General features: G+C 48.6%; 4 protein-coding genes across 10 annotated transcripts in view; 2 read left to right on the plus strand and 2 right to left on the minus strand.

Annotated features, from left to right (window-relative positions):
• Sdc4 (syndecan 4) overlaps positions 1-14,978 on the minus strand; it is a 17,657-nt gene extending 2,679 nt beyond the window's left edge. The window contains exons 1-4 of the mRNA XM_031372700.1: positions 14,832-14,978; positions 2,829-2,967; positions 1,364-1,410; positions 481-676 (exon numbers count right to left, since the gene is read on the minus strand). Of these exons, the coding sequence (XP_031228560.1) occupies positions 481-676; positions 1,364-1,410; positions 2,829-2,967; positions 14,832-14,906 (457 nt within the window). The 5' untranslated portion in view covers positions 14,907-14,978. The remainder of the gene's footprint in view (positions 1-480; positions 677-1,363; positions 1,411-2,828; positions 2,968-14,831) is intronic.
• A 16,747-nt stretch (positions 14,979-31,725) lies between these two features.
• Positions 31,726-56,509, plus strand: Sys1 (SYS1 golgi trafficking protein). 4 transcript variants are annotated; one of them, XM_031372703.1, is made up of 4 exons: positions 31,726-31,868; positions 32,033-32,269; positions 33,871-33,938; positions 34,918-36,050. In XM_031372703.1, exons 2-4 carry the CDS (start codon positions 32,108-32,110, stop codon positions 35,156-35,158), a joined length of 471 nt encoding a protein of 156 aa, XP_031228563.1. In that variant the 5' UTR covers positions 31,726-31,868; positions 32,033-32,107; the 3' UTR covers positions 35,159-36,050. The 4 variants fall into 4 exon arrangements, with proteins under 4 accessions (XP_031228563.1, XP_031228564.1, XP_031228565.1 ...); XM_031372704.1 differs by lacking the exons at positions 31,726-31,868; positions 34,918-36,050 and adding an exon at positions 56,412-56,509 and having other exon boundaries at positions 32,076-32,269; XM_031372705.1 differs by lacking the exons at positions 31,726-31,868; positions 34,918-36,050 and adding an exon at positions 43,069-43,408 and having other exon boundaries at positions 32,076-32,269.
• On the plus strand, positions 32,168-58,844 carry Dbndd2 (dysbindin domain containing 2). Of its 4 annotated transcripts, none has more exons than XM_031372709.1 (4): positions 32,168-32,269; positions 56,412-56,558; positions 56,749-56,886; positions 58,213-58,844. In XM_031372709.1, the coding sequence occupies exons 2-4, from the start codon at positions 56,420-56,422 to the stop codon at positions 58,410-58,412; spliced, it is 477 nt and encodes a 158-aa protein (XP_031228569.1). In that variant the 5' UTR covers positions 32,168-32,269; positions 56,412-56,419; the 3' UTR covers positions 58,413-58,844. The 4 variants fall into 4 exon arrangements, with proteins under 4 accessions (XP_031228569.1, XP_031228568.1, XP_031228566.1 ...); XM_031372708.1 differs by lacking the exon at positions 32,168-32,269 and adding an exon at positions 44,708-44,826; XM_031372706.1 differs by lacking the exon at positions 32,168-32,269 and adding an exon at positions 54,637-54,822.
• Tp53tg5 (TP53 target 5) lies at positions 41,141-44,670 on the minus strand. Its single transcript, XM_031372701.1, has 5 exons — positions 44,523-44,670; positions 44,175-44,249; positions 43,861-43,991; positions 41,879-42,366; positions 41,141-41,263 (listed from the first exon to the last, which is right to left on the minus strand). Exons 1-4 carry the CDS (start codon positions 44,652-44,654, stop codon positions 41,904-41,906), a joined length of 801 nt encoding a protein of 266 aa, XP_031228561.1. The 5' UTR covers positions 44,655-44,670; the 3' UTR covers positions 41,141-41,263; positions 41,879-41,903.
• Positions 58,845-63,237: the final 4,393 nt, after the last annotated feature.

A 63,237-nucleotide genomic window follows, 5' to 3' on the forward strand; every position in this document is an offset into this window, starting at 1 on the left:
GAGAGCTCGGGTGATAAGTCAGAACGGCCCTTTACAATTTGCAAAGCGATTCTGTATTCAACCAACTCAAGGAGGCAGCATCCTTCCCATTTTACAGGAGTAAACGGAGGTAGTAGGCTGTACGAAAAGCCAAGGTCATAAGCCTATCGGGAGATAGGAGGGTGAAAGGAGAGCCAATCTAATTCCACCCGGGGCCTCAAGGCTTTCAAGGGAAATTAACCCTTAAATAATTAACTCCCGATGCCGAACTCAAGTCAGGGAAAGGGTTCCGAAAAACACCTGAGGGGCTAGAGGAAACAATTGCTTTTCTATTCTTCAGAAGCCTTTGATTTGCACTCGACTATCCTTCCCAACCACCCAGTCAGGGAGATAAAGCCCTTAGCTGTCCCAATGCAAACTGAGACTATAAGGCACGCCTGTCCGCGTCCGCTCCCCCCCCACCCCCCGCCCCGGAAACCTAAGAGAAAGAAGCAGCCTTACCCGCCAAGACCTCGGTTCTCTCAAAAATGTTGCTGCCCTGGGCAGTGCTGGACATGGACACTTTGTTGGAGACATCATCTCCCACGTTGGAGGGGACCCTTTTGGGAATGACCTCATTCTCTTCCAGTTCCTTGGGCTCTGAGGGGACACGGCTGCCAGGCTGGCCATTCTCCGGGATGTGGTTATCTAGGGGCACCTGAAGGAGGAAGGAGAGCAAAGGGCAGTGAGCACAGCTCAAGAGGAAGCAAGGTGGAAGGGGTCCCTAGAAGAGGACAGGAGAGTCACAGATGCCTCACAGGAAGGAACACAGGTGGGGGCATGGGAGAGGGGCAGCCTTCACGCCTCAGCGGGTATGTGCTGGAGCAACCAGTACAGGTCCTGTGGCGATGCCCCTCAGGGAGGCAACGCCGCTGCAGCTGCTATGAGTGTGTGTCAAGTGCATTGGAGGGTTTTACTCTTAGGGTTCCAAAATGTATTGATGACCATTTTGTCAAGGAGAGGAACAGAGCGCAGCTGTAAAAATGACACAGGGGTTAGGTGATGCAGGAAAACAGGACCACTTCGAGGGCTCAGAGTTTCACAATTCGTCTGGAAAACAGTGCTGGCGAACAGCCGCAAATGGACAAGAGGCTGGGCTCGGCTGTGATCATCTTGTCCAAGGAGAGGGCACGCCCTGTCCATGCCTGTCCCAAGGGAGCCTGGCACGCCAATAAAAAGCCTTCTTAGAAGCCGGAGTCAGATCCCATTATGCACTCACGGGGTTGTATTTTCTGTCACTCTCAGGAGCACAAAAGCAAGAGGGAGAAAGGGGCAGTGGGGGGTGGGGGGAGGGCACTCACCAAGGGCTGAATCACTTCGTGGGGGGTGGGGGGAGGGCACTCACCAAGGGCTGAATCACTTCGGGGAAGGACTTGGGCTCCTCCGTGTCATCTGCAAGGTTAGAAGAAACAGCTGTGTGAACACAAGGTCCGTCATGTCCCAGAACCGACTCCCTCGGCTGTGGCTAGTGGAGATGTACCCCGGTAATGCACAAAGCTGTCCCATGCCTCCTGAACTCTAAACCCTTATGGGTAAAGAAACGGCAGTCTGGAAGATGGCTAGAAAGGCAAAATGCCCCTGGACGAAGTAGCACACATCTGTAATCCAGAAGCGAGTTCAAGACCAGCCTGAGCCACACGGGGAAGAACTGGTCTCAAACATTAAAGTTAGAGAGCAAGGTTAGTCAGTGGTAGATCAAGGCCCTAGGCTTAATCTCTATCAGGAAGGATAGCGCCACTTTAACTGAAATTTACATCTGAACAAGCTCCCCAAGGAATTTACTTTTGGGAAGGAAACAGTTAACTGTAATGCTAAACACCGCACATTGGTGAACATAAAATTAACCACAGGAGGCAAAGAGTTAGCTTGCCTCTTGGCTGCAACCCTTTGTAGACTGTCCTGGAACATAAATAAATGTACACCATGGTATACTCAGTGTACACAGTATACAAAATTTACTTATAAAAATACTGAGTGCATGGTAAGTGCTCAGACTGGAACTCAGTTCAGTCCACAACGGATTCACAGTCCTCCCGACACTCATTTTACGTAGTAAGAACCAACGCTCGCCGGGATGTGATGGCGCACGCCTTTAATCCTAGCACTTGGGAGGCAGAGGCAGGCGGATTTCTGAGTTCGAGGCCAGCCTGGTCTACAGTGTGAGTTCCAGGACAGCCAGGGCTACAGAGAAACTCTGTCTCGAAAAACCAAAACCAAAAAAAAAAAAAAGAAGAAGAACCAATGCTCAAAGTAGAAGACAACGCTGGAATTCTGGACTGTGCAAAGGCCCTGAAGGGGGGCACTTAACAGCTGTCTGATCCAGAGGCCACCAGTCAAAGCCCAAGAAAGCCCCAATATCTGGTCACACCCCAAGAAACCGCCCTCCCTCCGCCTCATCTGAAGCAGGGGCTTGTTTCCGGCTCCCCTCTCCATATCTCAGCCCACACACAACGCCTCCCACTCCACCCCCAACTTTTGAGCCAGTACTTTTCCTTTCCTGCGGTTGGGGGTGGGGGAGCGGAAAACACTCTGGGCCCTTCCCCACGCTCCCTCTACCCTCCACCAGAGGGAGGAGCCTAGTGGACAGGTTCAGGCTAGCGCCTGCAAACTCCGAATGGAATGAATTCAAAGTTGTTTACAACTCACCCCAGAGACCCTGGGGGTGGGAAAATGTTACTTTTGTTTCCCCTTTTGAAGTGGAGAGGGGAGCGCTGTAGGAAAATCTCTACTCAAATCCACCTCTCCCACACGGGGCAGCCACGATTCCCTGCAGCCCAGGGCCCCCAGCCTGCCCAAGCACACCCCCATACCCAGATCTCCGGAACCAGAGAGCTCAAAGTCATCGGAGTCCTGTTCGAGGCCCCCTGCATCTTCATCATCCGGGAGAGCTCCAGAGAAGTACCTGCCTTCCAGGAGGTCCTGCGGGTCTATGACCTCAGTCTCTCGAATCTAGAAAGAGAGGTGGTTACCGACACGATCCAAAAGGCCCATCTTCCTCCTCCCTCTGGATGCTCTTGGAGGCCGAGTGCCCCAGAACCAAAGTGAATCAGGATTATAGGACCAAATCAGAAGCCTTGGGTCCTGTCCCCCATCTACTGTGTAACCCTATACAAGTCTCTTCACCATTCTGGGTTAATAAAAATATTTCAAGTGGTAACAAATAAGTTATTAATATTTCTAGGTATCATTTACTGAGCCACCTATGATATCTCAGGCTGCTTCTAATAGCAGTTGTTAATTCATTTTACAAGTAAGACCCAGCACAAAAGGCTATATAAGTCATTCTCTTCTGGTGGTACAAGTGGCAAGCAGCAGGCAGGCAGAAGTGCATGACAGGCCACCGGACTTCAGGACCAGAGGTTCCCATGCACACAGGCAGGCCCCAGCTGGGGTCCTAGGACGGAAGGCAGCTGATTTCCAGATGGAAGGCAGGTAGGCTACTGGCTCTGGGCCTGCCCTGCTGGGAACATGTCCCAACTGAGTCAGATTGGACTGAAACAGGCAGGACAGGTTCACTCACACGCACCACACGACAGCCACAGCGCTCAGACTGGGTGACTCAACGGCACACTCCAGAATTCACGGACTTCTCTGAAATGGCTAGTCTTCTGGTACAGGGCACATAGATCCTTGCTCTCACAGACCACGTCACTCAGGTCTCATCCCAAGGAGACCCATAGCCTGTGGTCAATTCTCAACAAACAGCTTTTAAAAGAAAACTATCCATGAAGCCCCCCCCCAAAAAAAAACACCACTTATTTTTGCCCCCTCCCCCACCCTGCCTCCTAGTCCAGCTTTAGGGCCCTAGGGTGCTCTAAGGTGCCCACTGCCCTTCCGCTAGTCTCTGGACTCAGGCTTGCTCTTGTAAACAACCAGGTGCAAGGGTCACTCTTTTCAGGCCTTCCCTCCCCCCGGTCCCCAGGACTACAGAGGATGAAGCCCTGCTTAGAAATTCAACTATGAACTAGACATTCAGACATTTCACAGAATTCTTAAAGAGAATTCAAACCAGAAACAAGGTAGTGACTACCCTAACACCATATAAAACTCAGGGTAGAAAGTGGCCAGGGTTACGTCTGCCAGCCCCAGGATGTCCTTCACCCAACCGAGATCACAGTGACATGGTGGAGACAAGCAGCAGGAATGTCCATGTATCCCTGAGACTTTGAGACTGAGTGGCAGGAGCGAGCGGTCAGGAGAGAAGCTTAGGGAAAAGGCTTCCTCCTCCACTCTCTCTCCCACAAGCTTCCGGGGAGAGGAGGCAAGGAGGCAAGAGCTGACTGTGCCCTCTGCCCACCCCCTTGCTCAGGAAACTAGATTCTGGGAAAGGAGCTGGGAGGAAGTCAGCAGGCAGGCATCTCTCTCTCCCCCAGGGCAGGGAAATCAATGCAGAGTGCTTGGTACATGTGGGAGTGGGGAGCCAGCAGGGGTTAAGCCCGGCTTTCAGATGACTTCACGACTCCGGAATCAATCGGGAGCTGTGGAGCTGCTGGGACTGGAATTCCAGCCCCCGCACAGGGCCCGTGCCGGGTGGCTTTGGCTTGGCAGCACAGCAAGAGGGCTTCTCCGTGGTTGTACCAAGTGCCCTAGACGGCAGGCATGATCCCAACCCCCAACGCCTCGCTACAAAATTCCCTAGGGTTCAAAATCCACAACAGCAAAGCCTCCATGGCTTACAGTGTGCCAGGCCTTAACGTGCACGCACTGGGGATGACGCAGACCCTCCTGGCAAGGGTGGAAACCACAGCTCAAAAAGGCAACTCATTTCTTCTAAGGTCACAGAAGCAGAAGTGACCAACAAGCCCAGCAGCCGGGCATGAGATCACCTGCCTGGGCTTCTAGCCACAGACACAACATAGGAACACCATTTCTGCTTAGGGCTACCAGCCAGCCCTGGGCTAGACAGGAACCCGAACTGGGTGTGTCTAATCCAGCTAGGGGTGGGGGCTTGAGGAGGGAGGAGGAAAGGAGAGGCAGGTAGAGATACTCTGACCACCAAAGCCTGAAAGACTGGTCACAAGATGTTAAAGTTCAAACTCCTCTGGGTGCGCGCGCACGCGCGCACACACACACTCACTCACTCACTCTCTCTCTTTAACACAAGCGTGCGTGGAGGTTTTTAGCCTGGGGGCTTAGATTCCAACTCAGGTCTGACCTACCCCACACCTCGCCCCTAGGTAGGAGCCTTGGAATGCCAGCCACACACAGAACCTCCCGTAATCTGTGAAAGTGTTCCGGGTGTTACAAAACAGCCCAGGAGATTGGAGATAAGGACATTCATTGCCTAGCACGTGGTCTAGTAGTGATTACTTCAATCTCCCATTAGAGAAACTCGTGTGTGTGTGTGTGTGTGTGTGTGTGTGTGTGTGTGTGTTCTAGCACGTGAGTGTGTGTAGCTGTCAAGATCTGACTGTGGTAAACTGAGGCTGAAACCAAGATGTATTCCTGGTTCAGCCTCCTTTGGAACACCTGGTCCCCTCCCACCCCTTCTTTTAGGGGGACAGGGTCTCTCTCTAGGTAGTCTTGGCTAGCCTGGCACTCCTTAGGTAGCCGACTAAGAAGCTGGCCTCCGCCTCTTCAGTGTTGGGATTTGAGGAGTTGTACCGCCATGGGCAGCCCCCTACCCCCTTCGTCTTTGTGTTAAATTCCAGAGGAAAGGAATATCACACCAGGCCCCACCCTCCAGCCAGGGTCGGACCCTTCCTTGCAGAGGTTGGAAAACTCTTCAGAGGTGTGGAGAGGACGCAAGAATTAACCTCTTCAGTGAGTCAGAGGCTTCTGGGACAGATGAGGGGACATGAGACATTCAGCTTCTTGGAGCTCGGAAGGCATCTCCTCTTTGGCCCCTTTCTGGTTCCTCCTATGCTCGAAATCTCTAACAAGCAAAAACTGCCCAGGTGGACAGGAGCCACTGAGGACAAGCTGTCAAGACAGAACTAACCATGCCCGTGGGTGCTTGTTTGTGAGGCGGAGAAGGCACCAACAACCTTTCCTTCCCCCACTCTTTTCAAACAAGGTCCATTCAGTAGTCTGGGGTAGCTTCGGAAAACCTGGCCACCCAGCAGCAGGCAGACCCAACCCTAACCAGAGAGGGACCCAGTCTTGCTCCTGATTACAGATGTGGTCTGTTCACCTGAGCTCACCCAACCCTGCCCAGGAACGTGTGCCCGCGTGTATGTGCATGCACATGCACACCTCCTGGGTCCTCAGGTCTCATCTTTGTCCCTTTCACAAACACAACCAGAAGCTGGATGAAGAAGGTGGTGGGTTGGTCTGCGTGCAGGGGATCTTACTGGCCTGGTAGCTGACTAGTAAGAAATCTGACCTAGTGCTAGATCTCTATAGCTAGAGATCCTGAGTTCTTCCCCAAACTGTGCAGAGGAAAGAGTAGAGGTAGGAATACTGTGTTTTACAGGAAGTAACCCCTGCCAGGAGAAGGCATCTGAGGCCACAGCCCAACCGTCTAGTTTTATGACCTCTGAGACAGATTACTTTGCCAGGGTCAGTCAGGCAGCTAGCAGCAGACCTGGACTCACACCTAGGCTGCTCACCATCCTGGTTAAGTGGCCTCCCGCCCCCTTTCTGGAGCCTTGGCGGACCCCAGAGTTCTCAGCGAATACACAGGCTGTTGCCTGAAAGCAGGATGAGAAGCCACTGATTCTATCTCAAAGTCCCATGATGCCCATCACCCCAGGAACAACACAGGGATTGGGGTGACTAGCAAAAGTCCCCACTCTATAGCAGGCTCCGTCCCTGCATAAGGCCCTTTAATCTTCTCAACAGCACAGCATCATGAGACGTTCTGCCTGGCCCACAGGTGAGTCATTCATCCAAGGGTCACAGTTAGGAGCGAACAACACTGGATTCATACCCAGGCCTTTCTCTAAACCATGTCCTGTCTACAGCCAGGTTTGTCACAATCGCCTGCTCATTCTTCCCCTTTAGTCTACCCAAAGCCCACTGGACACTAGCTGAGCCAGGGCTCCTGGAGCCCCCCACCTTCCCTCGCCTGGGAATAAACAAAGGTGAAAGTGTTATGGCTTAAACAAAGGGACAGAAACTTGGCTGGAAAACCAAGGAGGGCTTGGCAAACAGTGAACTAGTGAGAGCTTCCTACCTGCCTCCTCCCGACAGAAGGCAGGGTCAAGCCCACACCTGATCAGATTCTGAGGGAGAAACCATAAGGATGATACTGGGCTGAGTCAGGTTAGGGGCAAGGGAACACCCATAAACCAACTCCTGGGCTCCCAAGTAGTTCTACAGCCCCACCAACCCTTATTTACTGGAGTGGGCAAGAGCCACAGGCAAAAATCACAGCCCGACCATTTCCTGTGAAGTCTAGGAGTTTGTTCTGGCTTTAAGTCCTCAGTTTCTTCTTTTGTAATCAGGGCTGGGAAGCACCTTGCAGAATGAAGGTCAAGGGAATGAATCCAAGTGCACAGGTGACCCAGCAGGTGACTGGTGCATAGCAGGTGCTCCATAGGTGGTTATAAAAACTCCACCCACCTTCCTTCTGCATAGGAGAGAGGAATGCTCAATGAGCCGAAGAGGAATCTTGCTGAAGCAGCTGCAGGGCTGGGGAGGCCCTGGCCATCAGGTGGGAGGTGCTTTTGCAAGCTAGAGAGGGGTATGACAACCCTGCGGGTTCTACTGTGGGAGACCAGAGAGACCCAGCTGAAAAGGTCAGCTTCTTCAAACTCAGGGATGGGCAGAAACCTGCCCATCCCTAAGTGTTGAGCACATTATCCTAAGCAAACAGAGACAGAGGAAATCTGTGCTTTTCCAGGAGTAGTGGAAGGCACTACCCAAAGGTACCCAAAACGCTTCTTGTGACCTAGAGCCTCTATTTCCTGGCTTGCCTTGAGGAAGGAAGAAAAAAACCTAAAAGTCAAAAAGAAGTCACACACCAAACATTCAGTGTGATGCCCTGGGACCTGAAAGGGTTAAGCAAGGTCTGGGGGAGGAGGGGTTGTTGAGTGAGGGTTCAAATGTCCGCTCTGCCCACTTCAAGGTCAAGTTACTTTGAACACAATCACCCTGTAGAGAGCCAGGCCTGGCACAGTAAGCAGCCAGCTCTTCACCATGCCCAGAGCAACCCATTCCCACAAGAACTCTAGGATCATGGGGTGCCAGCCAGGAATGAGGGGGATTGGTCAGGAGCCTGTGGGCAAACCCCTCCCAGGGACCAATCCAGCTCTCTCATCACTCACTTCCTAGGTGGTCCCTGGTGGTTGATTCCCTTTCGGGGTCTTGGTTTCCCCACCTGTAAAAGGTCTCAAAGAGACAAGCCTCCCTCTGTCCTGAGGCCTGGTTACCAAACTGGGCATTGCTCCGATTACCAGTGGAGACAGCTGGGGAGGGACTGGCTCCCTCAAGGCCTCAGAGACAGAGGTGCATTGAAGCTAGGGCTTGTAATCTAGGCAGCAGATCCAAAATCCCCGCTGGATCTGAGGCTGGCCAGAAGACTCTTAGCATGCAAACAAGCCTCCTGTGTTTTGAGAACAGAGTCCAGGGCCTTTGCAGCTCTGGATCTACCAGAGCCTGGCTTACAGGCCCCTGCACCTCCCCCGGCGACTGGGGAAGCCCGGAATTCTGACCAGGTCAATCCATCTCAATCTTCTTGAAGCTGGACTTCCCCGGAGGCATGGAGTGTCCCCACTCTAAGTGCCCAGCCCAGCCATTTGCTTGCAGCCCAGAGGCTGGCGAGGTGCAGCCAGTCCCCACAGGTTAGGCCATTACAGCCTGCTGCACTCAGTCACTGTTTCCATAAGCGCCAGCCTCACCCTACCTCCCTTTCCATTACCCTGGGTGTCACCTGACCAGCAGCCCCTCCTTTGCCAGAGAAAACTAGGGCAGCCAACTCCCTATACGAGGAGGGCGGAGAGGGGCAGGCAAAGAGCAAAGGGTGGGGGAACATTCAATGAGAGGCTGTAACTCAAGGTGGAAAGAAACGCCACTGCCACTGGCGGGTGACTGTAAAGAAGACAAGTGACAGTTGTAAAGTGTCAAAGGTGGCCGGCTGGGGTGGTCCATGGCTGTAATCCCAGCACTTGGGAAGCAGAGGCAGGAGGCTCAGGAATTCAAGGCCAACCTCAACTACATAGGGAATTCAAAGCCAGCCTGGGCTACATGAGACTCTTATTTCTGGGGGGGGGTGGGGGGGGTGGGAGGGGGAAGAAATCAGTGATCTTTTGAATCCCACAGCCCTCTAAGATAAATGTTCTAAACTCCAAGAATCATACTAGCCCATTTAGGTTTTCTGCACATATACAGACGCCATGACCCAAAGCCAACCTCTGGCCAAGTCTAGTCGTGAATAATAAATTCAACTGAAGCCAGAAGTTTATAAGTTTGCTAAGTAACTATGATGGCTATCAAGTGACACAGGTGTTTTATAGAGGACACTGGGGCTCTCACATCAACAAAGTGACTTATTAACTCCCTGTGTGTCCCTGGGTGAGTGGCAGAGCTGGGGCAGACTCAAGAGGCTTTCTGGCTATAAAATGCACCCACATTTCCTGCTTCCCAGCCTCTAGCAGACACTACCAGACAGGTCTGCCAGGGGCAGGCGGGTGCCCAAAGGTCACCAGTGGGTTAATAACAAACCAGCTCTACAAGGCACGTTTCTCTAGGGTTAAATCAGACCCCAATGCTACGCCTGTAGGTTCTCCTAGTCCCTAGCAGGAAAAAAAAAAATGCCTTCTCAGAACATTGCCTTTGCTTGTCCACCAAAGCCTAGAACACTTCTTGTAGTCATTCAGCTACCTCAAGTCACTTGCCCTTCCTAGGAAAAGTAGAGTAAGTCTTAGCTTGACCTGTGTCCTAAGACCTGGTACCCTTGTAAGCACACACACACTCTCTCTTTCTCTCTCTTTCTCTCTTTCTCTCTCTCTCTCTCTCTCTCTCTCTCTCTCTCTCTCTCTCTCTCTCTCTCTCTCTCTCTCTCTCACACACACACACACACACACACACACACACAAGCGCTGCCTGGGACACCTGCAGATTCTGCAGGAGAGGTGGGGCTGCCTGGAACTGGTTCTTGTTTAAATATAAACCCATCTGATAACCTGCAAACAACCCACTTCGAAGATAAACAAATATAAGATTTGAGCTCCATCAGCCCCACCTCTAGGCTCTACCCTGCCCACCTAGCAGCTGCAGGACTGGATGTGGGGGAGGCGAGAGGTCCTAGGCGAGTCAGGGAACGGTCGGTCGCTGAGGAATGTCTCCTGTTCCACTACTTGGAGGTATGCTCCATCTCCTTGGCAAGCTCATCAACTTGAGGCCTCACCACCCGATCTTTTAATTAATTTATTATTGATTTATTAGAGCTAGCGAACTGAAGTCAGAGCCTCAACAGACCAGGAGGTTAACCAGCAAGCCCACTGTCACATTATGGACCACAATCTAAGGGGGAATCCCTGTGACCCAATTAATACCCTACCCACTCCAAAAACGTCTCAGAATCCTAGTGCTAATCAAACCTGAATGGCACTAGCTTTGACTCTTGAGTTCAGCCCAGCTGAAGCCTCGGTGTTACTTAAGGATGTGGGTTTGGAGAGGTGTACCAAGGTCATTTCACCTGCTCTGTACCACTGTCCAGGATCCACATGCACATACAGGCGCTGTGTGAATGTTTCAAGGCTCTAGACACTAATACCGAACTCCCAAAAGCCAAGATAAAAACCCAAAATGAACAAAACCCCTCAGACCTTCATGCCCATTCCAACATTCCTACCAGAGCTATGCTTATTAGCCAAGAGACTGATAGGAAGTGGTGACTCAGGCAGCCTGTAGTAAGACAGTTGACTCACACAGCCCAGTCCATCCCATTCCCCTACTTTTAAGCATTCATTTGGAAATCACAGCAACTCATCTAGTCCAAGAGGCTGAGAAAACAGCTAGGGGCAAATCTCTTCCAACAGAGAGCCCAGCTCCCCAGCTCCCCATTCAAGCCAGCTCAGCACTCCAAGTCCTTGGAAAAGCCTCCTGTTTCTAGGAGCTAGGGATGGCAGGAGCTGAATGTCCACCCTACTTCTCTTCTGAGACAGGGACTTGTTTAGAGTTTACCAAAGAAGCCAAGAGAACTCCCCTTCCCCTCCCCATTGGGCAGTGGAGCAAGGAGGACACTCAGATGGCAATGGTCCAGCCTCATTTTGGAGATAGGAGGCTGAGCTCTAGACATGAGGTATGTTTGCTAGCAACACAGAAGTCCCAAGGTTATCTGATGTCACCATTATCTAGAATGTTCTCTAAGGGACAATCTAAACAGACACCTAGCAGTCTCCTGATCTTGGCAAACACTGCATTCCTTTGAGCATCAGCTTTCTGTGAAAAGCGAGATAAAGACGCCCATACTGCAGTACCAAACTACAGTCAGTCACCCTAGCAGTAAGTGACTTTGGAGTACTTTTTAGAACGAAGTTTTATTGTGAGTTTATTCCGTCATACAATCACACTGTCTATGGGGAAGGTAGGGGTTTCACTAGAAGGAATGAGGCAGAATTCTGGTCCCAGATGTGAATGGGGTGGGTGGGTAAGTATGGGCTGTCCCTTTCCATAATTTGATGGTGTGATTTCATTTCCCGGAGGGAAGGCCTTAGATGTCATGAGGTTTCCAAACCTCCTTTTGAATAATTAGTACTTGATTATCAACCAAGTATCAGAGGGCTGAAAAAGAGACTCAGGGAGAGGAAGGACCTGGGTTGGATTCCCAGCACCCTCTTAGCATCTCACAACTGTCTGTAGCTCCAGTTCCAGGAGAACCAACATCCTCTCCTGGCCTCCTTAGGCCCAGGATATAGACATATACACAGACATGGACTCAGACAGAATACACACACAGTAGTGAAGGAGCAATCAAGAATGAGACGGGGGAAGGGGGGGGTCTCTTCTTGAAACCTCCTGATTTTGCGGAAGATCCCTCCCAGTTAAGAGGTCTCTCCCAATCCTGCTGAGCTCTCCAAATCATGGTCCAAATACTTTCCCGGATGTGTGGTACCTCTATGGGTTCCCAAGAAGTCCCAAGAAGTCTCACCAGCCACTCCTAGGCCCTAGAACCTCCTAGATGTCTGCACTCAGCCCTTACTTGCGTGCGGCCAAGGAGAGAGTTCTCAGGCAGACTAGAAACGTCTTTAAGTTGAAGCACACCAGGTGGGAGGGAGATACTTCCTCAGAACTGCCTGGGATTGGTGCCAAGGCAGTGGGCTGTGCCCCTGGGCAGCAACACCTTGGCCCACGCCCCTCACCCCCTCCCAACCCCCATCCCAAAACAAGGCTGCCTTTAATTGGCCAGGCTGGGAGGGGCACGAGGCAGATGGGGGAATGCTCCCAGCTGGACAGGGAGAACAGGTTTAGGATGGCAAACCCGCCAAGCAGAGGAGAGGGCAGCAGCGGGGTGTTTAGCTTGGGCTCCCTTCCCCAAATCTGGGTTTGGACTAAACCTAAAATTTGGAGAAAGGCCCGAGTAACATGAGCTACTCTGTGAGAGAGTAGATGGCCTGCCTGTATACTCCGTATTAAATGATTCTCATTTAATCTTTCAATATACTTTTCTGGAAAAGAGAATACAAGAACATAATCACATGTGCTGGGTTTTTTTGTTGTTGTTGTTGTTTTTGGTGGTGGTGGTGGTGTTTTGATTGGGGGGGGCGTATTGTTCAGTTATCAGAAAGTGCTCAATAAATCCTAACAGCTGTTAGCTAAACCCTCTCCCTAGGCTTCATTCTCTCTCCCTCTCCCTCTCTCTCCTACGAAGGGAGAAAGAAAAGCAGATAATATCATTTGCTTCTCCAGCCTAAGAGACACTCGGTCCGATTTTTCTGACCACAATCTAAGGGGGGAAATCCCTGTGACCCAATTAAAGAAAAGATGCCCGACATTAGGCAGGGAGGAGGGAGGACTGAGGTCAGGACCAGAGATTGAGTCTGAGGCCTCCGGAAGCAGCTGCTTGAGGCTGGCTTCTCCCCCTTGCTAGATCAGGTCACCCAAAGCAGGCCTGGCAAAACCTACCTCCCCCGAACCACATCCTTCTGACTTATCAGGGGGACACTGCGGTCTACTCCTCCCCCAAAACACCTGCTGGCTTAGCAGCCAGAGGGGAGATCAATGACATGTGACTGGCCACGTGGTGACCTCAGCCATCTCCTAGGTCCTTTTTCCTCACACTGCTCAGCCAGCATTCCTTCAGATGTCCCGGAGGAAGGACTCAACTTCAGAATAGCCTTTAGCAGCTCATCTGGAGTAAATGCAACAGAAAGGCATTCAGGGCTCGCTCAGCCACCACCTTTCTGCAACGCTGCCCTTCACTTTAGTGGAAAGCCAGTCCCTCATATTCTGGTTCATCCCACTCACACTCGCAGCGCCTTGAGACTTTCCAATCCTGAACATCAACAGATGTTAGACCAGTCTTGAATTATGGGAAAACGGGACCTAACAGCAGCCACAGGGGCTAGAAGATGAAAGCAGGCATTTCCATGCTTGGCCGTCTAACTTATGCCTGACTCAGCCCGGTTATTAGCTGTGTGGCCTTCAGCAAGTTACTTAACTTCTCTCCTGCCTCAGGACTAGTTTAAGAACATTCAACAGTGAGGTTTTCTGAAATTAAACACATTTGATTCCAAAGCCACCGGGAAGCTATCAGTACAGAAAAAAAAAAAATGTAATGGGTTCGGTATCTAACTGGAATTGTGCTGGGCATTGCACACGCTCTTATTTCTCACCTGGAGGCTCCTGAACACAAATAACTATTCCCTAAGTAAGACCAGAGAAAAGGTGGCTTTCAAAAGAACATTAACGATTAAACTTCAGAGTCACTCCCCCTAAAACTTGGACTAACGGTACAAATGGCCCACGCTCCTGTGTCAGACCCCCCTCTCCCATAAACTGTCATGCCCGGTAACTTCCCTTTCGAGTCTGCCTCCTAAACGCGAGGACAAAGCTGAAATGGCCCTAGGTCCCTGTTGACTCTAACAGGGACCCTGAAAAGGAAAGGTTTCTTTAGGCTCCCTGGAACGTTTTCTCCTCCAGGTCCTTCTCCCTACTCAGGTGGGTGCCTCAATTTCCCCGTGTGAGGTTTCAACCAAAACACTTCTCCCAAAAACTGTTATAACTCAATCTCTAGTCTGGAGCTGATAGGAAAGCTGACTTGTGAGTCCACTCTGGAAAAATGAGGAACCCAACCTTTTAGACAGCCTAAAGCAGTAAGGATCACCTCACGATCTGTTCTGTAGGTAGGAAAGGTGACCTTAGAAGGAGCTGATCTTGCCCCTTAAGTCAGTCGTAGCAAGACTGTGGCCAGAACGAAGGCCAAGACTCAGTTCTCTCCATTCCCCAGGGTACGTGAAGCGGGGTGTCCCCGCACAGCCCTAAAGTTTTCAGGCTCCCGAATACAAGCTGCTCACCTCGTCCCCAGACCATCTCAGACTCCAGCCTCCTGCTCTGGACACCCAAAGGGCCACTCCGCGGGCAGAGCCAGCACTGGGATCACAAAGTAGGGGTGAGGGTGTGGGAGGAGAAAAGTTGACACCAACTTAGTCACGTCCCACTCCGGAGCCCAGAGGCCAGGCTAAGTCCAGAGCGCAGAGCAACAGGCTAGGGGTGCACGGCGCGCGGAGGAGTCTCCCGCAGTCTTCCCGCGACCCCAGAGCAAAGTTTCCTCATAAAGTTCTCCCTGTCTCGGCGTCCGGAGGGAGTGGGGGGAGCACAGCTCATGATGCACCCTACTCCCTCCCGATCCCGGGATTTGGGGGAACAAAGAAGGCACCCTCTCACCTACCCCACCCCCTTCTCTAAGATATCCCTCAAACACATACCGACTCGCCAGGAACCGCGGGGAAGCCTCCGAGGAGCAGGAACAGCAGCGGCGCAAGCAGGCAGGCAGGCGCCATGGCTTCAACAGCACAAACCAGTGGCCCAGAGCGGGCGCGCAGCCCTTCTTATAGGCGGCAGCCCCGCCCCGCCCACAGTGCTCGCCCGCACCGCCCGGAATTCCCCCGGGAAAGCTTGTGCCTGCGGGGTGCTGCGCCCGGCAAGCTGGAAACTACTAGGGTGGGAGCCACCCGCCCGGGGACCCGCCCACAGCGTGCCTGCCGGCTCCGGACTGACCCCGATCTGTTGCTCCCGGAGCTGCAGCCCACGACAGTTAACTGATCTACAGCGAGGCAGTGATCCCCTAAAACCCGAGGATCACTGCTCAACCCCATTTTAAAGCTAGGGAAACTGAGGCCCATAAACGGGTAGGATTGACTAGGGGTCTTCTGTTTATATACCAGTCTTCAAAGCGGGTGCGCTCCCTCTGAAGTCACGGAGGATTTCCCAAGTGGCGCTTGAATTCGAATAGTTTTTGATGAGCAACTCTGAACCGACGACGAAATGGTTCAGGTTTTTCCGGGCCTGCAGTCTGAAACTATTCCAAGCCCAGGGCGCCAGCGCAAAAGCAGTTGGAAAGACTAGGCAGCGAGCCTGCCTGGGCCCTAAACAGTGTGATTTATTAACTGAAGTGTGAATTTTGTGTAATTCTCACGTGTCACGAAAGAGCCTTATTCTTTTTTTTTTTTAAGATTTATTTATTAATTATATGTGAGTACACTGTAGCTGTCTTCAGACACTTTTTCTTCTTGCTCTGGCCCCACGCGCTCGCTGTAGCTGTCTTCAGACACACCAGAAGAGGGCATCAGATCTCATTACGGATGGTTGTGAGCCACCATGTGGTTGCTGAGATTTGAACTCATGACCTTCGGAAGAGCAGTCGGCTCTCTTAACCACTGAGCCATCTCTCCAGTCCAAGAGCCTTATTCTTTTGACTCGTCGTCGTCTTCCTCTCCCCCATTTAAAAATGGAAAAATGCATCCTTAGCAGTGGACCAAACAAAACCAGGAAGACTGGCCTCGGTTTTAAGAGATTTTTTTTCATCTCTCTGAAAACTGGTTTGCAAGTTTATTCTCTTAATAGAATCTCTTCTTTCTCAAGGTGGCTTCCACACCGGATCCAAGAATTTTGCTTCTAACGCCATCCTAACAATGTAGGGGAGTCTTTAGCCCCACCCCCAGCACAGGTACTGATGGAATTAATAATCGAAGATTGGAGGACACCCCCCCCCCACGTGATGGGGAAGGATTGTCATCCTGGCATTTGAGATACTGAGGCAAGAGGAAAGTCGGAGTTTTAAAATGACCCAGCTGGTGTCAGTGTGAAACCCTGTCTTTAAAAAAGTAGGGGGAGGGGCATGCTGGAACCATCAGTCAAAAGTATCGATCTTTGACATACAGATACATTGTACTAAGAAGGGTACATTTGTGTATACATAATGTGGTTTTGGAATTAGGACATTTTCGTCTGTTTTAGCATATTATGAGTTCACATACTTTCAGAGGTGAATAGAGCCTCTTGCTCCTGTCCCTCTTCGAATTGTCTGAGCTAAACCCCTAACTCACTATGTCCCACCTCCTTAACACCACCTCCTCCATAAGAATACAGGCAGGGCATACCCCATCCTGTTCTATCCCTTGGCTTCCCTTATTCCAGCCCTTAATTATTTTCTGAGTATGAAAGTCTCTTGTGGCAGAAAGCCTTGAGAGAAAAACAATTTTCAAATACTGACCTACCGTGGTTTTTTTTTCCCCCCAGACTTAATGGTGAACAATTGTTCTCAACTATTTGAATATACTTCCCTAAAAGTTGGGCACTAAGAAAATAAATGAATCACCCTAACTAGAATAAGAAACTCTTTCTCATAAGCCGGGTGTGGTGGCACGTGCCAGTAGATCTCTGAATTCAAGACCAGCCTGGTCTACACAGTGAGTCAGGGCTATGTAGAGAGACCCTGTTTCAAAAAAAAAGAAGGAGGAAGAGGAGAAAGAAGACATCTTTTCTTATTAGGCATGGTTTTATAGGAGAGGCAGGCAGATCTCTGAGCTGGAGGACAATTTGTTCCATATTTCAGGTTCTAGGCCACACAGAACTACGCAACCAGAAAGTTGCGTCTCAAAAGTAAAGAGATAAGTAAACAAGTAATAGAAAGAAAACATTGAGCAATTCAAATGGTTTCCTGTCTTTTCATGGATTTGGCCAAATTGGCTCAGGATGGCCTTAAACTCATCACACCCTACCTCAGCGTCCCAAGTAGCTGGTAAAACAGGCCTTGGCCAGGCCAGGTTGGTGTAAACAATCTCAACATAAATAATAAAAGTAGAGCTAATGTTTTATGTTGATGGCTAACATTATGTTTGTGGCTAACGTTTTGTTGATGGCTAACGTTATGTTGTTTCAAAGTTTAAATATTATTGTGTGCTTAAGAGAAATATAAAACAAAACTGGACCTCTGATGTTAAGGGCTGTTGAGGGTCGTTTCAGGAATTGCCCGGGCTTGTACAACTTTAACAAAACAGTTGTTTATGCAAGATAATGGATCACGAGGTCAACCACTGTTTCTACTTCGGTAAACAAAAGCTTGTTTTTGCTGGAGATAACATGAGCATCTGAAAGACATACCTTTTTAAAAACAGAATGTTACTTTATGTTCTTTGCTTTAGAAACCTTTGCCTAGGTGCTACATTTGGAAACCTGGAGTCTGCGGTGGAGACCTGGCACGGGTATCTACCTCTCTTTGTGAAAATGTATCAGTAGTCAGAATAATGAGTCTCTGAAGGCCTTAGACCCATAACTATTTATTTATTTGATACTTATGATTGAACTAAAGGCACACAAACTAAGCAAGCATCCTACCACAGAGATGTACAACTGCCAGCGTTGGTTTGGTTTGGTTTGGTTTGGTTTGGTTTGGTTTGGTTTGGTTTTCGAGACAGGGTTTCTCTGTGTAATCCTGGCTGTCCTGGAATTCACTTGTAGACCAGGCTGGTCTTGAACTCAGAGTTCAATCATATGTATATATGTATATATGTATATATGTATGTGTGTATATATGTATGTATGTATGTATATATATATATGCAAGTTTATGTAATTTAATTTATACTAGTAGTTAGGTTTAACAAATAGCTCCCAGAGTTCCCAGATTTGATTCTTTTGAAGTATTTCCTGATAATGATATCTGGGAAACATCAAAATGAAAGATAGGGGTAAAGTTGTAGCTAGAATCTACCCCATTTTAGTGTAAGCAATGTTCATCCAGGCTTAAATGATCAAGTTAGGAGGGAAGAAAATGCTCCATTCAGCAGTAAGACAAACATTCCCAACCAAATTTCACTTTTTCTGCTTAGTAAATGTTGGTCAAACTTGTTAGGCCTGGTTTTTGGCCTGTATCATCGTTATTTATTTTCGTTTTGCCTTTGCCGTGCTGGGGATCAAACCCAGGGCCTCACGCATGCTAGGCAAGCGCTCTACCACTGAGCTACACCCTCAGCTCTTGCCCGTGCACATTGTAAACCTCGCGCGTGCTTTATTTGCTTGGCTCTACCTTAAGAAAGCTGCTTAAATTATTACGAGACTTAAAAAAGGTGTAATGTGAAAACATTTTGATCAACTGTACTCTAACAAGAAGAGTCTTTTTTTTTTTTTTTTTTTTTTTTTTTTTTTTTTTTTTTTTTTTTTTTTGGAGACAGGGTTTCTCTGTATAGCCCTGGCTGTTCTGGAACTCACTCTGTAGACCAGGCTGGCCTCAAACTCAGAAATCCACCTGCCTCTGCCTCCCAAGTGCTGGGATTAAAGGCGTGCGCCACCACTGCCCGGCTAAGAAGAGTCTTAATGACAGAAAATTTAACACCCGATGTCATGCTCTAGGAAGTAAAATAATATATATGGCAGTGAGTACCTGAAACTCAGCACTGAGGCAGAAGGATGCCAAGTTTGAGACCAGCCTGGTCTACATATTAAAACTGTTTCAAGGAACATACAGAGGAGCTGGAGAGATGGAGTATTCATACATATACTTAAGCACACACACAAGCATACTGAAAAAGTCATCAATAAGTCTCATGTAAAGAGTACAATATGAAGAAGTTCTGTGACAGAAATAGAGTGTAAAATTTAAGTATTAAGTAGAAAAGGCAGTAACTCAAACTTTGCCTGTTCATGTGTCTTCTTAAAGATTTGTTTGGCTTTGTTTACATGTGCAAGTGTTTTTCCTGCATGCATATATGTGCACCACATGTGTGCCTGATACCTGAGGAGGCAGAAAAGGGCGTCTGATGCCCTGGAATTATAGCTACAGATGGTTGTGAACCATCACATAGGTCCCGGGAACCGAACCTGGGTCCTCAGCTACATCAACCAATGATCTTAACCACTGAACTATCGCTCCAGCCCCTCTTCCTTTCTCTTCTCTTCTCTTCTCCTCTTCTTTTCTCTTCTTTTCTTTTCTATTTTATTTTTTTTTAAGATCTACTTATTTATTTTATGTATATGAGTACACACTGTAGCTGTACAGATAGTTGTGAGCCTTCATCTGGTTGTTGGACATTGACTTTTTAGATCCTCTGCTCGCTCAGTTCCTGCTCATTCTGGCCCAAAGATTTATTTATTATTATATCTAAGTACACTGTAGCTGTCTTCAGATGAACCAGAAGAGGACGTCAGATATCATTACCGGTGGTTGTGAGCCACCATGTGGTTGCTGGGATTTGAACTCAGGACCTTCGGAAGAGCAGTCAGTGCTTTTACCCACTGAGCCACTCACCAGCCCTATTTTATTGTTTTAGGATGGACTGTTGAAAACTGTTCCAGCATTGGATTCAACTACACATATATATATGAATAATGTAAACATTTTATTTATAAGTGTGTGATATATAGTAAACTGGGAAACGTGATCTTTGCAACTATTTGAACATCAGATGAAAAAACGTTAGCTACTAATTTTAAAATATGGCTTTAAAATAATAGTAACCTGAGGGAGAATACTACCATGAGAAGTTGAGATGGCCAGTTCATAGTCAGCAAACGTTCTTCTCAAGGCTGTCCCAAACACCTGGAACTTCTTTGTCACTTTTTCAAATTCTGAGAATCTCTTAAAAGGATGCATGTGTGTTTCAATGTAGTCATCCCTGGGCTTATGGGACTTGAACCTGTAGGAGCAAAGAGTATACATAAAGCGTCTCGTTTGTTTGTTTGTTTTTGAGACAGGGTTTCTCTGTGTAGCCCTGGCTGTCCTGGAACTCACTCTGTAGACCAGGCTGGCCTCAAACTCAGAAATCCACCTGCCTCTGCCTTCCAAGTGCTGGGATTAATGGCATGTGCCCGGCTACATATAAGGTTGTAATGAGAGGTGTAACGCCAGCTACAGTAGAAACCCCGCGCTCTGGGGAGGCAGATGCAGGGAGATTACCTAAGGCTTGTTGCCTGTCAGTCATCCAATTCCAGACCAAAGAGAGACCCTGACAGAAAAAGAAAAAAAAAAAAAAAGGCAAAAAGAGAAATAGAAAAGAAAACTCCTTTAATTTCAGCGGTCAAGAGTCAGAGGTCAAAGGCTAGCAGCGGTCAAGAGTCAGAGGTCAGAGGCTAGCAAGTCGCTGGGAGTTCCAAGGCAGCTAGAGCTATACAGTAGGACTCTATCAATGACAAAGCTGAGTATCTACTAGGAAACAACAGTTGAGGTTGAACTATGACCTCCACACACACACACACACACACACACACACACTTTATAATAGCAAATTAAGATTTCCCAGTGTCCTACATGGAGCCGAAGTTTAAAAGAAGCAAAATAGAAAACCAAAAAGAAAAGAGGAATGAAAGAGCTGGTCAACACAAAACCTAGTTTTTATTTAAAAACAAAACAAGACAAAAAAAACTTTATTTTATTTATTTAAGATTAATTAATTTATTTTATGTATGTGAAGGCATCAGATCCCATCACAGATGGTTGTGAGCCACCATGTGGTTGCTGGGAATTGAACTCAGGTCCTCTGGAAGAGTAGTCAGTGCTCTTAACCACTGAATCATCTCTCTACCTCCCCCCAAAAAAGTCTCAATTTATTTTTATTACTATTATCATTACTACTAGTGTGTGTGTGTGTGTGTGTGTGTGTGTGTGTGTAATGAAGGAGTAGTGCATGCGTGTAGTGATGAGAATGTATGTGGGTGTCAGAAGCTAAGTCTGTGGATTTGGTTCTCTCCTTCCACCTTCATGCGGGTTTCTCGATGGAATTCTTACGTCATCCTGTTTTTCCAGCAAGTACTTTACGCACTGAGCCATCATCTCATCAGTCCTTTACATAGTTCTGACAGTCAGCTGGTTCTTAGAGAAGCTGGCTTCAGGGGAATTGCTAGTTGCAGGAAAGTTTGTAAATTAGTTTGTTCCTCTGCTCCCCGGGCAATGAGGAGAAGGGTGGAGAACAGGCACACAGCACAGGCTCAGCTGTGCTGATTTCTGCTACCATTTCCTTATTTTCTATCTCTGAGTTGGAGGGAGTCCAGGAAACATCATGGGCCACATATTTATGCCATGCCCTAGCTTCATTTCAAACAAATGAAATGATTTGGAATGGGCCAGAGTTAACAGAGCCTGGGCGCATACCTGGAATAGCAGAAAGCTCAGAGGTCTGCAAACGGTCATCCGCTGCTCCATTTCCTACAAGTCCTGGGTCTTTCCCTCTGCAATATCCAGTGTTGCTCCCTTTGGGCAAGCGGCCCTTTCCCCTGTGTTAGAAGGCACAGGCTCTTCAGTTAGAGAGAATGGGGCTACATTTCTAGCTGTGTGACGTGGAGCAAGACACTACCACTCTGTGCCTCCATGTGCTCATGGGCCACTTGGGTGTCACGGGGAGAATGCTGACAGTATAATGCCACTTATAATCAAAGTCGCCTCCCTTGTAAGCATGTCGAGATTATTCCTTTCCTCAGTAGCCTCCCCGACACCACAAAGAGGTAATTTCAACATGTTTTCAGAATAGCTGAGGGACTGGATCGTGACACCCTTTGTCCCAGAATGTCACCAACTCTTTCTGATCTTCCTCAGTCCATGCAAACCTCTCTCCAGTTCTACATAATGACAGCCTGGAGTTTCCAGAGCTTGTGGAATGTCCAGCCGCTGCCTTGCATAACCACAGAAGCTGGAAACACTCTGGTCAGAAGGCTCCTCCCAGACCACTCGGCCCAACAGTACCCCCATTGTGAGATAGGCAAACCGAGGTCAGTTCTGGGAGTCCGCAGCCGCCAGAGGTATTTTCAGGTTCTGAAAATAGCTCCTCCCGTTCGTCACCCTGTGTGCTTTGCCTAATTTCTTACTCCTAACATTTTCCTCATCTGACGTCACGGATTTGTTTTTACACTTGCCTTCTATTTTGCCTGTCCAGTGTAAGTTACATGAGGCAGGGGTAAGGCCTTATCCATGGATGTATCTGTCCATATCACCGGATGGGCATGGTAGTTGACACCTTTATTCCTAGCACTCCCAGAAGTAGAGGCAGGCAGATCTCTGAGTTTGAGGCCAGTCTGGTCGATAGACTGAGTTCCAGGACAACCAGGGCTAAACAGAGAAACACTGTCTCAAAAACAACAAAACAAAACAAAGGAAATTCCAGCCTGCACAGAAGCAACTTAAGCAGGAAGGTAAGCAACTCAAACCAGCTTCAAGAAGCCCCTGAAGTTGACAGGATTCGCTAGGTCCCTTCCCCGCCAGAGAAAACGGTGGAAGCTGAAGAGCAGGACCAAGCTGCCAAGAAGACCCTCAGAAGAGCAAAAGCTACAAAGGAGACCTTGAGACCAGACCAGCGGCCTAGAAGAAGCAGAAACCAGAGGTTTAGACTAGAGTCACTTGGAGTGGACACTCTCCAACTAGTTGAGTTGCCGGTGGGCTGTGCAACGTGCTCTGGGCTTCCCGGATTTTGTAAGCTGAACGTGTGCTGGGGTGGGCTTTGGAAGTGCCCCCATCCTTGAGTCATTTCTGCTCCTGTAAGACCCCTCATCCATATTTCTGTACATAACACTAGTAAAACTCATTGGCTCACTAAGTTTTGGTCACACAGCAGTGTACTACACTTTGGGCTGATCTATCTCCCCCCCCTCTCTCCCTCCCTCTCTCTCTCTCTCTCTCTCTCTCTTTCTCTCTCTCTCTCTCTCTCTCTGTCCAGCTCTTAGAAATGTAAGGAACATGCCTTCTCAAACATGCTAGGAAGAAATGAAGGCAGAAGCAGAGGCACACTCTTATGATCCCAGCACTTAGAAGGCAGAGGCAGGAGAATGGTGAATTGGAGGCCATCCTGGGCTACATAGTGAGACCCTGGTTAGGAAAAGAGATGAAAGAGGGGGGGAAGAGAGACAATAAAAAGGGGACTTAGATAAGCGGGGCTCCAATCCAAAACCGGAAGGAAGACACATTTATTATGGTGATTTCCTAGGCTTGTAATTAGCTACAGATTTTTTTTCTTTTTCTGTTTCCTTGTTTTCCTTAGTTTTTGTTTTGTTTTGTTTTATCTTCCTGAGATAGGCTATCTCTTACATAGTCCTGGTTGTTGTGGAACTCACTATGCAGATCAGGCTGGTCATGAACTCACAGAGGTCTGCCTGCCTCTGCCTCACAAGTACTGGGAGGATTAAAGGTATGTGCTAACATGCCTAACAATGACAAACCCTCCTCCTCCTCCTCCTTCCCCTCCCCCTCCTCCCCCCCTCCTCCCTCCTCCTCCTTCTCCTCCTCTTCCTCCTCTTCCTCGATTAACCTTGAGATAGAGTCTTTATTGTGACCCCTGACTCTTGCTTTCACCTGCCAGAGGTGCATTGCTCCAGACCTTTAGGCCATTGGCATCACCAATAACATCTGTTGTTCCTTGACTAGAGGACTATAACTGAGACCACAGTCTGCACTCGCAGTTGGTTTAAGAAGTGGGTATCCAACGTCTAACATCCCCTGAGCAGAGAATGTGAACACCATCCTCCCCTTGATCTCATGGGATCAGTAGTTTCCCATTTTGCAGATGAGAAAGGAGAAATGACAGGAAGCTGTAATAAAGCTGCTCCAACCGACCTGCAAACTCACCACCCAGTAGCACACACCCTGATTGTTTGCCGCTGAGATCTGGGGCTACAGGTTATGCAGCAAAAGCTGGCTGGTACAGGATTCAAATTCACTTTTGTTTGGTTTTTAATTGTGTCTGCCTTCCCATTCTCTTCCATTGAGCTTGCTCCCCTGAATCCTGCTGTAGGCAACACACACACACACACACACACACACACACACACAATCATATTTAAAGGGTTGGTGCTGTTACAGCCCCTATTTCTCTGCCCCTCCCTGCAATTTAACACCGAGCAAGCATTGTACCACTGAGCTGCACCCTGTGGTTACAGTCATCCAGCTGCCAAGGAAACCAAAGCTTAGAGGAAATCAGTCGTCTGGGAGTCAAAGCTTCCCTGGGAAACCCTGCTCTTGGATTCTGGCCCTAGGCAAATTCCACAACACCCTACTGGTGCTGAGTGCTTGACAAAGACCAGCATCTGGCACTTCCTGTGTAGCAGGCACAATACCATGCAGTTCACTTGTCCAGGTTCCTGGAACCGAGTGTAGTGAGGACTTGTGTGACAGTGACCCGGGCCTTTAGCTGAGCTTTCTTTAGCCTTCCAGCTTGTTTTCCGGGCTCCCTGAAGTTCTCCTCCCTAATTCAACATCTGGTCAGGGAGAAGACAGTGCACCTGTGCTCCAGATGTTACTGAAATCAGAATAGGCTCGTTACAAAGAGCTATTGCCAGAGAGAAAGGTACTAGGGAAGGCAGGCAAAGATTCCCAGCAGAGAACTGGCTTGCCTTGTGTGCCTCTGGTTCATCCCTACTCTGGGGCTGCCGGAAGCACAGCTGTGGACAAGCCTAAGCCTGCCTGGCTCTCATCTTCTTCTTGTGCCCATCATAGTGATTCTCCTATGTCTCAGGGTCCTGATTGTTGTCGCCATCTTTTTTTCCCCTCCATCTGTTTGCTGACACCCAACTGTGAGAGACACTCTGACTACAAATGGCTTGTCCTTGCCCTGATTCACAGACCCCCAGGATGAATCTGAAATGCTGCTTCCTCAGAGACATTGTCTGCTAAGACCAACTTGTTTCCCTCAAATTCTTTTGCAGTGTCCTTCATCATCATCACCATCACCACCACGACCATCATTACCACCATCAGCAGCATCAGTTTGCCAGAGGGTAGGAGTGCGGATGGCGGTTTGTGTGCCATGATAGCCATGGGACATTCAGAAGGCTATCTTGTGGTACAGTGGGTTCGGGAGATTGATCTCAGATCATCAGCTTTGCACAATCAGCACCTTTGCCCATCGAGCCATTTCGCCAGCCTTTACCACACTCACACGTTCACGGCTATGTGTTTGTGTTTGTGTCTGTGTCCTCCTTCTTTGTACACTGCCCCTGTTACACTCTGAGGCCCCTAGGAGGAGGGACTATTTCTGCTTTGCATTCATGTTTGATCCCACAGCCTAGCACAGTGCCAGCTACTTAGGAAGTGCTCAGAGATACTTGTAGGACACGGCAGGTGAATGAATAGATCTGCTCGCCACTTTAACCTCTTCACTCACGTCCCCCCGGACTCTGTCCCTCTGTTCATGTCCCAGGGGTGCAGTAAGTCAACAGGAGCAGGTACAGTTACCCGCTGCTCTGTCTTACCAGACCCTTCATGCTTTTCATCGCTTGATATTAAAATATTACATCACTGCCTGACTTGCTTGTCTGTGGCCTTTATGAAGCTAGAGTGTTTCCTCTTTGTTAACTTTGTTCATTTACACCAGTTCCTGGCAAACAGTGTATGCCCGATGAATGGTTATCGAATGAACAACTTTAAAAAAAGTCTGAGCCCTTAAATTTAAGAGCAAAGAGTGGGGCTGGTGAGATGGCTCAGTGGGGAAGAGCACTGACTGCTCTTCGGAAGGTCATAAGTTCAAATCCCAGCAACCACATGGTGGCTCACAACCACCTGTAATGAGATCTGATGCCCTCTTCTGGTGCGTCTGAAGACAGCTACAGTGTATTTACATATAATAAATAAATAAATCTTAAAAAAAGGGGGGGGGGAAGAGTCATTTCTAGGCAGAGACAGGGAGTTACCTCTAAGACAGGGTCAGGAATGAAGCTAAGAGCCCAGGCATGATAACACATGCCTGTAATCCCAGCCCTTGAGTAGCTAAACAGGAAGGTTCAGACTTTGAGGTCAACCTAGGCTACATAAGGAGGTAGCCTGGGCTATATACAATGAGGCCTTGTTTCAAAACCAAAGCAAAACAAACAAACAATAATTTAAAAAAAAAAAAAAGAATCAAATCAAATAAATCATGGCATACGAGGGGAAGGCAATTGTTTGAGAATATGTTACCTGTGTTTTTTTCCTTCCCAAGGTGTCTTAGATGTCAGTAACTCAGACAGGTAACCCCTAGAGCAGAGTCCCGTACTTAAGAGAAGCAATACCATCCAACCAGAGGCCCAGCCACCCACTGGCATGCCTGGCATTATCCACCCCTCATCCATGATCAGGCTTAGAAGACAGAACTCTCTCCCCCTGCCCCTCTGAGGTACAGAGAAGAACTGGAATTGGCAGGCTGCAGGCTGCAAGCAGACAGAGACTCTCTGCACTTCTTAATTGTATTACCATTGTTTTGTTTGGTTTGCAGCACCAGTGATGGAATCCAGAGCCTTGTGTGTGCTAATCGAGGGCTTTACCTCTGAGAGATGCCTCCAGCCATTGTGGTGCCTAATTGGGATTCTGCCTGCTGAGGACATATACCTCCCGCCACTGACTGTGAGCGATTGGCCCCCTCTGAGCCCCAGTCATCTGGGAAATGGCGACGATATTTATGCTCACTTTGCTGGGAGTCATAGATGAGGTTACGTAGGTCAGAGGTTTTTGTTTTTTGTTTTTTGTTTTTGCTTTTTTTTTTTTTTTTTTTTTTTTTTTTTTGGTAAACTGCAATGTCCAGTGCACCCTGTGGGGAAGCGGTAAATTTGTCTAGAGTTGAGCTGACTTGGGTTGGAGTTCAGTACTGCCCCTTTCTGGGGGTATGTCTTTGGGTAAGTAGCTCTCTTCTCTCACCCTCAGATTCCTTATCTGCTACGTGAGAATACCAATAGTATGTACTACTTAAAGGCTTGTTTTAGAAGTCAAATAAGGACCAGAGATAAGAGAAGCCTCTAGCATACAGTAGGCACCCAGCAAATGTTCCTTCTCAAACACATGTGCACATACATAGCCCTTAATGTAGTCAGGGTAACAAAGCATTCTCAGTTTAACAGGCAGCCAATGAGCTCTCTCTCTCTCTCTCTCTCTCTCTCTCTCTCTCTCTCTCTCTCTCTCTCTCTCGTTTCCATTCTAAGACAGGAACTTACTGGCCAAAGTCCAGGATAGTCAGTGATGTGGAGAACAGAAACCCATGCCAACCTCCCACACAGAGTTTCCAAAAAGTGTGAGCGCAGTGTTGCGTAACCTGTCCAGGACGTGTCTTCAGAGAACTTCCACAAACTATTCCCCAAAAGGAAACATGAGCCTAGCTGTGGAGTAACCTCCGGAGGGAGGAGGCAAGGAACTGAAGTGTGGGGCTGAGATCTGAGAGAGAAGCTGCTGGCCCTGGTGCCACAACCCTGCCATCTGAGCTATGCCAGAGGCTGAGGCAGGAGGATCACAAGTTCAAAGCAGGTTAGGAGTACAGACAGAGTGCAGAGTCAGCCTGGGAACACAGTGAGACTCTCTGCCTTCAAATAAAGGTGAAAATGGAGACAAGGAAACTTGTCCACGATAGAGCACTCTCCAGGCATGCACGAGGCCTTAGGTCCAGTCCCCAGTACCAAAAGATGGACAGAGAGAGAAGGAACCATATTTATTGAGCTTCTACTATGTCCTGGGCTCCAGGTTAGTTCTGTCTGATACTTATTATAGTAAGATCCTTGTCTCAATCCTGAGAGCTTAGGTATTTCCACTCCCACATTCCAAAGGGAGAAATAACAGCAGTAATTAATACTGGCAACATTTGTACAACGCAGACTGCTTATCGGGCTAAGCACACATTTGATCCTCAGCACAGCCCACAATGGGGTGCTACTGTGGTCCCTGTATTTTGGAAGAGAAAACCATTAAGATGGGGGAGGGGGTGAAGTAGGTTCCCCAAGGTTACTGAACAAGGCAGTAAGTGAGGCCAGGATTTGACTCCAGTCTCATGGGACCTGAGTGGCGTCCCAAGGTGGATCAGAAGGTGACCCCAGTACTAGTTGTCCTTACATGCTTGCAGTTAGGCCCCTATGTGGGGATGATGTAAGTGACCAAATGACCAGACACTCAGAGGACAGTTTGTCCCAGCTGATGGCTGTTTGCCACCTCTGCCTCTTACCCAAAGTTTGAATTTCATTCATAAGTTTGTAACCACAGACTTGGCAGTGTGGGAAGGCCCCTTGGGGACCAGCTATTCTAGTCCAACTCCCTCATATTACAAATGGAAAAAAACCTTAAAGCTCAGTGAGAGCCATGGACACATCAAGGTCACAGAGAAATTTTCTGTTGGGTTGGGGGAGTTAGTTTGAAGTCAATTAGAGAACATCTTCTGAGGTTGCCAAATATGTAGTTCTGACTCACTCTTTTAAAGTGGTTGTTGTTGAGACAAGGTATCTCTGTCTCCAAGCTTTCTGTAACTTCTGATCCTGTCTCAGCCTCTGGACTTCAGAGTGCAAGGGTCACATGCATGTATCACTATGCCCAGTTTTCGATCAGCTTTAAATGTATAGATTTTTGACTGATGTGTAACTCAATGGCATAGTGTTTGTATGACATGTATGAGGTCCTGGGATTGATCTTTAGCACTGGACAGTCAGTCAGTCAGTCAGTCAGACAGACAGACAGACAGACAGACAGACACACACACACACATCACATGCTTGCGGAAGTTGAACAGTTCCCTTCTCTCACTGTGTGTGTCCCAGGAATTGAACTCAGGTTTTTAGGCTTGGCAGCAAGTGCCTTGGCCTGCTGAGCTAGCTATCTCAAGAGACTGATCTCTACACTCAGGATTTGTAGAGGAATCCAAATATGCCCTGTTTCTCAGGGGGCTCAGACATCACTGGGCATTGCGCTTGGAAGTTGGAACCCAATGCCTGGCTTTTCCTTTATGGTTTGGAATACTAGGGCCCGCCAAGGGACTTGCCCAAGGTCAAATGGCAAGTCAATGACATTTCCTGGGACCCTTTGATCAAATTTCAAAAACAGGCTAAAGGAGGCTGTTGAAGAGAACTGTCGTGGCTATCTTAGCCCTTTGTTTCCTTGTTGGAGTCAGGTTAAGACATAGGTGGCCATTTCCCAGACTCAGCAAGGTCGGAACTCAAAAGCTGATCCTTCAAAGGGAAAAGGGAAACAGCAGGGCAGGAAAGGATATAGCCAACCGCTGGGGCTTTCCCAGAGGCAGGCAGGCTCTAAGCCACAGGAATGACATCAGATGCCATCTGTTTACACAGTCGCAAAGCTACCTGTGAGTCCTATTTCAGGATGAGAGGGAGCACTTTCCCTGTGAGGGATGAGATGGGGTGGACCCGAACCCAGCTGTGGTGTGAGGAGGGTGGATCAAATATGGACTGACCTGCCCGAGGGAACTAAGACAAACCTCCATGCTGAGCTTTCTCTAGACCTGCCCCCCCTTCCCTAATCTGTCCTTCCTAGGCTGAGTGGGGGAATTTATGACTCCTTTTTCATTTCCTATAGTGCCACCTTCTCCTTCCTTCTTTCTTTCTCCTGTCATGTGGAAAGGAATTTGGTGCTTGCAGCCAAACAGCCTTTGTTTAAGCCCAGACTAAGTCACCTTCCTCCCCTCTCCCTTCCCCCCTCCCTCCCTCTCTCTGTCTCTCTGTCTCTCTCTGTCTCTCTCTCTCACTCTCACTCTCGCTCTGTCTCTGTCTCTGTCTCTTGTTTATTTGTTTTGTTTTTCGAAACAGGGTTTCTCTGTCCTGGAACTTGTTCAGTACACCAGGTTGGCCACAAACTCAGAGATCCTCCTGCCTTTGCCTCCCAAGTGCTAGGATTAAAGGCACATACCACCACTGCTTGGCCAGCCTGTTTCTTTACATTGAGCTCTCTTGGGCTTTGAGACTTACATCACTCGTGTGTACCTGATAGTCTCACGGACACTGGGTCCTGCAAGTCAGTGGATTGGAGGAGTCTGAACACTTGTGCTGAACTGAACTGAGGTGCCTCAGAGATGATGGAGCAGAGGAGTGGATCAGCAATCCTCAGACTAGAGTCCAAGTGAATTATTTACAGTTTCCAACTGATAAGAGAAATCACATACCCTGACTAGAGCCTTATTTCTTTACTTTGTCCGGTGGAGTTCTAGCAATTCGAAGCGGTCACGTGACCATCACTTGTGCTTAGGAAACCCTGACTAGCAGCTATGTGGGTCCTTCGTCAACCGTTTACATGGGAGAGTCCTTCAAGCAGTGTCAATTAGATGCTGGGAATGTTCATCCACTCCAACTCATTTCACAAATAGGGAAGCTGAGGTTTAAAGAGAGGCGTTGCTCCGCAGTCACACGGCTAGCAAGTGGCAGAGTCAGCCAGAAAGCCCACACTCTCCCTTAGAAACATTTACTTTTCCTCTTGTGCTCTTCGATGGAGCTGGGGAACTTGGGTTTCTGGGAACGGAAATCAAGTGAGTCATGGATTTGCCTTTGCCCTTTCTGTTCATTTGACAAATATTTGCCGACTGTCCACTACTCAGTCTCAGAGAGGCGGAGATCGAAAATGAACGTGGAGGCAGGCAAGGTCATGGTGTGATTCCAGGTGTGATTTCAGAAGCTGTGTTTTCTTTCCAGTGGATGGGAACACCCACTCTCCTGCCATCAAATGTAGCCGTGTCTGAGTGCAGGACAATGTCTCATGTGTCCAAACCTGTCTAGCCTCCCATAGACACAAATCCAACATTGCACTCCCTAGAAACACTTGAATTCTAATGTCTGCTTTGCTGCGATATGGCACACACCTTTAATTTCAGCACTTGGGAGGCAGAGCCAGGTGGATCCCTTGTCAAGGCCATTCTGGTTTACAAAGCAAGTTCTAGGACACCCAGGGTGATTACACAAAGAAACCCTGTCTCAAAAAAAAACCAAAAAAGCCTGTTTTGCCACTACCTTTATTTAATTAACTAATTAAGGTTTTTTATTTTTATTTTTTCAAGACAGGTTTTCTCTGTGCAGCTTTGGCTGTCCTGGAACTCGTGCTGTAGACCTAAATTTATTTTTCCCCTTGGGAGGGCAAGACAATTGGGTCCTTGTGAGTTCCATGTGGGCCTGGAATATAGCAAGTTCCAGACCATCCAGGGCTACATAGTGAGACTCCTTCTCAAAGAAAAAGTTCCTTTTGGTTAAATTTAAATTGTTATTATTATATTTGTGTGAGTGTGATATTCAGATAGCTTGCAGGAGGCAGTCAGTTCTCTTCTTCTAACATGTGAGTTCAAGATATTAAACGTAGGTGGTCAGGTTTGGCAGCAAGCCTCTAAGCCAACTGGCCATTCCTCAAATAGTGAATGCTTTTTTTTTTTTTTTTTTTTTTTTGTCAGTTTAGACCTTCCACCTCTTTCCCTCCTAGGACCTGCTGGTTTTTAAAAATTCCCCTCTAGAGGGCGCGCAAGAGCCACGGTTTGTGCCTCACTTCCGTTTGCCTTCATCTTTCCTCTTGCGCATGTGCACAGTTTATTTCCGAGCTGCTCGCAAGGGCCCCTTCGAATGGCGTGAGGGGAGCATCCACTGCGTCTGCGCAAAGCCCCTCGGTCGCCGTCCCCGGAAGCGCTTCCTTCCCAGGTAGCCGTGGGCCGCAGCTATTCGGCCTCTCTAGGCCGGCGGGTCCTCCGCTCCATGGTCCTGTCTGTCGGCGCAGTTTCGGGAGTCCACCGCCGAGGCCCGGCCGCGCTCGGACGCTTCGATCCCCGAGCCGGTCGCGGGTGAGTGAACCCGGGAGGAGCCCGGCGGCCGGAACGGGTGGGTCCGCCCGCCCCGCCTCTCCCACCCGGGAATGGGCTCGCTCCTGGGTCCCAGGCCCTCCTCCCTCCCGCGGCGTTGCCAAGGAGACGGCCGGCAGGCTGAAGCTCCGTGTGTCTTCCCGCAGGTATCCCGGCGGCCGCGGGACGATGGCGTGGCGGCATTGACAGGCGCGGGCGGCTGCCGAGCCCCGCGGGCTGGCATGGCGGGCCAGTTCCGCAGCTACGTGTGGGACCCGTTGCTGATCCTGTCGCAGATCGTGCTCATGCAGACGGTCTACTATGGCTCTCTGGGCCTGTGGCTGGCGCTAGTGGACGCGCTGGTGCGCAGCAGCCCGTCCCTGGACCAGATGTTCGACGCGGAGGTAGGCTTAGGGTGAAGGAGTAGATTTTTGTGGTGGGGCACCGCCGAGCTCTAGATCCGTCTGGGCCACGTTCTCACTTTTGTGGACGTTTTATAAAGAAAGAAGGGATTTCAGTGTGCGCTCCTCCCGACCCCCGTGCCCATCCGTAAAACGGAGCGACTGAGAACAGGGAAGCAGATAGATATTGGGAAACAAAGTACTGATCTACAAAGTTTAGGCTCAGGAACTGCGCATTTGAAATACAAACAAAACTCTCGGGTTTTTAAATAACTTTACAGTTTTGTGTTGGCTGCGTCTGCACTCAGACTCGTAGCTAGCTCTGCAGCTTGTGGCCAGAGTGGCAGGCACTAGTCAACAGAACTTGTGTCCCAGGCAAACATGATAAGTCTCTTTCTTGAGACCCTCTAGAAAAAAATGACTTTCCCTTCTCTGAGCTCAGATGGTCAGGAGCCACAGTGGGAAGAGTGATGGAGTGGGAACTGTTAAAGCTTGGTGTCAGACAGGTCTCTTTAATAAAATTTCACTGTTTGCTGTGTGACTTGGGCAAATGTTTCCTCTCCGGTCTGCAATATCATGATGTTGGTACTGGGTGGTAAACTGTTCAAAGAGCCTGCCTGTGGTTAGGGTCCAGTCTATCTGAGGGAACCTGACGAGTTGTTTTGCCTTTCCAATTCATTTTATCCTCTGGAAAGCGAGCAGGATAATCCTGTCGTGTCACCTATAGTAAAATGTTAAAAGGCGCAGGGGGGTTTAGGAATAAGAAAATATTTTGTAAAGTATAGTGGAAGCCTAAGAGGTTGCTAAGAGGAGAGACAGTGGTAATGAGCAAAGTTCAGGAGACCTGGGATAGAGTCCTTGCGTTTGCTCCTATTGTCTGCATTAACCTTTGGGTAACTAATTCTGTGGAAAGAGACAGTAAGTAGTAGCCTTGTGAGGTCATGGATGTCAAAGGCCTTTGCAGGCTGAAGTATGGCCCAGATATTCAGTATTTAGTAGTACTATGTCAACAGGAAGTACTGCAGACATGCCGGATGCTGAGTAGTGGCACCTTGCGGGAGGCGCCCCTTGTCATCCTTGTCAGGGCCTGTGGGGATCAGGCTTTGTTGTAGAGTGGCCTGATGAGTACACACAGCCTGAGTTCCACTCACGGTCCAGCCAAGTTTTGAAAGGATGAAGGACTAAAGGCTTTTTGATCATGGTTATTCCACTCTGCCCTTATAGTGCGAAAGCAGTCCTAAACAATATACCAGACAGACAGAAAATAGCTATGAACTGTGTTTCAATAAAACTGTATTTACTAAAGCAGAAGCCTGACTTGTGGAGCCATAGTTTGCTAAGCATACTTTCTAGACTTGATTCTTGCAATCTAGACACGCTATCACCTCTGGCAACTTCCCTAAACTCTTGCATCTTTTGTGAAAGAGTAATAGTCCCTCCCCGGATACTCTGAGGTTCAAGTGAGATCCAGTAGTGGATGCATGTGAAGAGACCTTGTTGTCCCCTGTACTCTGGGAAGAATGTTCCTGCCATCGGCTATTTGCTAGGCTCCTGGCTGTACAGAGCCCCGTCTCTAGCATGTTCCCTTTGTGATTCCCCTTCAGATCCTGGGCTTTTCCACCCCTCCAGGCCGGCTCTCAATGATGTCCTTCGTCCTCAACGCCCTCACCTGGTGAGTATCACCAGCCTTGCTCTTCACTTCTGGGGTCTAACTTCCTAAACTTAAACTCCAGGCAGGCTGGCACCTGTGCTTGGGAGCAGTAAGGCGGGTCAAGAGCGTGTTTCTTTGGCATGGTCCTGACATGGTCTCCATTCTTGTTTTGAATTAAGTGCAAAGCTCAACTGTGTATGTGCCTGATGGCATACTTTAATGTGGTATGAGGTCAGGGAAGAATTAGACCAGGCACCTGGAGAATTGGCTTACATTCTTGTTCTGTGCCATTGCTTGAGTTACTTTTCTCCTTTCCTGGCCCAGGTTCCTTGTGTATATACCAGGGCTTGGATTTGTTAGCATCCTAGGTCACTCATGACCATTACTCATCTTTTAAGGATCGGTTTAGCATAGGGACCAAGATCTTAGACTTGAGCATCCTGGCTTGGCTTTGAACCTTACCATGGTGTAGTGACTTTGGACAATGTATCTGCAGTTTGCTTATCAATAAACTGGGGCAATTCCAGTGGCTTACCTCACAGCTGTAAAGTGCTGTTAATTCACAAGGAGTACTTCAACAATGTCTTGTCCTTCACATTCTGACTTTACACTGATGGTGGGGAAATGTACAGATTTCTGGCTTTTCTTGGATAGTGGGGAAATGGATTGATTCCAGGCTATGGTAAGATTTGCCTAGATGTAAATAGCTTTTATCTGCATTTTTACATACAGTATGTATACTTTCCAGTATGCAGCAGTCTGTACCATTCCTGGGTAGCTGTTTGTCATCAAACTCTCTACCCCACCTCCCTCTGTCAGATCCACTCTTGATGTTACCCAGTAGGTTTCTCTAGGCATCTGATAGGATGGCCCTTGCTTCTCACTTACCGTGCTTGCTTCTGACCACCATGATGTCATCCTAACTGTCCCCACCTCCCTAGCAACCTGATGTAAGGCCAGGACAACCCAGTGACAACTCGCTACTATCCTTTCCCCACAGTGCCCTGGGCTTGCTGTACTTCATCCGGCGAGGGAAGCAGTGCCTGGATTTCACTGTCACTGTGCATTTCTTTCACCTCCTGGGCTGCTGGCTCTACAGCTCCCGTTTTCCCTCGGCGCTGACCTGGTGGCTGGTCCAAGCTGTGTGCATTGCACTCATGGCCGTCATCGGGGAGTACCTGTGCATGCGGACGGAGCTCAAGGAGATCCCCCTCAGCTCAGCACCTAAATCCAATGTCTAGAGTTGGGCCCTTTGGACACTCTGCTGGCACTTGGGCCCCATCATCTTGGGCTGCTCAGACCTCCAGATGGGGTCTGGCCCAAGTCTGAGAGGAACCCTGGAAATGTGAAGTCTGTTGGTGGAGAGATAGTGAGGCCCCATCATAAAGGCAGGTAGCAGGCATGATCACAGATGCAAGAATGGCCTCTTCCTGCTGAAGCCTTGATATCTGGAGGCCAGTAAAGGGACCTCATGGAGGGTAGTGACAGATTTGGAACCATGTCCCATGAGCCATCATACTGTCACCAGCCTGTTGTTTTAAAAAGAAAAAAGAGAATCAAGGATATCTGATTGGAATAAACCACTCTTCTCGTTGTCTGTCTCATGCCCTGTGACAGCTGGCACCTCTGCCATGTTGCCAAACGACAGGGATTCTGTGTGAAGAAACATTTGATTTCTGGGTCCATAGCCACGGAAAAAGATGTAGGTACAAAGAGAGGATGGCAGGTGGAGGAGGCATCAGGCACAAGAAAAATGCACGGCTGTGCCCTGTTAGACACACACACACTTGTGTGTGTGACTGACTTCCTCCTGTTCTCTGTATGGACTCTACCTTGCTGCTGGCTCTCAGCCAGCAGGTCACAGGACCCAGAGATGATCCCAGCATCCCTCCCAGCCGTAACTTCATCGTAAAAGCCACGGTCCGCTCTCTAGGACTGACCAGGCGGCCAGCTTCTACTGGGCCTCAGGTGTGGCACGAGTTTGTGTTTGCTGTCTCTTTTGAGTTCTGTGACGAGGGTATACTAATGGTGCTGGCGGCTCTGCTACGGCCAGAGCTTTCTTCCGAATAATGGTTTCCTCTGTGAGGGCTGGCAGCCGTCCTTTCTAGGGACGTAAATACACTATTTTCCACACTTTGGCTTGTACTTATGTCATTGTTGGGACCAAGAGAGATCAGCTGTGCACAAGAGCTATAAATAATTAGTATTCCTTCTTTACTGGGCCCCAGAGTTATTTCTCCAGGTAAAATACTAAATTCCAGAGTAAGTGTGGTAGCACCTGCTTGCCTTAAGACCTGGGAGACTGAAGTAGGGGGATCATGGGTTTGAGGACAACCTGGGCAACATGACAAACTCAGGGGTTAGAGTGAATCCCTGTCTCAAGAAAACAAGCAAATAGCCCACCCTCCACCTGTAGCTGCTTCTACAATGCCTGGTGTAAACGGCCACCATTCACCCAACCCCCAGACATACATACTTGTGATTCCTGAACATGTATTGGGGCATATATTTTTTGTGAAGCCTTTGTTGTATTTCTTTGGTTTCTTGTCCAAGATGGCTGAGTGTCACGGCCGAGTTGTGCTTCCTGCACAGGGAGCCCTTCTTGCCTCTTGGCTCTCAGCTCTGTAGAGTGAGACTAAAAGGCTAGGTGGGTGACGCCCGGGGGGAACCCAGTGTTGTGGGCACACTGGCTGCAGGGCCTGGGCCCGCCTGGATTGGTGGGTTTCCTCCTTAACACAACTCTGAAGGCACATGATTGCAGTGAATGGTTTAGGCAACTGAGTATGGCTGCTACCCCCTTAAGCTGTGGATTCTATTGCTCCAGGCAGGAACATCTCTTAGCAGTTTCTGTTAATGGCTGTGCCAGCTTTTCCTGCTTAGGTTTTTGTTGTTGTTGTTGTTTCTTTTTGTTTCATTTTGTTTTTTTAAAATGAGAAACTTGTGTCTCTTGACTGCTAATTTGATTTTTGGGAATTGCAAAATTACCAAAGGAACCAAGGTAATTTTTTTAAAATTCTTTTATCCCAGTAATATGATGACTGAGCTGAGTAACAGTTGATTAAAAATTACATAACCTTCCCCAAAGGACAGAGAGACAGGTTTATCTCCATAGCTAGCTGGCTGTCCTGCCTAGCTGAAATGACAAGTTTCCAGTTCAGTGAGCTACCCTGTCTCAAGACAGGCAGAGAGTGATAGGGGCAAAGTATACCCTGCTCTGGGCCCTGCATGTGCGCATACCCACACTCAATCCATAGACACCATACACATGTAACGCACACGGGTCTTATAGCTTGAGATGTGTGCAGTTTCCGAAGCAACATGTAAATGGTTTATAGAGATGAGTTCCAGACTTCAGTAGCAGTGACAGCTCATCATTTTAATAATAATTGCACCTGTGGGGTGCTTAACGAATATCTTATCTAGCAGTGGGCCAGGGACTTGTCTCTTCTCATGTGACAACTTCAGTTGGAAGTCCCATCATCTGTATCTTACAGGTGAGGAAACTATGGAACTTGTCAGCCTCAGAATTTGGGCTCTGGAGGTGACATTGAGCCCATGCAGCAGAGGGCAGTAACTAGGATGTGTAAATTCTGATAGGTCCAGCGGTTGATAACCATATAGTCAGACCTTCAGATCTCACTGTATCACTCTAGATTAGGTTGAAGAGAGCTTTACTAGCGTAACTAGCTAGTCAAGAGATATGGATAGGCAGTGCACAAGGACCCTGCCTCTCCCTTCACTCTCCCTAACCCTGAAGTCAAGAGATGCACGGAGACTTGTACACTTGCCACTTGGAAGTTAACCCCAAAAGGCGGGTGAGGTGGGGTGAAGTATGGCTCAGAGGACACCTAGCTCCTCATTCTAGGCAGCCCCGTTTTGATCAACTACATGGAAGTCAGAATGTACTGGCAGCCATCTTGGAGGGAGGGGTTTGAGGGAAGGCCCTAGGACCTCCTAAGTCCTGAAGGAATCATGATTCATAAAGGCTCTCCTGGAAGCTGAGTTTCTGGGCTCCTCTCTGTGGCTTTGGGGTGACTTCCTTCAGACCAAAGGGCAGTCAGAGCCCATCACGGCTTGTAGGTGAGTGACAAGAGCTAAGGGAAACAGTGTTGTGGCAGGAGAGGGGTATGGGGGCCGAGTGTCCTGGCACATCCTACTCACTGGGAACACTACTGGCTAGAGGACTAGGAAGCTGCATGGAGTGACTGAGTAGAGGCCAGCTTGGCTGGAGTACGATTGTATCTCATACTCTAACCCCAATCCCTGCAAAAGATAATGCTGTAGTGTCTCCATCTATATACATTCATTCATACTTCAGATGGTGCAGTGTGGTGGTGGTGGGGCATCCAGTACTGTTCAGGGTACAAGGAAAGCCGTCATACTCAGTATGGAGGATCATCTTATCAAGTATTTCCCATCTACAGCTGGATGAATCCATGTATGTATGCAGGGCCCAGGACCATGGAGGGCAGATTGTACTCATTTCTCTGGATTATTGTGAGAATTTCATGGGATACCACATGTAGCACAGATCTGGAAAGATAATTCTTTTTTTTTTTTTTTTAATTTTTTTTGGTTTTTCGAGACAGGGTTTCCCTCTATAGCCCTGGCTGTCCTGGAACTCACTTTGTAGACCAGGCTGGCCTCGAACTCGGAGATCCACCTGCCTCTGCCTCCCAAGTGCTGGGATTAAAGGCGTGCGCCACCACCGCCCGGCTGGAAAGATAATTCTAAGGGCAGGCTCCCTCCTACATACCCATTTTGTAGAAAAAGAGACTCTCTTTACCAGTCTGCCTCACCCTGCTCATGAGTATTCTCACTTGATCCACAGAGAGGGACCACCAAGAAGGTGTTAAAAGTTCAGCTCAACATCACACAACACACATTCCAAACTTGATCCAGATAATTGGGGTATCTTGGGAAAGTGACAGCTAGTTCCTTATTTCCAGGCAATTAGGTAGCAGCTCACAAGGGAGAAGCAGAAGCAAGCCTGGGATGCTATGGCACAGAGATGTGGAGAAGCAGAAGCAAGCCTGGGATGCTATGGCACAGAGATGTGGAGAAGCAGAGCCAAGCCTGTGGTGCTATGGCACAGAGATGTGGAGAAGCAGAAGCAAGCCTGGGATGCTATGGCACAGAGATGTGGAGAAGCAGAAGCAAGCCTGGGATGCTGTGGCACAGAAATGTGGAGAAGCAGAAGCAAGCCTGGGATGCTATGGCATAGAGATGTGGAGAAGCAGAAGCAAGCCTGGGATGCTATGGCACAGAGATGTGGAGAAGCAGAAGCAAGCCTGGGATGCTGTGGCACAGAGATGTGAAGGCAGTTTAGGAAAAGGCTAAAATCCTTCAGCACTCACCAACTGACTTTCCACATAAGCTTCATTCACTTCAAAACCTCTTTATGGTTGTTAGTGGTTCCTGCCCCCCCCCCCCAAGACAAGGTCTTACTCTGTAGCCTTGGCAAGTACTATCTATATAAACCAGGATGACCTTGGATTCATGGGGATCTCTCTATCTGTTTCCAAATCCTGGGATTAAAGGTCCCTCCTCTCCCAGCTAGTGTCCTTTAAAAACAACAACAAAAAAACAATTGAAATAGTGAGATGTTGTGTCGCACACCTTCAGTCCTGGTACTCAGAGGCAGATCTGAGTTGGGGGCCAGCCTGCTCTACAGAGCGAGTTCAACACCATTTCTGGGAAAGCTCAGACTTAAGTGGTTAAATACAGGAAAGAGGGTAGTGGGATGTAAGCAGATGGCAGTCACAAATGTCCAGGGCTTGGGGACAAGGCCAGGTTGGAAGAAGTTCTGTTGGGAGGCAGAAGTTGCACCTTCCACCATGCCCTTCCTCCCGTAGGCCATGGTGGACCTCAGCCCAACTCTTCTCCTGGGCACAAGACGGCAGCATGTCAACCTTGGCCAGGCCTTCCCCACTGGAGCCTGCACTTGAGTCCCTCTGAACAGGGTGCCTTGAAGACAGAGCCTGTGCCCTGACCACCCACTGAGGGATGCTGATCTGAGGTCAGAGGTTGATAAACAGGAGGTTGGGAAAAGATTGAATAGAGGTTATTTACCAAGGTTGATGGGACCCAAAATGGAGACCACTGAGCAGGAAAACGTGTGGAGAGGAGTGACTGAGGAGGAGGTTGCTGGGAAATGGCAGGGGTAGTGATATACAGGAGGGCCACACGGAGTGCTCAGATGCCCCTGGGCTCCACCCATAAGGAGCAGCAGTATAATGGGACACTCCTGACCGCGTGTTTGACTCTGGCTGGTCCATGTTCACAGGCTGCCCCTCTAGTATAGATGGCAGTGCCAGGCCCAGTAGGGAGCAGCAGTGTGAGGGGAAGTGAGGCTGTCCTCCCATCCCTCTCCCTCCCAGAGGGCTCTGTGGGCCTGCCCTTTGGAGGCTCGGAAGCTGGGTGCCTCACCTGAGGGCACACTCATCAAAGCCAGCCCAGGGGAATATAAGAAGGGCTATCGTCTTTGGAGGAGACCTGGGTTCCTTTGACTCATCTCCTCAATTGTGTGTACAAGGCCTATGGTTCCTACTGACAACTGGTGACATACATGAGATCAAGTCAGTCAGGGCTTGAGGATGAACGTAGGCTAGACCTGAGCTGTAGAACACTTGCCTACCCCACCTGTCCTGGTTTTCCCATGATCTTTGACCAAGGTTAGAGTGCTTGGACAGGATCCATAATATGTGACCCAGGAGGCCTAGTTATTGACATCACAAGCACTGATAGTTAGTGGGGAGGTGGATTCTGGGAAGATTGTTGGCCAAGGCGGGCTCTCCATATGACTTTCTCCTCTTGGGAAATTGGAATGGAGAGAAGCCAGGAGACCAAGGGTGGAGTTTGCTCTGGTGACTCCTCTCTGAGCAAGCCTGGGTGGGTCACCTGCTGTAGAGACATACAAGTGTCTGTTACTCCTTGGACTGCAGGACTATTATGAGGCACCTATCCCCGGGAGATAAGTGGTCTCTGACTTCATAGAGGATGCACTGCTCAAAGGGACCACCTTAGGGGGCGTTAGGGGAGGGTGAGAGATGCAGCTTGGTAGATTTTCTGTTCTGGTTTTACAAAATGACCTTAGGAGCCGAGGGATGGAGGAGGATGGCAGACCCAAGACACACATACCCAGCCTCCTCCCCTGCACTTCCCCAGGATACCTTTGCTCCATGTTTGTGTGATCGTCAGCCTCAGATAGGCCGAGTCAGTAGTGCCATAGAGGAGATTTTATTTGTAGACTTGTGACTTTCTTGCCTATCTCTTCCACTAAGCTGATAGCACGATCTCTACTTCTTTTCTTACCCTTCAAGTTCCCATCCAGGGTTACATACCACCTGAAAGCAGAGAACATCATATCAGTTATGAAATCACCCCTAGAGGGCGCTGTTACTCAGTGAGCAGGCACAGGGCCTGGGCGCTTTGGTTTTGTGGGAAGTTGGAGCTGTCTGGTTTTTCCCAAAGGGAAACACGTTAACATGGGCTTCAGGATTCAGCCAGCCCCCGCCTTTCCTGGGGACCTCAACCCATGAAGGGGAAAACTTCTTGTTGTCTTTGCTTTAAGAACTTTCTGTTTAGTGTAAGTCTTATTTAAAATGTGAATAAATCAGAGTTGGTTTTGTTTAAAGGGAGGCGATGCAGCAAAGCCCAGTCTGGCTACTTCTCCATAGGTTTAAACATCAATTGAGATCCAGAGGAATAGCAGGTCCCACTGTGCTGCATCCTCATATGAGGTGGTGTGTATCGGGTCTCAATTCCCTCGCACCTTCCTTGGGGCTCAGTCAGACTGAGATGTGTCCTCAGCCCAGCTATTAGCCTGCTCTGTGACCTGGTCGGTAGCTTCCTCTCTCTGGGTATGGAGCCTCCCAGTACTGCCAGCCACAGCACCAAGACCCAAACCCAAAGCCCGGAGCATGAGCCTGGCTGAGTGGCCAAGGCAGTGTCACACTTACCTTGTATGGGTGGTGCATAGGCAGCTCACAGAGATGCAGAGCAGAAACGGGTGCAGGAGCGCTTGAGGCACCGTAAGGCAGACGATCTGCACATGATCCGGCGCCCTGGGATGTGGATACGTGTGGGAAGCCCCTCAAACCAGACCAACTGGTCCGTTACATCCAGTGGCTTCCTGTCCCCCATGGGAGTTCTGTGATGGTAGGCCTTTAGGAAGACAACCCGGGGCTTCTTAGTGTATGCCTTCCTCTTCTGGGCTCTGCTTTGTAAGCCACGGCTCTTTGACGTCTTGGAGACTTTAGACTTTTTCTGCTTTTTCCTCCGTGTCATGGCTGCAGATGACCCCTTAGATCCTTGCTTGGGCTCCCACTTTTTGGGTGTTTTCTGCTTAGGTTCCTTTGCGGACTCTGCCTTCTTAAAATCTGGTTTCTTCTCAAGGACCACAATCTCTTGGAACTCTGTATTATTTTGTTTCATTTTGTCCTTGTCCCTGACAGGGAGAAGAAAGGCTGTCAGCAGATCAAGGCCAGGCTCTTTCTAACCCAGTCCTGAGGTGGTTGCTGTGTAGCTGGGTCAGGGAGCCTGTTAGAGCTAGACTGAAAAGAGATATCGCTAGAGCCTGGGGGTAGATGTAAGAGTGGTATGGGCAGAGTGGACGTGAGACCTTGGGAAGTCAGATGGCAGGACCAGTATTTGAGGAACCTATGGATAGTATGTTGTGGGCACCTGCCACTCTGCTAGGCTAGTATGCTGTGGGCACCTGCCACTCTGCTAGGCTAGTATGTTGTAAGCAACTGCCACTATGCTAGGCTTCTGTCTCAGCTGAAAGGGAAGACTGTCCAGTGTTCCTTTCAAATTATATTCTGAGAAATCATGGCATTCTGAGGAGCCTTCTCCAGTACCCTCACCTGTCCTGGGTAGAAGGCAGGCTGAAGGTAAGATGCCCCTCACATTGAGGGTTAGTTAGGGACAACTATTTTTAAGAGATGTTTCTGTACTTTAAAAACCATGATGTTCTGTGACCCTGAACCCTGTGGTTCTGGGCTTCCTGGGCACCTGTATCTGAGAGGCCACATTATAGAACGAGCCTTAGGAAGGAATTAACAGCCTTTTTTCTTTCTTTCCTTTTCTTTCTTTCTTTCTTTCTTTCTTTCTTTCTTTCTTTCTTTCTTTCTTTCTTTTTTTTCTACAGAAAGGAGATTTCCTCAGGAGTATGTCTGCCAGCTGGGCAAAGCCCCATGCTAGCTCATCCTAGCTGGTGACAGTGAAGGTCCATGGATGCCGGCTGTCAAGATCGGCCATGTAAGCAGCAACACAGCAGCAGACTGTAGCAGTCTGTGGAGACAGACATGCTAGACTCCCATCATCCAGAGGGGGTGAGACATGTAAGCTCCCAGAGCCCTGGGTCTCCATCATAAAAATGGGGTGCTGTAATGTCCGTAGGATTGTTCTGAAGAAGGAGCTAAGTAGGGGTGCATATGTAACATGCCAGGCTGAGAGCAGGCACTTATAAAAATGCTCCTCAAATTCTAGAGTGGCCTACGAATAATCAGGTTCTGAGCAAGATGCCTTCTGAATGTGTATCCTCAGACTCGGAGGGCAGTCCGCGAGTGAGTCTCTGAACTAGGCTGCCAGGGAGGGGAAGAAAAGAAAGCTCCCCACATACATCCCAGCATCACGGTAATCAGTGGGCCCGTAGCTGATGACTGTGACCACTGCTACAGCCACAGCTTTGATATGAGGTGGGAATGACTTCACACAGGTACTCTACTAATTATCAATTCAGCTGGTCAAGCTAAATCACTTCATTTCTTGAGCTTCCGGCCCTATCAGTAAAATAGCTTGGGTAAATACCTGTTGCACAGGGCCCTTCTATAACGTAGGTCACTATTTCCAGTCCTTTCCCATAACATCTGTTCCCAGGAAAGATGGCTATTGGGTCCATCTTGTGAGTGTATGAGGAGGGGGTGTGGGCCGAACTTACCTAGAAGAGATTTGCAGGATCTTTGGAACTCTGAGCACTGAATTCCAGCACCTTCTGGCCAGCCTATGGAGTTCTTGGATCCGGCTATTTGAGCTATTGAACAGCTTCAAGAGGGACAAGTTTTTTAATACCTGCCAGGGTCAAGAAACCAAAAAGAGGTTTCTAGATCTCCCAGGAGAGCCCTTCATTCCCTGGCCTGTTGCTTGGCTCAGCCCAGGGCTGAGTCTGCTGGCTCCCATGGGTCTAACACCTAGGGGTGACACTTCAGGTGGGGGTTGGCTTCCCTAAGCAGGGGCTAAAATGGAACATCTCACCGTTTTAAGTCGGTTCCGCTCAATGATTTTGCTCACAGGCTGGATTATCTTGTCCTGCAGTTTCTCATCTTGCATCTGAGAGATTGGAAGAGAGAGAGGGAGCTAGTATAGGGGAGCCCCTCGTGCTCCTGTATTGTGCCTTTCCCTGAGTACGGTCTGACCAGTCCTAGACTGGAGTCTTGTCACGTTGGGCTTGGAACAGAACTGAGAGCATTTTAGCTCTGCAGACCATCTACCCTTCACCTTTCCCCCTTCCACACAGCTGGAAAGACTGGTTTTTGGTGTGGCTGGATTCTCTGGTAAGATCCCCTCTATGGGGCCTGCCAAGGCTCCAGGACAAGGTCTGACCTTAGAAGAAGCCACTTTATTCTTCGGCCTCTTCTTTGTAGATGGACTCATGCTGGGGCTGTAGGAGCAAGACTGGACCCAGTGCTGCCTGCACCCTGCCCCTTGCACTGCAGCACTTGGGCTGAGTAACATGATGCTGCTGGAGCTGCCAGGCAGGGGAGCTGTGACATCACTGAAATGTGTGACAACATCAGGGCTGTGTCTCCAGGAGTGAAGGGTGGAGGGTCAAGAGGCCACACCCATCTGTGGAGAAGCACAGTCTGAGGGAGGCAGGCACTGTATGTGATCATGGCCTCCCTATGAGGTAAGAAGATGGACCCCTCTTTTTAAATGAAGCTAAGATTTTAAAGGTTATGTATTTTGCCAGTTCACATGACTGGTTGGTGGTAGAGCTGAGAACATGATGTAGGCATGACAAGTTAATCCATGAAAACGGGGGTTCCCAAACTGCCCCTGTCCCCAACCAGGCCACATGAGTTGACTGGCACCCGTGACCTTTTTTTCTTTGTACAATTCCTAGAATAAAACGAGCTTATATGTAGTTGAAGTCAGGCACAGTTTGGGTGGTATGGTGGTAGACTAGCTTACATTTTAGTGGAGACAAGTATCCCTCAAATAGTATTTGTGTGTATTATAGATTTTACTGGTAGAAATCTAGAAATAATCTTATAATGCTCCTTATTATAAATTTTATTGTTCAGTTACTTTTCTTTTGTTTGGTTTTGGTTTTGGTTTTTGGAGACAGGGTGTCTTGGTGTGACAGAGCCCTAGTTGTCCTAGAACTCTCTTTGTAGACCAGGCTGATCTTGAACTCACAAGAGATCTGCCTGCATCTATTGTTTAAGGTCTGGAATTAAAGCCATGCACCGCCACACCCAACCTGTTTCGGGTTTTGATAAGTAATTTATTTTTATTTATATCGTGTGTATGTGTGTGTGTTTGGGGGATGCTTGCAGAGGCCAGAGAGAGTACTGTCCCCTGGAGTTGGAGCTCTAGGCAGTTATGATCTGCTTGCCTGCTGGGAAGCAAACTTGGATCTTTTGTAAAAGCAGTGTGTGTTTCTAACCAAAGAGCCATCTCTTCAGCCCCCTAATTTTGTTTTGGGAATAATCATCTTGCTATGTTGCCCAGACTAGCCTCAAACTCAGGGAGCTGTCTTAGTTCCTTCACCTAGCTCTCTCTTAGTTGTCTCTCCCAGCGTAGCTAATATTTATAGTATACCTTCCTTGAATTTTGCCTAAGTCTTCTTTTTATCCATGGCCAGCCTGTGGTCATGTCTAAACAAATGTGGTACCAACATAAGGATTGGAATTTGTATTCAAACTAGAGGGCAAGAAGGCGAAAATACGAAATACCAGAGACTATGAAACAATCAGAGAAACTTTGAAATTTCTCTCTCCTTCCCATGACCCAACTGGCTTTGCATTGCTAATATTTCCTCCAGGATTTCCTTTTTCTTTCTTTTCTTCTTTTAATTTTTTGAGACAGGGTTTCCCTATGTATTCCTGACTGTTCTGGAACTAGCTCTGTAGACCAGGCTGGCCTCGAACTCAGAAATCTGCCTGCCTCTGCCTCCGAGTGCTGAGATTAAAAGTGTGTGCCACCAGCACTTGGGAGGCAGAGGCAAGAGGATTTCTGAGTTCGAGGCCAGCCTGGTCTACAGAGTGAGTTCCGGGACAGCCAGGGCTACACAGAGAAACCCTGTCTCAAAAGACAAAAAAAAAGGAGAAAAAAAAAAAAAAAAAAAGAACAACAACAAAAAAAGGTGTGTGCCACCAAGTCCAGCTTCCATTTCTTAAGGCCAGAACAGTACCCAGTTATTTTCTTCTGTGAAGGGCTGCTACTGTGGGGAGTTTTCAGCTATAGCTATAACTGCCTACCTTGGTTCTATATAAAGCAGCCACAGATAGTATGTGAGTGGGCGTGGTTTGGTTATGAGAAGACTATAAAGATGACAGATGAGCTGAATTTGGCCCATGCCAGCCAGGGACAAATCAATAAAACAATACTTTTACATCCAGTTTGTCATGCTTACCTCTCCTGTGAACTACTCTTACTGAAGTTAATTTCAGCTCACCAGTTGGTATCACTGGACTTAGGATAGAAAAAAAAATATTCAGGAACATGCTTTTATACATCATATCTATGCAAGTCTGTAGGGTAAAGACTGTTAGGGAGACATACAAATGATGACTTTCAAGGTTAGAAAGGGACAAGTGTGAGCATTTTTACCTTTGTGTATGCTCAGTATCATTCATGTAATTATGTGTTTAGTCATTTCAGCTTTGGTGGTGGCTGCACTTTGGAATGAGTCTGCAGAGATTCTCAAATGGAGGGGTACTCTCCTGAGCCTACGAGTCAGACTTACCTTGTCACTTACAGCAGATGGAGCTAAGTGTCTGGATCAAAGTAAACAGGGAAGTGGGCAAGAAAGGTAAAGGTAGGGGTCTGCTGTATTAAAAAGTGTGATTGTATAAGCCTAGAAGCCAGCACTTGGGAGCCTGGAGCAAGAGGGTCAGTTCAAGACCAGCCTACCTACACACAGAGACACTGTCTCCCAGACAAAACAAGAACCAGTCTAGAGAGGTTTCTCAGTGGTTAAAAGCACATCTCTTACAGAGGGCTGACCTAACAGTTCCTAGCACCTATGTGGAACAGCTCACAGCCAACTGTAGCTTCAGTGTCGGGAGCTCCACCAGCCCTCTGGTTCCACAGGTGTCTGCACTCACATGCACATACACACATACACACACATAACTTTTCCCTTTAAGGCAGAAGTCTGGTTTGTGAAATATTTATCAAGAAGATGAGATTTGAACAGAGCCCCGAAAGAAATAGAGGCTGTGGTAGCAGAATGTGAGATTGAAGAGGAAGTTATGGTGGCTCGGGACAGATCGAGGCACAACCTGAAGCCCTGCTGTGTGGGTGACTCCATCAGAATAATCCAAAGAGCTTGTAAGGAATAGCTTCTCAGGCACTGAGCCATTACCTAGTCCGTCTGATGCCCAGTCAAGTTTAGTAACCCACTCCATCTTGCTGGGCTTTCGTAAACATCCTCTATCTGTCTTATGAAGGTATGTTGGGGACATTAATATGCCTCATGGAAGATAACAAGGGTAATCAGGAAGAAAGAAAGATGTCAAGGACGGTCCCTTTGTGCACACTCTTCTGTGGACCCGAGTGTTCCTTGGCATCTCTATCTGCCCAGGGACCCTGTGGCTGCTACTGCCACTATGGCGCTTATCTAATGGATTGTCCTGGACTACAGATGCTCTGAGGCCTGTTAGTTCCGTTAGCACCATCAAACCACTTACAGCGCCAGCTCAGGAGCTGGGGTCTGCTCTGGAGTAGGCAACTTGGAAAGCAACACTGTAGGCAGAGCATGTCCCCTTTCTGTATGCATTTCAAGCCCATAGGCCAAGAGAAAAGGCACCTCTAGAGTGTAGACTTCTCAAGGGCAGGAGTTTTTGTTTGTTTCATTCATTGATAAATCCTCCAGGACCTAGAAGTGTGTCTAATAGGATCATAAGTCATAATCAAGTTAAAAAAAATCAAACAAAAACCCCACAACTACATAGCATTGTCTGCAACAAGGGTAAATGAGGGCCCTGACCTAACCTAAGGGGCTTAGTGAAGGAAATCTAAATGTTGGCCAGACGAAGGCTATGGAATGAGCAGGGCCTTCTCGCTAGAGGGATGTAAAGGGCGTAGGTATGCAGTGCCGTTCTAAGCCTCGTGTGGCAGGACAGATCTGGGAAAGTGGACACAGTGTAGGTACTATGTTACTATGTGCTTAGGGACCAGGCTGTGAGCCTCGAGTCCCCTTTGGAGAGCCCCAGGAGCCTCGAGTCCCCTTTGGAGAGCCCCAGGAGGTCAGGGTCTGGACACAAAATGGCTAGATTCTGTGCTAGCCCAGCCTGAGTGCCCTTGTAGTTCATACATCTATTAGAATGCTTGTAAGATTTTATCCTTTAGAGGAGGTTTAGGTTTATATCAAAATTAAGTAGCTGGATGTGGGGGTACACGCCTGTTGGGAAACAGGTTTCTTTGTGAGTTCAAGGCTATCCTAGTCTGCATAACAAGTTCCAGGTCAGCCAGAGATACATAGTGAGACCCTGTCTCAGAAAGAACAAAAGCTGGGTGGTGTTGGTGCAGCTTTTAATCACCTTTAGTCCCAGCGCTTGGGAGGCAGAGGCAGGTGGATTTCTGAGTTCAAGGCCATCCTGGTCTACAAAGTGAGTTCCAGGACAGCCAGGGCTATGCAGAGAAACCCTGTCTCGAAAAACCAAAAAAAAAAAAAAGTAGAATGCACAGAAATTTCCCATCACCCTCCGACCTTGGGGAGTAGCTCTGCATTCCACCAACAGTAGCAGTTAGTTTCTGAGCAACATGGAGTGATGTGTTAGCTTTATCATGAGAGACCATCCTTCATATTGGGTTTGGATGAGTGTTTACTGCTGTGGCCATGATATTACATCACACAGAACTATCTCATCGTCCTAAAAAATCCCCTATGTTCCACTTTATTCTCCCCTCCTTCTCGACGGAGCCCTAGCAAACACTGACCTCTTTACATCTTTAGAGTTTTGCCTTCCAGTATGTCCTGTGGTCAAAGTGAGAAAATAAGTATTTAGCCATTTTGGATTGGCTTTTTTAATAATAATCATTTAAACATACTCCGTATCTTTTCAGACCTTGAGTGATTACCTGTTTTTAGTGCTAAGTAGTATTGTTTTCTGTAAGCATCTCAGTTTATTTATCCTCACCTACTAAAGAACATCTTTTGTGGCGCTGGTGAGATGGCTCAGCGGCTAAGACCACTGACTGCTCTTCCAGAGGTCCTGAAGTTCAAATCCCAGCAACCATATGGTGGCTCACAACCATCAATTCCCTCCTCCAGTATGTCTGAAGACAGTGACAGTGTACTCACATATATAAAGTAAATAACTTAAAAAAAAGGCCATCCTTTGTGACTTCAGGTTTGGGCAATGATGAGTTGGGCTACATGAGTTCGAAGCCAGCCTGGCCTACAAAGCAAGTTCCAGGACAACCCAATCAGGGCTGTTACACAGAGAAACTCTGTCTCAAAAAAAAAAGAAAAAAAGAAAAAGAAAAGAAAAGAAAGAAAAGGCATAGGACTAACTCTTAGTGACTTCAAGTTAGCTCCTGAAAGAGAGTTAAGGCCTTTGGAATCCTGACACTCTTATCAAGGAAGGCTCAACCAAGAGGCCCAAGGAAGGGGGACTACACTAGTTATTAGTGGTGATTTGTTTTTAAAATGTTCAACAGACAATCTTTGAAGTTTTATTGTATATAATTTTGTTGCATGCAATTAAAATATACAATCTGTTTTTATAGGATACAAATAGTAAAATGGTGATAGTGGGAGCTGGGTAGATGTCTCAGTCAATAAAGTACCTACTAAGCCAGGCAGTAGTGGTGCATGCCTTTAATCCCAGCACTTGGGAGGCAGGGCAGAGGCAGGCGGATTTCTGAGTTCGAGGCTAGCCTGGTCTACAGAGTGAGTTCCAGGACAATCAGGGTTATACAGAGAAACCCTGTCTCAAAAAACATATATATCTTACTGTGCAAGCATGGGGACCTGAATTGGATAAGCCAGGTGTGCTGGCTGGCCTGAGTCCAACCCTGCTGGTGACAGCAGGGAAGGGGTCTACCACAGATAACAGCTAGTTTTCTAAGGCTCACTGGACAGTCAAGGTAACCAATGTGTGAGATCAGATCCGGAGAGACCTTGTCTCAAATGTAAGGTGAGTGAGTGGTGGAGGGAGATACCTCATGCTGACCTTTGGGCACACATGTACAATGTACACACCAGCAAGCATAGCTGACACATTTGTATTCTCACATACATGTACACACACACACACACACACACACACAGAGAGAGAGAGAGAGAGAGAGAGAGAGTGCAATAGAATAGAAAGGCAAACCAGTTATATATTCTAACATTTTAACAACTTAACACTGTCTCCATTTATAGTCCTAAATGTCTTTGTTTCTTTGGTTTTATTTTATTTTATTTCGAGACAAAGTTTCTGTGTCTAGCCCTGGCTGTCCTGGAACTCAGTCTGTAGACCAGAATGGCCTTCAACTCAGAGATCTACCTGCCTCTGCCTCTGCCTCCGCCTCTGCCTTCAGAGTGCTGGGATTAAAGGCGTGCGCCACCGCGCCACTCTACCTTGGTTTACTCTGGGCATTTTCCTTTCTTTTGAGGCAGGTTGCATGTAACCCAAGCTGGCCTCCAACTCACTCTACAGATGGTGACCTGACCTCCTGCCTCCACCTCCAAGTGTTGAGATTACATGCTCTCAGGCCTGTTCTTGTGAGAGCCTTGTGCACTCTGCACAGGCCTGGCCTACTTGAGTGACATCCCAGCCCTCCTTGTGGTTTGGGTGACTATTTTTTATCTGTTTCTTCTGGAGAAGCCTCTGCTGAACCATCATCAAGTTCACCAATTTCTTCCTTTGCTGTGTTGAACTCTAAGGTGTTCTTCAGCTCTTAAGTGTGTCTGTTTCTAGTGTTGCATATGACTTTCGATAGTTTCTTGCTCTCTGCTAAAAATCCTGCTCATTTATATCATCTCCATTTTCCATGATTGCGTTTCATGGATTATTGTTCTCTTCAATTCTGTCAGACAGCTGCAGCATCTGGGGCTCAGATATGGTCTTCCTGATTACCTGATAAAGAGTTATGACTTTGGGGAGCTGGTGAGATGGCTCAGTGGGCAAGAGCACTGACTGCTCTTCTGAAGGTCATGAGTTCAAATCCCAGCAACCACATGGTGGCTTATAACCACCCATAATGAAATCTGATGCCCTCTTCTGGTGGTCCAAAGACAGCCACAGTGTACTCATTTATAATAATAAATAAAATAAATCTTTAAAAAAAAGAAACCAGAAAAATTTATTAAAAAAAAAAAAGAGTTATGACTTTGATTCTTTCTTTGTTTATTTGTTGGTTTGGCTGTTCTGGAACTCACTCTGAAGACCAGGCTGGCCTTGAACTCAGACATTCCGCTGTCTGCCTCCCGAGTGCTGGTGTGCACCACTCTCCAGCCTCTGACTTTGATTCTTGACAGTTTCCATATTTCTATGTGTGTATTGTGTTTTGACCCATCCATGGACATAGTACATAGAACGGTAGGCACCAAGCACAATGTTATTTGTGCCTACAAATTGCTGTCGTGTGTGTGAAGCCATTAGTGTGAGAGACTGAGCTATGTCAGTCACTGTTCTATCATCTGGACTCCTGCAGACTTAGCCCGTTCAGCCATAGTGGTTCAATAAACATTTTAGCTAACTACTACTTTGAATTCTTCTTACCTTTATGCATGGAGATCTCATATTCCCCCTCAGAAGTGAGCCAGTGCCTACGTTCTGTGTCTTCGTGGAGACGCCTATCCTTTGGAATTCACGTTCCTTAGTTACTTTGCAACCTTGATTCTCTGAAGGTTGACAAAGCTATGAAGACTGTCAAACAAATTTTAGAAATTGATGCTCCTCCCAGCTGCCTACATCCCAGCCAGAAGCCAGAGTGTCAAGCCATCTACTCCTTACTGATCTCTTCTACTCTCTTGGCCAGTCCATTCCTTGGATGACACAGTTCTAGTATAGCTTGATGACTTAATTTCAGCTTGGATATCACCTTCTTCTAACCAGTCTTTGGTAAAATCTGACAATAAGAGGGACAGGCATTCTGATCTTTCATCAACTTAATGAAAATAGTGTAGGGCTCAGTTAATTATTCCCAGTCAGATAGACTGAGCTCCTGTTCTACACACTCCCCCGCTCTCCTGCACTTGACTAGCTTTAAAAAACCTGCTTTCCAGAGTTCTTCTAGAAATGAGTTTGAAAATGGGGCAGGGGTAGGAGATAGGGTGAGAGTCAGTGACCTTGGAAGCTAAGCTCCAGCCACTGTACACCATCCAGAGTTGGCCTCATTTCTGTGGTAGAAAATGAGACCAAGTATCTACTCTATCCATTAATGAGAAGTAAGACTCAAATTTGCTATAATATTTCTTGAAAAACGAAACTTACAACAGGATAAAAGAGCATGCTTGGAGCCATGGGGACAGCCATCTGAGGAGGCAGCCTGCCCAGGTTCTAATCCCAGCCCTCTCACTGACTAGCATAAAACCTCAATGGTTCCTCTACTGTAGCTCAGTTTCTGTGTCTGTAAAGTGAACATATTAACATTTACCTCAGAGGCACTGGTAACTCCCACAGTTGTGCCAGCAGTTATGGCCCCCCATTCTATGGCTTGCATTCATAGTAGAATGCAGCTTTTCCCATTCTCAGAACCCATCCCAACAGAGAGCTAAGGTTCATGGAACATGTCCAGTGTGTCTAAAGTTCTACACTAAGAAAGAGGGGCTAATTCGCCCTAGTTTATAGGCAGGATCAGGAGTCAGAAAGGGTTAGGAGCTGGTTAGGAGCTGCCATGGTTTACAGCTCACGCAGGGGGTCTGGCTCTAACCTTAACCTAGTCATTCATTGCCTCCCACAGACCAGCTCCTCTCTTCTGAATGAGTGAGAGTTGCTTGCTATGGACCTAGCCACACAGAAGAGCCCATGCCTCAGGCATTGCTGGAGTATAGTGCCCCGGTGGGGAAACCCAGATGTGCACGTTTCTCATACCCAAAACCCTTTGCGAACACCCTCCCTCTTCCCTGCTTTTCAGATCACTTGAAGCTGGGCATGGTGGCACAGTCAGGAGGCAAAGGCAGGAGGATCTCTGAGTCCTCTTGGATTTTGAGGCTAACCTGGTCTACAGAGCAAGTACCAGGACAGCAGGGCTATGCAGAGAAATCCTGTGAAAAGGAGGGGAGAGTACGGGAGGGGAGGAGAGGGGGAAAGAAAGGAAGACTTACAACACCAGAGCCTAGATTTTATTATAACAAAGGAGATTAAAACATGAGACTTATGCCTGGTGGTGGTGGCGCACGCCTTTAATCCCAGCACTTGGGAGGCAGGGGCAGGCGGATTTCTGGATTCGAGGTCAGCCTGGTCTACAGAGCGAGTTCCAGGACAGCCAGAACTACACAGAGAAACCCTGTCTAGAAAAACCAAAACCAAACCAAACCAAAACAAAACATGAGACTTGTGCTTTGAGCTGTCCTGTGTGTAGAATATAGCACACAAGAAACCCTGAAGGAGGTGCTACAGTGGAGGCTGAGCCAGAGGAGTGGGAACAGAGGAATGTGTATAGCAAAGGTAAGTAGGCAACAGAAATGACGTGAAATGGAGGTGTATTTTAATGGGGGTCTCAAAGGAGAGGGACAGGCAAGGATGATTTCCTGGTAGCTTGGCCCCAACACAGATTCCTAATGGAACACACACACACACACCCCAGTCATGGCTCATCCTTATGCAGCATTCAGAACACACACACACACACACACACACACACACACACACACACACACACACACAGTCATGGCTCATCCTCACGATGCGGGGCGGGAGTGAGGGTGGGGTCGACAGAGTCTTGATCCAGGGGCTGCTATACTAGACACTCCTAGCCCTGGTTTGAGCCAGGAGATGCTGAAAGGGGGCAGTTTCCGACTGGACCGCCCACCCACGCTTGGCTGGACGTTTGGCATGTCTGGAGCACCTCAAGGTGTTGGCTCCCTGCCGGCGTGTAGGGTGCGGCGCCGGCTCATCCCCTCCAGCCCTGACTCGCCCAGTGCGCTGACCCTAGGGCGGCGGCTCCGTGTGGTCCTTGGGCCAGCTGAGGAAATCCAAGCTCCATGCACTTGACTCATTGGGCAGCAGCCGACCTTCGCTTCTCCATCCCGCACCTTCTGGAGAAGTGTGCGCGTAACCATGGCCAGGGTGATCGAGGTGTGGAGAGGCGGGCGCGTGCGCGTGGTCTTTGCGTGGGCGCTGCTCTGGAGTCGGAGAGCATCAAGTGTGCGTGGGCCGGAGCCGGCGCGTGTGCCCGCAGTCGCTGTGCGCCGGGCGGGGGTGCCGCAAGTGCTTCGGGGCGCGCGCAGCCTAGCGCAGGCGGAGCGAGGAGGGATGCGTGCGAGAACTTTTCGCCCGCCCCGCAAGTCCGGGTCCCGGCGTTCAGAGGAGCTGTCCTCCGCCGCCAGCCCCGAGTGCCCGCCCCGCCCCCACTTCCGCCTCCCGCCTCTTCCTCGTTCCCGGCTCCCAGGGCCGCCGGTCCCCAGGGAACCCCGCAGGCACAGCCCCACCCGGCCGGCGCTGCTCGCTCCCACGCCCCCGCCGCCGCCTGTCGGGAGCGCACCCAGCGAGCCAGCGGGGCGCGGGCGCTGCAGGTAGGGGGGGAATGCGGGGTTGGGCTCAGGTGCGACGGACTGGGCCCCCGCAGCACAGGAACTTGGGGTGCCCTCCTCCGCCCGCCCAGTCGTCGCCCACGCGCCAGTCCCCTTTTAGGGAATTCTTTGCCTCTTGCCTCCTCAGGCGCGGGTGGGGCCGGGACAGAGGGCGTTCGTTCTCCATTTCCTTGATTCCTTGCCGGTGTCAGCCTCCTGTCTCCAAATCCTTACTCTTCCCAGTACATACAGTCGCGTAAACAACTACCTAGCTCTGGGAATTGGCTCCGCAGCCCCCCTGTGGGCAATTCCTTCAACCTGGTAAGACCACAAGTCAGGGGGAGGGGAAAAGAGAGAGGCGTCTGGGTGGCCCCGGGTCAGCGGCAGCTCCCTTGCGAGCTCGCCTCCCCTCTCCGCCGACTGCCCCTGGGGCCTTGGGTATTTTTAGCGTTGTGACCTGAGCGGCAGCTCTAAGAGCCTTTCTCGAGTCCGCGTCAGCGTCTCCCTTCTCCCTTGCCAGCCCGCAGCCACATCAGCTCCAGGCACTGGCTTGGCCCTGCCTGGATCATTAGTTTCGGGTCCCTGCTGAGCTACCCCAGTACTCGAGGACCTGGCCACGAGCTGAGATTACACTGTGGCCAGATGAGGTTTACTGGAGGATGACACTTTGGTCCTCACCCTAGAGATTCCCCTGCTCCTGGTGATGGATGGGTTCAGAGTAGTGTACCAGGAACGGGAATGAATGCACAGGGCTGGCCCCAGAGCTCTGGTGTTCTGCAAAACTCAGTATTGGGAATCTAGATACCTGGTCTGAACTGTACCCGGTCCCCACCCTTCTAGTTGGTACTTACTAGCTTGGGAAATAAGCCAGACAGATGTGTGAGAGGAGACAACTCAGAGCTCAGAGGACAGGTGCTCAATTCTCTGCAAACAGCCCTCCTTCACGAAGTATATTGTCAGATAGGGTTTGAGGTAGGTAGGATGATACCTTCAGGTGGGACCCCCGGGGCCAGAAAGAGGCAGCGGCAAGTCTGGAGGTTAGGTCTTTGCCCTCAGAGAAAGGGTTTGGAGGTGATGAGGATTGTGGTGGTGGTGGTGTGTGTGTGCTTTGGGGGGCGGGAAGCATGGGGGAGGGGCTTTGCTATAGTCTTTCTTTGAGTTTTGAAAGGGGTGGGAAGAACCAGAGGTATAGCGCCCCATACTTTACCATCTATCTCACTCTGTTCTTCCCTGGCCTTCAGAGGGGAGCTGGGTCCATGAAATGGCCAGGCCCTTCCAGTCTCTCAGAAGGGCATGTAGGCAGTTAGCCAGCATTGGCAGCCTTCATTAACGACAAGCTCTTTCGGTGCCTGGAACTGACAGCCCCCTTTGTGGAACCAGGGCCGGCCGTGCCTCCATCTGAGTCTTGACATTTGTAGGATGAGTCTTGTTTCGCAGAAGAGAAAGAGGCTGCTGAGGCCAGAGCTGTCCAGACTGGAAGCAAAGGATGTGTTGCTGGGATGCCAGCTGATGAGAGGCTCCTTAAGCCTAGGCCCCCACTGCGTTCTTTCTCATCCCCACAACTGTGCTTGCCTTACTCCATTCCCCCACAGGAGCTGACATGGACCCAAATCCAAGAGCAGCCCTGGAGCGCCAGCAGCTGCGTCTCAGGGAACGGCAGAAGTTCTTTGAGGACATTTTACAGCCAGAGACGGAGTTTGTTTTCCCCCTATCCCATCTGCATCTTGAGTCACAAAGACGTAAGTTTCAAGTTCTCAGGAATAGAATTGGGGTAGATTGGGGAAGATGTTCTTGTAGCTCTCAGGTCTTGGGGACTAGCTCCCTTCCTGTTTTTGTGGCCCAATGAACTCTGAAATGGGATCTTACAGGCACATCTGATCATCTCTCGGCTCTAGCCTGGTCTGTTTGCTCTACTTTCCCTGTGTGCAGCCCCCATAGGTAGCATCTCATCTATGGAAGTCAACGTGGACACACTGGAGCAGGTGGAATTTATTGATCTTGCGGATCAGGATGGAGCAGATGTATTCTTGCCTTGTGAGGATTCTCCGCCAACTCCCCAGATGTCTGGTATGTCCCTCTGCTTTGGGGACCTGGGTATCATTTGGCCAGAGCAGGACTTTTGGGCCAGAAATGAGGTTATAGGTCTGTACCTTAATCTTAAGTAGAAGTTGGAAGTATATATTTCTGCTAGAGAGACAGTGGGCTGCTCTGATTTGAGATGCTGACTCTAAGGGAGTATAGATTCCTCAGCCAAAGTTCTAGCAATGGCCAGCCATGCTAGCTGTCAAACAGGGTTCTTCTGTGTAGCCCTGGCTGTTCATGAACTCATGGAGCTCCACCTGCTTCTGCCTCCCAGCATGTACCACCATGCATGGCTATAATATTAATTATTTTAATAATTTATTTTTATTTTATGTGTGTTGGTATTCTGCCTGCATGTATGTCTGTATGAGGGTGTTGGATCTTGGATTTGCAGACAGGTATGAGCTGCCATGTCGGTGCTGTGATTTGAACCCAAGTCCTTTGGAAGAGCAGCCTGTGCTCTTAACTGCTGACTCATCTCTCCAGACCCTAGAATATTAACTTTTACTGAATAATTTACTAGGTTCTTAATACTGTGCTAAAGTACTTCACATGTTTTCTCTTGACCTAATGTTCTGTCAGGGTAGGGAGTAGGCTCTTCGTTTTATAAGGCAGCTAGGGGCTAGGAATGAGTTCAGAAGCACAGTTTACACAATATGCTTGCCTGGCAAGTACTCTGGAGTTTGATTTTAGCATTGAAAAAAAAAAAAGTAAAAGAAAATTAGGCTCAGAGAAGTTCAGTCACATAGGCAGGAAATAGAAAGCTGATATTCAAACCCTCTGCCTGGCTCCAAACCCTGTATGCTCACCAAGTAAGACTCATCCTCTTATTTTAAACTGCTGCTGAGATTGGTGGCTCCTTCTGATAACAGCCCTCAGGAAATGGGCAGGATGGATGATCACGAGTTTGAAGCCAGCTACAGAGCAAGACCCAGTCTGAAAAAAACCAAATAGCTCTTATTTCCTGACAGCCTCCCAGACCTTTGATACACATTCTTAGGATTTTACCCTAAAAACTTAGAAATGCAGGTATCCCTTTCACAGGAAGAACAGAGTCCTTGGTAGGGAAAATGGCTGGCCTGAAGCTCTCCAAGAAGAAATGAGGTAGAGCCTGAACTTTCAGATTTTTGACTCCGGAACCTAAGATTGTGTAGTGATAAGGAAGGGGCTGGAGATCCTAATTCTGGCTCCGCACTGACTGGGGACGTAATTCTGGACAGGCACATGCCCTCTGTACTTTTTTCTGGACAGATACGTATTTGAGTTCCCTAGCCCTGTGTGTAGCCCTGACCTGCTCTTCTCTCTGGACAGAAGTGGATGACCATCCAGAGGAGCTGAGCCTGCTGGTACCCACATCTGATAGGACCACATCCCGGACCTCTTCCTTGTCCTCTGACTCCTCTAACCTGCGCAGTCCAAATCCAAGTGATGGGGGAGGAGACACTCCGCTGGCACAGTCTGATGAGGAGGACGGAGATGATGGAGGGGCAGAACCTGGACCCTGCAGCTAGCAGTGGGCCTCGTACAGACTGACCAGTGTGCTGTTCTCCGTGAGAGGAGACCTAGGCCCAGCAGAGCACTCTGGAGAAGACCCGACACTTTCCTTACTTCAGCACCACAGGGAGGGAAGGATGGTGGACAGTGTGCCTGAGAGTTAGCCTCCCCCGCTTTCCTGCTAACGCTGTCCTGCTACCAACCCCACAGTGCTTTTCTTCTGAGGTAGGACTTCCAAGTGAGACTCTAGAGGTGAGGTGGGACGAGATGCCACTGTTTTCTTAGTCCCCTCCTGCCCCCAAATGACCCTGTAGTCTTCCACTAGAGTCTCCTAAGCCAGTGTCTCTGAGGGAAAGATCTGAGGAGTTCTACTTTCCATTTATCCTGCCTCTATAAGTCCTTTTGGGAACAGGATATGGTATAAATAATAAATAATAATATACCACTCATTTCACCTCATTCTTCATATTGCAAAGATACCAACCCCACTGTCATTCACTAACTAGTACCATATCTCCATCACTCATTTACTCCATTTTGCCAAGAATACTTAGGAATTTCATCTCCGCAAGGCATTCGGAATAGAGTTCTGAGTAAGGCGAAGTACTCTCCTGCTTTCACAGAGTTTACTGTTTGGAGGAGGAAATCAGGGAAATACCCTTCACAGTATAGTGAGCAGCATGATCAAGTCCTCCTCTGCTATCAGGAAAGAAAACTGGCAAGATGGTTTCTTAGGCAGAGATCTACAGGACACGGGTAGCCAAGCAAGGCGGAAGGAGAAGGGTCCCATCGGGGAGAAGCTGCTGCTTTAGAACACTAATTGGAAAGGCTGGGCTGGGTGTGGGACTCATGCCTGAAACCTCTACACTTCAGAGGTGGAGGCAGGGGGACAGCTTTGACTTCGTAGCATATTTGAGGCCATCCTGGATTTCATGAGACTGTCTCAAAAATAAAATAAGCAAAAAAAGAAGGGATGAGGAGGAGAAGGAGGAGGAAGAAGAGGGCTAAAGAAGTTCAAACACACTCAGTTTGGCTAAATTGTTGGATTTGAAAAGATCCAGGGAGAGGTAAACTTGACAAAGGTCAGATTGTGAAATGCTTTGAAGCCTGTATTAGGTTTCAGTTTGACAGCTAGTAAAAGATCATGACTTAAGATACAAATTTATTTCCTCGTACCAAAGAAGCCGAAAATCTAGAGCTCCTTGGGGAAGGTCCGTAGTAACTGAGCACCAAGCTGCTTTGGGGGGGGGAGGGTTGTTCTCCTTAGCCATCCAAGGCACATAGTGTCCATTCTTGCCTGTACCTCGTGTTTAGGATAGCTGGCAAGGCATTAGCCAGTATGGCTTTGAAAATGGCAGGAAGTGCCGGGCAGTGGTGGCGCATGCCTTTAATCCCAGCACTTGGGAGGCAGAGGCAGGCAGACCAGCCTGGTCTACAGAGTGAGTTCCGGGACAGCCAGGGCTATACAGAGAAACCCTATCTCGGGGGGATGGGGGGGGGGGGGAGAAAAGAAAATGGCAGGAAACAAGATGAAGTGGAGAATAGGCAAAAAGGGTACTACCTGGTCTGTCCTCACCTGGGCGCTGTAAGGAGTGGTGCCCAGTTAGATTTCATTGCCCAGAATTTTGTAACAGGAAATGTAGCATTTTAGACATTTTATACACACCGACACAGCATTTTCTAGAAGAGTAAATTCTAGCTTTTGGAAAGACAATAACCCTTTCAAGTCACTGAATTGTCACTGCATCAGATTCCAGCGCCACCCAACATCTTTGAGAAGCATGGAGTCTAGGGGAGTCTGTGACATCCCTTTTTATAAGGCTCTGCTGTCTTGAATGGTCAGGATTTTGTTCCTATGGAGCAAAAGGATAGTAGCTTAGCAGTTTACACGGTCGGAGGGCATGTTACAGGACTTGGACTCTCTTGGGAATAATGAAAGATTACGAATGGTTGTGCTAACCCCAGAGATGCAAGGAGAGAGACCACCAATCCAAATCATCACGACCAAGTTAACTAAAGCGAACTGTTTTCTTCGTGTACCCAGGCTGTCTCCCTAAAGGCAGGCTTCAGGAGATCAGCATTGGAAATGGGGAAGGTCACTTCCAAATGGGGGATCTGGCAGGCAAAATAGGGTTACAGAAGCAGAACAAGGTCATCGCAAGGTAGTCGTAACAGCAGGTAGTCATTGCAACCTTTAGAAACAAAGAGAGGGTTCCAAGGTGGCCTTAACTTTTTGAAACAAACATGGTTGCTGTTTCCTGTAACAGACCATATAGAACCATTTATAGTTAAGGTTGCAGCTGGTACACAGCACAGTCCTTGAGAAACAGGTTTAATCACAAATGGGAATGAATGAGCCTAGTTGGTCTTCACTGTCAGATGACTTTCAGGCCTAATATGGAGGCAGGCAGGCTGCTTCATCAGTTGGACTTGCTTGTTTAAAAAGTAATTGTGTCACCGTCGCCGCCGCCGCCGGGCAGTGGTGGTGCACGCCTTTAATCCCAGCACTTGGGAGGCAGAGGCAGGTGGATTTCTGAGTTCGAGGCCAGCCTGGTCTACAGAGTGAGTTCCAGGCCAGCCAGGGCTACACAAAGAAACCCTGCCTCGAAAAACAAAACAAAAAAAGTAATTGTGTCTACAGTTTAGAGAAGATACTGGAGAAGGCAGGCTCTAGATGGACAAAGAATACAGTAACATGGAAGCCATAACAGGTCCCGTGGGCTGAAGCCATCTCCGTACTCAGACTCATGCAGGATTTAAACAAATCGACATTATTTCCTCCCATAAATAGTATGTGTTGGTATTTAACAAGTGTAAAACACAAATACAGTATTGACAGGAAAAAGTTGCTTCTGTCATGGAGCTCTGTGTAGTGTAGCCCAAATGTCAATTTACAGCTATGACTAGTGTGGCAAAGCAGCCAGCCTATTCAGAGAGGTCACAGGGAGGCTCCCTTGAGGAAGTGACATTGGAGCTGAGATCTGAATAACAAGAAGGAATAAGCGAGGGGAAGAGAGAAGGCCCCTTGAGGCTGATTACAGGGATCAAGTGCCCTGAAACCAGAAGATTGCATTTATCAAAATAGGAGATAAAACAGTTGGGGTAGAAGTGGCAGGATGAAGGAAGGTGGGGGCCTAGAAGACTTCAAAGGCAAACCTGGACACCTTATTGAGTGAGTTTGGAAGGAAGGGGACTAAGGTACTGTTTCTACCTCATGCTACAGGATGATTGTAGGGTGTGGGCTGAAATTGTAATAAATTTGTTTAGATGTATTGAGTTTGAGTTTTTTTTGATACATCCGAGACAACGTGGTAAACTGGAACCTGGATCCCTAAGTGTGGAATCTGGGTAAAAAGGATTAGACTGGAAAAGTAAACACGGGTGCTTTCATCAGTGCCTGGCTGGGAAGTAAAGCCATGGTCAGCAGGAATCCACCCAGAGAATGCTGAATGAAAGAAGTGTTAGGACCCAGCATTAAGGATTTCTAGCTCATTTTTTTTTCACATCAAAAAGTTATTAGACTCCCATATCCCACTCACCCCCATATCCAACACTACCTGCAGGGTAGTGACCTCTTAGCCTAAGTCAATGCTCCATAGGTTGATTGACACTGCTTACAGCTTCATGTTTCTTCCCACCAGGAAGCCATTTTATAGCTACTGTTTCTAAGGATACTGGGAAGTTTGTGGGAGCTCCAAGAAAGCCAGAGTGCCCTTCAGCTGTCTCCTGTCTCTGTGAGCTTGAGCGTAAACACCTTTCGCCCAAAAGTCTCTGGGTTCAAGCTGAGATCATCTGTGAAGTTGGGCCAGGGGCCCAGCCTCATGTTAAAATGTCTTGTAATTTGCTCCTGTTATAGTTAATGGTCCTGTCTTGTGCCCACCTCCCCTGAGCATAGTGAGGCTCTACCTCCTCTCCTGATGGCTCATCTGAGCCTCTGAGCCCTCCCAAGTTCTGACGGGGTTTCTTGGGACCATCTCTCTTTCCCTCAGGGTGAGTGATGAGAAGCTGTACTCGTTGGGTTACCCTCAGCATTCCAACAAATCTCTCCCTTCTCTAGCACACAATGCTAAGATTGTGGCGTTTAGGGCAGGAGCCTTCTTGGGGCGCGGGGGGGGGGTGATCTACAGTACTCTTGAGAACTGGAATTGTTTGTGAGTCTCTGGGAAATCTCTAGTTGAGCTAGCATGAGCCCCAGTTCTGTCTGGAAAAGACTAGGGTCGGTGGGACCACCAGACCACTTCCTGGTAGGGACAATGGGCTCTCCTTCTGCCAAACCACAGGGGCCTGGCTGGCCTTCAGAGGCTCCATCCACAGCTGACTGTTTCCTCAGACCACACAGTATCCCTTGGAGACAACATGCAGAGTTAGAGCCAACTCCAAATTAAAGAGCCCAGCTTTCAGTTTTCCAAGCCACAGTGTGGCTTCTTTCTATTGCAAGGCTTACTGGGTAAATGTCCTGATAGACTCTGAAGGGGGAAGAATTGCGCTGTAGAGGAAACAGAAGCAATCACAGGTCAGTGGAGTCCCTAAGACCATCCGGAATGGTCCTCGATGGGCAGAATCCTGCAAACAGCCAAACAGCATGGTGATGTGAGGCCAGCAGGTCCGAGGCACCGATTCCATTTGTTCATTCACACCTGACCGAGCATACCTGCAGTGTGCTGCCATTTGCAAGACAGCAAAAATATCAAGCTGCCAGGAGTATCTTCCAGGAGCAGACATGCTGCAGATTATGAAAGTAGAGCATAATGAAAGTCAGGGTACACGTGCATGGATGACTGCGGCCTGCTACAGGAGGAGGAGGGGGAGGAGGGAGAGGAGGAGGAGGAGGGAGAGGAGGGG

The sequence above is a fragment of the Mastomys coucha genome, unplaced genomic scaffold, assembly GCF_008632895.1.
Source record: "Mastomys coucha isolate ucsf_1 unplaced genomic scaffold, UCSF_Mcou_1 pScaffold15, whole genome shotgun sequence".
In the NCBI taxonomy this organism is placed as follows: domain Eukaryota; kingdom Metazoa; phylum Chordata; class Mammalia; order Rodentia; family Muridae; genus Mastomys; species Mastomys coucha.

Bases quoted from the DNA above. Each gene is read 5' to 3' on its own strand.
- Sys1 (XM_031372702.1), top strand. From the start codon at position 32,108: ATGGCGGGCCAGTTCCGCAGCTACGTGTGGGACCCGTTGCTGATCCTG. The intron at 32,270-33,870 runs GTAGGCTTAGGG...ATTCCCCTTCAG, and splicing joins ACCAGATGTTCGACGCGGAG to ATCCTGGGCTTTTCCACCCC. The intron at 33,939-38,866 runs GTGAGTATCACC...CCTTATTTCCAG, and splicing joins GTCCTCAACGCCCTCACCTG to GCAATTAGGTAGCAGCTCAC.
- Tp53tg5 (XM_031372701.1), bottom strand. From the start codon at position 44,654: ATGTTACTCAGCCCAAGTGCTGCAGTGCAAGGGGCAGGGTGCAGGCAG. The intron at 44,250-44,522 runs GTCAGACCTTGT...CCAATCTCTCAG, and splicing joins ATAAAGTGGCTTCTTCTAAG to ATGCAAGATGAGAAACTGCA. The intron at 43,992-44,174 runs GTGAGATGTTCC...TGACCCTGGCAG, and splicing joins AGCGGAACCGACTTAAAACG to GTATTAAAAAACTTGTCCCT.
- Dbndd2 (XM_031372709.1), top strand. From the start codon at position 56,420: ATGGACCCAAATCCAAGAGCAGCCCTGGAGCGCCAGCAGCTGCGTCTC. The intron at 56,559-56,748 runs GTAAGTTTCAAG...CCCTGTGTGCAG, and splicing joins GCATCTTGAGTCACAAAGAC to CCCCCATAGGTAGCATCTCA. The intron at 56,887-58,212 runs GTATGTCCCTCT...CTCTCTGGACAG, and splicing joins GCCAACTCCCCAGATGTCTG to AAGTGGATGACCATCCAGAG.